Source organism: Pygocentrus nattereri, chromosome 13 (genome assembly GCF_015220715.1).
Source record: "Pygocentrus nattereri isolate fPygNat1 chromosome 13, fPygNat1.pri, whole genome shotgun sequence".
Taxonomy (NCBI): domain Eukaryota; kingdom Metazoa; phylum Chordata; class Actinopteri; order Characiformes; family Serrasalmidae; genus Pygocentrus; species Pygocentrus nattereri.
Window position 1 is genome coordinate 9,273,200 of NC_051223.1, and position 60,808 is coordinate 9,334,007.

Consider the following 60,808-nt stretch of genomic DNA (forward strand, 5'->3'; position numbering starts at 1 on the left):
ATTTGTATCCAGCGCTCTTATAATTCTGGGCTGATTGCTCTTTATCTATTCTCTAATATGTTTACACAGAATGCAGCAACACAGTTTTCCCATGAAAATATATCCCGATTTTTAGCACAGTCTATTTAGGCTGATCTACAGAAACATGTTACAGATTTTACTCTCCAGCAGGATGTCCAGCAGGCTCGTCCTCAAAGCACCCCATGAGTCATTGTGTCCTGGCCAGATGAACAGCTGCCACGAAATGCCTGTTTCTTGGGGTTGTTGGATCAGAGAAACGTGATTCTAGTGCCCCATCTGGTGGCAGAGCTGTGACATTACATCAGGTGTAACATCAAAGCATCATTTCTAACTCACAAAAATAAACATCAACAATACTCAGAGAGTACTGGCTGCAAAGCTTTTGCACGAATAATATCAGCAGATATATTTTTTAGTAGTTATAGTGGTCAGTAAGGCCTAATTCACCAGCTTTGTGTAACAAAGCTGTCATAACCATGTAATAACTATGGTATAATAACGTGTGTGAACCAGTGAACCTACACGTGTCTTCTGAGTTTTATATGGAATGTTGACGATGGTCAAACAGTGAAAAGGCTAAATTGACAACTGGAACTGACAAGTGGTCAACCAAATTCTATTCACTATGGGGTTCAATGTCCAGCATGATCAGTATCAGACTTGTTGAATCTAAACATCACTTAAATACAGTGGTGGACGAAGTACACAAACCATGTATGTGAGTTAAAGTAGAGATACCAAGATAAAATATTACTCCAGTAAAAGTGGAAGTTCCTCCCTTTAGACCTCCACTTGAGTAGAAGTACTAAAGTATTTACCTTCAAATGTACTTAAGTATCAAAAGTAAAAGTACTAAAAGATTAATTATGGCTCTGATGTCCTGTTATCATTTTTATAACAAGACTCGCTTCATGAACTCATTTTAGGTGAAAGTCCTCCAACGTCTCTCTTTGTAAACCAGTCTTTATAACCAGGTTTATAGAGAAACTAAAGAGCATGTGGCATCATGGAGATCTTCAAATACCAGGACATTTTGGAGTAAAATCTGGGTCACTGGTTGGATCAGAAGGACAATACTTCAAAGCATGTGCACAAAAAGTGGTTCACTGACCATAGAGTCAAGATTTTGCAGTGACCATCCCAGTTCCCTGACCTCAGCCCAGCTGAAAACCTATAGAGCAGAGTCTACAAGTGAGGACCAAAGGAGATATTTTGTATGGACGAATGGTCTGAGATGAGGTAGGTGGTCTCCCACCTCATCCAGCATTACATGAGAAGAATAAGTGCTGCTTTCTTCACAAAATTTAGTCAATAATTGTGGAGATCACTGAACTCAGCTTCCTTGACTTCTTGAAACGTCTCCATGTGTTCTTTACCTGAAACTGAAAATGGAAAAATAGTATTCAGTACAGTATGAAGCGTCGCCTTGCTAGCATCATGTTTGTATTGTTGTGCTTACTGAAAGGAAGCTTTTCATGCAGGTAAAATGTTTAATGTTAAAGGATAAAAATGGTCAAATTGATGTTCTTGCATCTTTCCTTGTTTGTCATGGAACAAATATCAAGTTTCACCCATAGCAAAAACACTATGTCAGCAGAAACTTCTTTCCCAGACTCAGGACCAGGTGTGTTCTCATGATAATCTTACTTACTTCTCACTTATACCTTGTTGCTTGTCCCTTATATACAGTGGTGGACGAAGTACACAAATCATGTAGTTGAGTTAAAGTAGAGACACCTAAGGTAAAATATTACTCCAGTAAAAGTAGAAGTTCCTCCCTTTAGACCTTCACTTGAGTAAAAGTACTAAAGTATTTACCTTCAAATGTACTTAAGTATCAAAGTAAAAGTACTAAAAGAGTAATTATGGCTCTGATGTCCTGTTATCATTTTTATAACAAGACTCACTTCATGAACTCATTTCAGCTGAAAATTCTCCAGTGTCTCTCTTCGTAAACCAGTCTTTTAATAGAACGTCATTAATTAGTGACGCTGACGTCTATTAAAATGATCATAAGCACAAAACACTGAAGGTAAACAGTTTCCATCAGGGAGAACCGAGTGGCTCTGAAATCACTTTTTACACACAAGCAAAGTTTCAGTTTCAGATTTATTTACAACTTAGTTCCAAGTTTAAGTTTAATACAAAAACTGGCTTTAAACTCAGGATCACAAATGAGCTCCTTTACTATGTTGATCTGTAGGCCTCTGGTCATAAACATAAACCAGCCCAAACTAATTAAATATAAAATGAAATGGTGTTTGTATAAATTCAGTAAAAAGCCGCGTCAGTCACGACTGCATATGTGGACATATTTCTATATTGTGCTCTATTTACACAAAGTTAGGTTAGTTCATCATTTATGTTGAACAGAGTCTCCTAAAATTTTACGCTGCTGTGCTGATGTTGAGCTGTGTGCTGCACTGGGTCGGTATGACCAACAGGTCAAAACAAGCTGAAAACAAAGTGACCGCTGTGCCCTGATTGGTGCTCTTGCTTTGCGCTTCTTTTTCTCAAAATGTAGGAGGAAAAAGGAAGATATTTGATTTTGAGATAAAGTGGAGTGAAAGTAAAACGTCACCCAAAATGGAAAAACTTCAGTACAGATACACGAAAAAATGCTAGTACAGGAACTAATTACATTTACTTAGTTACTGTCCACCACTGCTTAAATAGAACCTGTCTGTGTGTGTGATGTGAAGCAGGCTAGAAGGTCAGCATATGATGGCACATTCTAAAGTAATTCAGCTACAGGGGTTTTATGGATTATTAGGCTGCATGTAAACGTGACTACTGAAAGGTTTTTGTAGAGAAACTAAAGAGCATGTGGCATCATGGAGATCTTCAAATACCAGGACTTTTTGGAGTAAAATCTGGGTCACTGGCTGGATTAGAAGGACAATACTTCAAAGTATGTGCACAAAAAGTGGTGCACTGACCATAGAGTCAAGATTTTGCAGTGACCATCCCAGTTCCCTGACCTCAGCCCAGCTGAAAATCTGCAGAGCAGAGTCTACAAGTGAGGACCAAAAGAGATATTTTGTATGGACGAATGGTCTGAGATGAGGTGGGAGACCACCTACCACATCTCAGACCATTCGTCTTCACAAAATTTAGTCAATAATTGTGGAGATCACTGAACTCAGTTTCCTTGACTTCTTGAAACGCATCCATGTGTTCTTCACCTGAAACTGAAAATGGAAAAATAGTATTCAGTACAGTATGAAGCGTCGCCTTGCTAGCATCATGTTTGTATTGTTGTGCTTACTGAAATGAAGCTTTTCATGCAGGTAAAATGTTTAATGTTAAAGGATAAAAATGGTCAAATTGATGTTCTTGCATCTTTCCTTGTTTGTCATGGAACAAATATCAAGTTTCACCCATAGCAAAAACACTATGTCAGCAGAAACTTCTTTCCCAGACTCAGGACCAGGTGTGTTCTCATGATAATCTTACTTACTTCTCACTTACACCTTGTGGCTTGTCCCTTATATACAGTGGTGGATGAAGTACACAAATCATGTAGTTGAGTTAAAGTAGAGATACCCAAGGTAAAATATTACTCCAGTAAAAGTGGAAGTTCCTCCCTTTAGACCTCCACTTGAGTAAAAGTACTAAAGTATTTACCTTCAAATGTACTTAAATATCAAAGTAAAAGTACTAGACTTGCTTCACAAACTCATTTTAGGTGAAAATCCTCCAGTGTCTCTCTTTGTAAACCAGTCTTTTAATAGAACGTCATTAATTAGTGACGCTGACGTCTATTAAAATGATTAAAACTCAGGATCACAAATGAGTTTCCTTTACTATGTTGATCTGTAGGCCTCTGTTCATAAACATAAACCAGCCCAAACTAATTTACTTTAAAATGAAATGGTGTTTGTATAAACTCAGAAAAAAGACGCGTCAGTCACGACTGCATATGTGGACATATTTCTATATTGTGTAAGTAGAGCACAATATAGAAATATGTCCACATATGCAGTCGTGACAGACGCGTCTTTTTTCTGAGTTTATACAAACACCATTTCATTTTAAAATAAATTAGTTTGACTTTTTTTTTTTTACTTTTTTCTATTTTGTGCTCTACTTTCACAAACCAGCCATTAGGGGTGTACTTTGTGTACTTCTGGTGCCGGTCCCAAGCCCGGATAAATGGTGAGGGTTGCGTCAGGAAGGGCATCCGGCGTAAAGCTTGTGCCAAAACTATCATGTGGATCACAAATATGATTGCCACACCAGATCGGTCGAGGCCCGGGTTAACAACGACCGCCTCCGGTGCTGTTGACCAGCAGGTTGCTGGTGGAAATTACACTACTGTAGGTCGAAGACCATCAAAGAGGAGAGGAGGAAGGTGGGTTAGAAGGCAGCGAGAGAGAAGGAAAGGCAGGAGTGTGGAGGTTAGAGTAGGTACTCTGAACATAGGGACAATGACTTTTAAAGGCAGAGAGCTTGCAGACATGATGGAGATAGGGTGGTTGTCTTTAGAATGAGATTAGAAACAAAGAAGAGGAAGAGAGTGAAGACAGAGCCAAAGATTAGATGGTGGAAGCTGAAGGAGGAGGATGGTTGCAGGCAGTTCAGGGAAAAATTGCAACAGGCCCTTGGGGGCAGTGAGGAGCTACCTCAGGACTGGGAAACTACAGCTAAGGTGGTGAGAGAAAACGGCAAAAATGTGTTGGGTGTTTTGTCTGGTCAGAGGAAAGAAGACAAAGAAAGTTGGTGGTGGAATGAGGAAGTCCAGGAGAGTATTCAGAAGAAGAAGGCAGCTAAGAAAAAGTGGGATAACCAGAGAGATGAAGGAAGTAGGCAGGAGTACTGTGAGGCTAGTCGCATAGCGAAAAGAATGGTGGCAAAGGCAAAAGCTCAGGCCTGTGATGAGCTGTATGAGAGGCTGGACAGTAAAGAAGGAGTAAAGGACTTGTATCATTTGGCTAAACAGAGAGATAGAGCTGGAAATGATGTAGAGCAGGTTAGGCTGATAAAGGATAGAGAGGGAAATGTACTAGTGAGTGAACAGAGAGTGTTGAGTAGATAGAAGGAGTACTTTGAAGAACTAATGAATGAGGAAAACGAGAGAGAGAGGAGGACAACGGGGGGAGAGATAGTGGATCAGGAAGTGCAGAGAATTAGTAAGGTGGAAGTGAGGGCAGCTTTAAAAAGAATGAAGAATGGAAAGGCAGTTGGTCCAGATGACATACCTGTGGAGGTATGGAGATGTTTAGGAGAGAAGGCAGTGGACTTTTTAATCAGGTTGTTTAACAAAATCCTGGAGAGTGATTGGATGCCTGATGAGTGGAGAAGCAGTGTACTGGTCCCCATTTTTAAGAACAAGGGTTATGTGCAGAGGTGCAGCAACTACAGAGGTATAAAGTTGATGAGCCACACCATGAAGGTATGGGAAAGAGTTGTTGAAGCAAGGCTAAGGTGAGAGGTTCAGATCAGTGAGCAGCAGTTTGGTTTCATGCCCAGAAAGAGTACCACAGATGCAATTTTTGCAGGTAGAGAAGTACAGAGAAGGTCAGAAGGAGCTACATTGTGTCTTTGTGAATCTAGAGAAGGCATATGATAGGGTGCCAAGAGAGGAACTGTGGTACTGTATGAGGAAGTCAGGTGTAGCTGAAAACTATGTTAGGGTGGTGCAGGACATCTATGAGGATAGTGAGACAGTGGTGAGGTGTGCAGTTGGAGTGACAAATGGTTTCAAGGTGAAGGTAGGGTTACATCAGGGATCAGCTTTGAGCCCCTTCTTGTTTGCAATGGTGATGGAATAGTTGACAGATGAGGTCAGGCAGGAGGCTCCATGGACCAAAACAAATTGATCGCTGTTTTTATACACACAGAAACCACAAGGAAGGACAGATTTCTCAAAATGTAGTGGAGGAAAAAGTCAGATATTAGACTTTTAAATGTAGTGGAGTGAAAGTAAAAAGTCGCCCAGAATGGAAAAACTTCAGTAGAGATACAGGAAAAAACTACTTAAGTATAGTAACTAATTACATTTACTTAGTTACTGTCCACCACTGATTATGTAGTACCAAAGAGGGTTCCTCTGTACACAAGGTGACATCGTAACAATAGCAGAACTCCCAACATTTCGAAAGAATTAGAATAGAACTATATGTAACAATAATCAATCTGAAGAAGTATTTCACCATTTAAAAAACTGCATGATTTTTTAAGTGCTCATAGGTCTATAGAGATGTACTGGGCCCTGTTCACAATATCTAAATATAAAGTTTGTTCTTGACTTTGTTCCTGATAAAAGTCCTATGAAAAAGTCTAAGTCAAATCAAATCAAATTTATTTGTATAGCGCTTTTTACAACGGATGTTGTCACAAAGCAGCTTTACAGAATTTCGGAAAAGACAAAGTTTCAACAGGACTGTAAGAATGTACAGAAACCCCCTGGTGGGCAAACCAGGGGCAACAGCGGCAAGGAAAAACTCCCTCAGAACTGAGGAAGAAACCTTGGGAGGAACCAGGCTCACCAGGGGGGACCCATCCTCCTCTGGTCAAACTACCTACAAGTGATTATACTACTAATATTAATAGCAGTAATATTGGTATTAGGAATAACTAGGAATCTATGAGAATATCAGCGTAGGGTGGGCAGCTCGTCCAAGGTAGGTGGTGGTAGCTGGGGCGTGGGCAGCTGGTCTGAAGTGGGTAGCAGGAGGGCTCAGCAGTCAGTCGTCCTTCAGTGTCCAGCCACACATATAGGTGAATTGTATACTCGGAAAGAAAGCAGATTTAAGTCAGATTTAAGATTTGTTCTTAAAGCGCAGAACTGTTCTCCCCTTTGTATAAATATTTAAGGCCAAAAGTTAAAATTTTCTGTTTTTTTAATTACGTCAATTTTCCATTCAATTTAAATGCATAAATCCAATGTTAAAAATGGTATTAGAGTTTGTTTGTCCATTATGTTCAATAAATTAAATAATGAATTAAATAAGGTTTAAATGAAAAATAAACACAATTCTTTCACAGAACAGTTATGTATTTCTAGAGTTAATAGTACCTTCTGTATTCTGAGCACAGTTACTTAGACTGTGTAAACGTATTAAATGACAAAACATGTTAAATTCACAAACATTTACTGTCGCCCGAACTGTATTAAACAGTATTTGAGTCTCATTACAAGAAACATGCAAACCTTGAAGTCTAATGTGAAAAAAATAAACAGAACTTTATAGATTTCAGCTGTGATCAAATTCCCTGGTTTAGAATTTCTATTCACTCCCAAATGAGCTATTAATTAAAGCAGATGTTTCTGTGCACAACATTCCTATTGAGGTGCAGCTCTCATACTAACCATCACGCCAGCTAGCCAGCTAACACTATCAGTCACTTCATGCCATGCTAACACGTCGAGGTCACCTACAGGTACAGAAACCATGACCCGTTGATTTGAATATTAATGGAATACATGGTAACACTTTCTATGAATCCGGTATCTATAATGCATTATAAGTGCATTTATAAACATCTATAAAGCATTAATAAGGCTTTATAATGTTTGACATAAGCATTTGTAACTGTACATAAGTGTTCATAATTACACACATAACATGCTATAAAAGCACATTATAAAGCTTTATAGCACTATAATGCTATAAAGTGCTATAATGCCCTATAATATATACATGTTCCTGTTCTCTGGAATATTGGTGAGACCAGCATCATAAAGTTTTATCACAACTGCTTTGTTTATTCTCATAATGCTTTATAAAGATTCACAGTGAGAACCCCATTCTCACTGGCGTACTCTCTAATGCTCATCAGTATCTTTAAAATAAAAATGACTTTATAAATGCACATAACATTTAGTGAACATTTATAAGCGCTCCTTACAGATTGTAGGTAAAGTGATGTTATTGATCAGCTCTATATGAACGTATTACAACTTGTAACTCACTATAAGACTTTAAGTAAAGTAGGATTGCCATATATAAGAATGCCTAAACAGAAGAGTAAAAGAATCACGTTTGTACAGTGAACAGGTCATCATTTATTGATGATTTACGTTAAACATGACTTACATCAAACAGGCACTGACTTTTTATACATAGATATAATTGCTTTTAACCTTTCATTTTTTAATCAAATTAAATTAGGTTTTCCAGTATAACATAATTTCTGAGGGTTAATCCTAAACAAATATTTTCTTAATACAACAAAAGCTTTGTCATTCAAAACATATTATATTAAAGAATATTAAAGAACCTCAGTGCCATTTACTTAACAAAAGGTTTTCAAGAATTTAAGCAAATCTAGAAAAACTGCTCATTCCAAAAGAACAAACACTGGAAAGTCTTTACTGCTGAACTTTTCACCTCAGTGGGTCATAGGTAACAGTTCTCCACAAGCCTTCATTTGCATGATTTTTTCCTTGACTTCGTCAGTTGTGGCCTCACGACATCTATCCACAAATGTGGACAATTTCTCTACTTGGGCATTCCATGGAGGAAGGGCCTGAAAGACACCAGGTGCTGCTATCGCAAGCTCAGGAATTAGCGATGTCCTGGAGATGGTATTGCGATCCACCCCCACTTTTTGGAAAGCCGTCTTCATCGAGCCAACCTTGGTTAAAGGCATGTACGGCATGCTTGTAATACATTATTACTCCGCCAACAGTTTTTGCTAAAAAAAAATATCAGTAAAGAATATCTTTACTCAGATATGCCACAGAACCACTGCAAAAGTATATTATAATCACTATGAGTTATTACCTCGAGTTCGACCCAGGTCATCTTGCATTGTTGATCTTGCTTTCTTTCCTTTTGAGGGAGCTTTCATCTCCTCATCATCTGAGTCATCCATAGTTGATGATTCTGTGGAGAGAACTTGGCAAAACAAGACATTTGGATTTACTAGTCATCTTGAATTAGATTATTCCAAATTCAATTGAATCCATACTCAAACTGAAATTAAATAAGAAAATAATAATAATGTTAGTAAGCTGTATAATTGTTTTTGATAGTTAGAAATGTAATGGTTAAAAAAATGCAATACCACTATTTAACTGAACAAAAATAATCAAATATTATACTTTTTTTTTTATTATACAAAATCTACTGAAAATGTTTAAAAAGTACAACCAGATATACTGAAATCATTTAACCAAGTTGAACCACAGTTGAGTGATCATACCAAGCATGTGTATGTCATTAGTAGAGCATAATTACTTTTTGAGAGTTTTAAAGGGTACATTTTTTTTCATTCATCTCATCTGATTGACTATTTATGATAAAATTGGGACATTTCTCGGCTATTGTTTTATTACACGTGACCGCTTACATCATTTTTCACAGAAAAAGAAAAACATTTATTGGTACTTGTGATATATGTAATAGTTTTCATCTTACCTGCTATCTCATCCCTTGACTCTTCCTCCTCTGTTTCAATAGCCTTCTTTCCTGGGTAGAACAAATCACATTTAAGTATTAGAATTAGATCAATGACACTAACAATTGTTGCATTCAATGTACTTAATGTCAAATGTGCATATTGGTCATAGATTAATAAAGTATATACCACCAGCAAAATTACTGTTAATCGAATACTTTTTCTGCAATAACATTATATGGAACTTTTTCATGCTGAACCAATATATAGCGTCAGATCTGTGGCAAAACTGAATATCACATTCAAACAGATAAGTACATTTGTGTGTCTTTGTTCTGCAGTACAATGACAATCTTAAAGTCACAGGACTGCAGTGGTGTTACCTCAGGGGGACAGCTTGGGAAGACAAGTTCGGTATTGTGCTGGACTCATGACATCATGTTACATACAAGTACTTTTTTCTGGTTTTATGTTTAGCTATTGTTCTTTATTATGATGATGTATATTGGGATTGTGAAGTTGCTAACTGGACCTTAGAGGACAAGCAACATTTAACGATGAGAGACAATACCAGTTGTTTTGTGTTGACAGTATAGTGTACCACAAACCCCATGAAACCATGGACCCTAGTTGTCAACATGCCATTTTGCAAGCTGGTGGTGGTTAAATACTGGCATGCGATGTGCATTGCCTTGCCATGCTTACACTGCCCAGTGTTTAGCCTCACTCACAGAATAAAACCCTATAAAGATGTGGGTGTTTCCAAACTGCACCCTGAGAAAATGCTATTTCATATTCAATTTACATACTGCTATGCCTTGATTTTCAGTATGTGAATGTATTATAGCTTGAACTGTACACTGCAATACATATTTGTAAATAGACATGTGATTCTGCATGACAGTCAGCATCTGTGCAGATTGTAACTGTATACTGCAATCTATCAGTTGTTGTTACAGTGGCTGTAATTACAGGGATATGCCCAGTTTTTACAGGACATCCTGTTTTGAAAGTTACAACATGCTCATTTTGATAGACCTTTAAACTCTTTCAGGGTAAACTAAGTGATTGTCCTGAAAACAAATATCCCTGCTATTTAGCTTTACTGTGAAGGAGGATTTACTTTAACTTGGAAAAAATACACGATAGTGGTGCTTATAGCCAATTTTCAAAATGTTGACTGATTGTTTTTTTCTCTCCTTTACACATTTTTAGGATTTATAAAACAAAAACAGCAGCAATTTGCAACTGGGTCTAATGCTATTACCTTAGATCTTATAAGATTAAGAAAGGATTGGACACTTAGTCATTTTAATTATTTTAATACAACTTTATGTGAACAAGCCATGCATTAAGCATCACTTCATCAAAGTGGTTTTACATCTGTAGCCCACATAGGTGAATTTTACAACGTAACAAAGTTAGTTGGTAGATAAAATAAATGTATTGATAATTAATTCTCCTACATATAGTAATGCTGTAAGTCAGCAAAGCTGACTTAACAGACAGATCCACCTGGCAATATGGGAAGATCTGTAAAAATTAGCACTGTGTAATTTTCAGTTTTGTAAGAACAGGATATGTACCTGTAGTGACAGATCCATTAACACCATCTGATGGGCTGCAGTCATATTGTACTGCAGACACACAATTGTTTTCTGTGCACAACAAACCAATGATGTCTTGGAATTTAAGTAATATCAATGCCCTCATATCAAATGTAATTGACACAATGGGACAGTCTTAGGCAAACAACTAACGTTTTATGACTGTCACTCAAGTGACATTTGTTCAGTGTATTATACACACGTGTGAATGAAGGCAAAAGGTAAAGATTTTGGAGGAAGTGGGTTAGCTTCTTACCTTTTCCTTTTGGAGCACCTGTAGATGATCCTGAAATGCTTGATGACCTAGAATGGCTAGAAGATGAGGCTACAAATGAACAGAAAAAATACATGTTTACACAGTAAACACACATTTTATGCCAAGCAGGTCAGCATATTCAATAATGGGAACATCATGATTAAGGAAACTGATTTTGATCAAATTACAACTTTATGATCAAATGTTAAAATATTTGAAAGACCCTTAACTTGTTTAGCTAACCCTTCGATTTACCTGTCATTCGGGAAAGTGGATCTTTCAGGAATTCCTTGTCTGCCTGAAAATGTTTTATTGTTTCCTGAAGACTTTTAACTTTCTCCTTTTCAGCTTCAAGAAGCGTCTTTGCAACTTGTAAATCATGCAAAGCAGTTGGTGATACTGTAATAAATGACAAACAATATTAAAGTTTTTTGGTATTCACCACAACCTGTTACTTGTTTTAACAAAAGAATCTACATGTTAATGTATAACATCTGTTCATTTTGATGCACTATATTGTATCAACTGCTAATCCAGTGGATTACACCAAGACAAAGGATTTGTTAGTCCTAAACTTATTTTAGTGTGTTTTGCACCCCTTACATGGTGACGTGGTTTACCCAATTACATTGTGTCATTTTCAGTTTTGTAAAAACAGCAAATGTACATGTTATGACAGGCACTGCAACAACAGCTAATGGCTTGTACAGTTACAATCAATAATATTACAGATACTAAGTGCAGAATGGAAACACAGGTTTATTAGTTATTTTATTAGTTTATTAGAACCTGAAGCGTTGTGTGTGGTTAAAAAATGTCATATTACAGATAACTGCACTGCACTGGTGTATATGGTTTAACTGAAAATCACATATTTCAAGTTGAGGTCAAAAAAGAAACAGATATGGATTAAGGTGAACACACATTTTAATGAGCTTACGACATCATATAATATGTTGCAGGCTGTCCACTAGACACTATTAGACACAGCTTTAGTGTTCATCATAGAAAAACTGTGGGTACAGTGTTCACCATAGAAAAACTGAAAAATCATAGGTAGGTTAGGTCTGCTCATTTTTCAGCAAGGAATTTGCGGTTGAACCTGCATGATCTTATTAAATCTGACCAGAATTTCAGTTAAAAAAAGAAAAAAAGAATTTGGAACAATTTTCTACACCTCAAGAATGATTTGGTTGTTTCACTAAAAGTAAACAAACTGGTTATCTTAAAAAAATACATTGTTGAATTGTAAGTTTAAAAATGTATGGCACAGATTACTTTTATTATTTACTTATTAACAATAAATAAATGATGTATAAGCCTTAGCTGACTTTGAGGAGTAGTTAAAACTATGCAGTGCTAAAGGTGTGCATCATGTGATGATAGATGAAAGTAAATTCTCACACAAAAGAAAGGTTTGTAACCTTAAATGTTTGTGCGTGTAAGGTTTGATCAACTTAGTCTTATTGATTTGATTAATTTTATTGATTTCCCAAATTAAATTAAGTAAACACATTCTCTACAGAGAATATACTCACACCCACCAGCCACCTCTTTTGTACACCCCCTTGTTTCTACGCTCAATGTCTATTTTATTAGCTCTACTTATCATTTAGGTGTACTTTTTATTTGTACAATTACAGACTGTAGTACATCTGATTTTCTCTATACTTTACTGTATGACCTTGTTGTTCAATGGTCAGGACCCCCACAGCACCTAATGGATCAGACGTATCAGTGCTGCTGGAATATTTAAAAACTGTATCCACTCACGCTGCCCACAGAATGCTGTTTGGCTGGACATTTTGGCTGGGCGATTCTCAGTCTAGCAGTGACACAGAGGACATAGCATTGCTGTGTCTGATCCACTTACACACTAACACCCCACCACCATGTCAGCATCACTGCAGTGCTGAGAATGATCCACCCACATAATACTGGTCTGTGATGGTCCTGACCAATGATGAACAGGGTAATTAAGTATACACAGAAACAGATGTACTATAGTCTATAACTGTACAACTACAAAGTGCTCCTATATGGTACATGAAGGTGATATCAGGACAGTGAGTGTAGAAACAAGGAGGTGGACATAATGAAGTGGCTAGAGGGTGTAAATCTTATTTTAGTGCGCAAGTACTATTTATTTGTTGAGTCTAACATATTTGAAAAAATGCATAACCATAAAATGTGTTTTAACTTTAGGGGCTTAGAGCCCATTTTCATTTGCTTTCTAATGAAGTTACTTCAGTAAGTAAACAATAATTCATTAAATTAGCACAAGTATGAGGTCCATAAGAGGATGCTTAAATAACAAGTATTGATAATTGAATGTGTCATAAGTGTCTGCCAACTGCAATAAAAATATATATAGAAAAGCCTATTTATATTAAAATGTTTTTAAATATTGACAGTTTTTGTGCCACTGCCATGTGCCTATATTCTCTACATGGTCTGCATGAGACACGTCAAGTCAAATTTATTTGTAGAGTGCTTTTTACAACTGGGGTTGGTACAAAGCAGTTGTATATGAATACATTAATAATAAGCAAAATCTAAATCAGAACGAAGATACATACAGTACATAAAATACATAAAATACATTAACCCCTCAGTGAGCAAGCCAGCAGCGACAGTGGCAAGGAAAAACCCATATTATCAGCTCCATTTATCATACTGTAGCACATTGTAGTTTTACAATTACAGAATACATGTAAATAATAGGTGTTCCTTGAAAGTTTAAGTATAAGGTTGGTGCACCTAATAAATAGTTATAAATAGTGGCGACGGAGCAAGAAGTGGGTACTGGGAATTCTGGAAGTGAGTGCTACCACCCGGAAGCCCATACTGAAAATTGTCTCCAGCAGGTCAAGTGAGCATTCTAAATGGATGGAATTGTTAGTTGGAACCAAGCCTGAGCTGTGGTGTGTGACACATTTGACCTGCTAACTAAGCTCTCGTTAGCTTAGCCAAAAGGCTACATTCCCAAACACCAGACCAGCTTTCACTCCAACACAACTCATTTCAAGTCATCGACTTTTACTCTCTCAGACATTAGTTTTATCATCTACACTTGTGTCCACAGAGCAGACCCGGGCCATCGTCAGTGACAGCAGAGGAGGGTAAAGTTCAGTTCCTCACTGCTGGGCTTCAGCTACATTTAGGGCATCATACGCCTTCAAAGAGGGGGCAATTATTTATTATCACCCACCACTAACTCTTCAATGATAAGAAGCTGAAGCCAGATATTCACCAGCTTCTTGTTCGGATTTGCCCATTCCAACTTAAATGGTGCAGCAGTTACCTTCTGGAGCTTCAGGCGTCAGAACTGCTGGACTATTTAAGGTGGAACAGAAAAGTTACTGAGACGTTTACATGCTATTAGTAATTTTTTTATGCTTCTTATGAAGAAAATGACCAAATACCCTGAAACATTAAAATAAGACAAAAAATTACAGTAACCACTGTTTTAACAGAGAAAATTCTCACATTTATGGGTTTCTTTGGTCTCTTGTGCAGCCAACTTGCCGTTTTTCTTTTTTCTCCGAATTCTCTGTTTGGAGCCTCTTAAAACTCCCATTTGTAGGGTCATGTAGCCCCAACACTTCACCCCACCCCTCTATCCCAACAAAAATTGGGACACCCTACCCCCTAGACGTGAATGCACAAAACAGAGGGCTGAGGGCTAAGAGGTAGGAGTGAGGGGTGAAATGGGACTGACCTTAGTCTCACAAGTCGGGCCTGGTTGGGTCTGGGCTGAAAATGTGGGGATGAGAACTTATGTTTCGTAAATTTAATAAAAAGAGAACATGATGAAACAATACGACCATTTTCCACTGATCATTCAAAGACAAGAGCAGAATGAATAATTTGAGTAGAACTATATGCAACACATTCTCATCAGTCTGAAGAACTGTTTCACCAGCATGCAAATTTTAAGCATGCTGATGGATGTTTGATTGCTTATGGTTCTATGTGGAAGCATTGGGCAATTGATATTGTATCGTTAGATGCCCTGTGATTCCCTCACTTATTCCTGATCAGGCCGAACGTTCCTGAGCTGGAAGGGTGGCGATTTCTCAAAAACTGCGGGAGTTGGCGGACAAAAGTCTGGCAGGAAAATAAGAAAAAGAAGAAGAAAAAGAAGAAAAGTATACAGTTGGATAACAATAGTGTTCGATCACTAATAAACATCTCCAGAGTATCTACAGTAGGCCACTCAAATATAGTCTTACAGAATTTTATCTGATGGATTGTGCTTAATAACCACGAAGCAACAAATGAAGTCAATTTTAAATTAAGTTTGACTTTAAATGATTTTTTTTTGTTGTTGTTTTTTTGTTTTGCTCTTCAGTGCCAGATCCACCAGGTTTCACATTGTGTACTCTTGTTTGCTCACACTACATAACTTCTCTACAGTGTGTTCCAAACGTCCTTGTGATATGCTGACATTTCGTTTAAATGTCAGTATAGATTTCCCCCCTTTTTTTGTCCAAGATGAAAGACGAATAGCATCAGTAGCGCAGCGCTGGACGGGTCTGCAGAACATTGTGTTCATCTGGTCATCTGAAATGTTCAAGCCATACCATACCTCTCACTTCTCCTCACCTCATTCATTCCTTTTTTCGCCCCTTGTGGAGACATTTAGCACATTCTGAGCACAGCAAGGTCCTCAAACAGAGCACACTTACTCCAACAGCAGAGCACCAGCACTGGACAAGATTACACTTCATTTTGAGAGCCAGTGACCGTCAGCTTAATGTGGCGCTCTCTCTCTCTCTCTCTCTCTCTCTCTCTCTCCCCCTCTCTCCCTCCATCTCCCTACCCCCTCCCTCATCTGATCCCTCCTCTCACAGCGTGCTCTCTCCACTCAGGGAGAAGCAGCTCCCCTGGATTACTCCGAGACCCTGCGGCTACAAGGACGAAAAACGAGAAGACGTGACTAAGTGGCAGTCAGACAGAGAAAGAGTGAGTGAGTGAGGGAGTGAGGGAGTGAGTGAGAGAGAAAAAGCACCCTTCCACTCGCCCGAAACTGGAGCACAAGAGCTGTTGCATGTAAAATAAACCCACCAGGCTGGAAGGAGAGATAGAGGACAAGACTTGACGTGTCTCTGCCAGCCGTCTGCTCTCTGGCCCTTCCCGTTTCTACCAACCGAGATGGAGGGAGAGGTGAAGGAGAGGAGGAAGATCCAGTTCTCCGTGCCCTCGGCCGTGCCCACCCAGCTGGACCCCAAACAAGTGGAGATGGTAAGAGGATGGGAGTGGAAGTTATGGCAAATAAGGCAAAGTAAAACTTGAGTGTTTTGCCGAAGACACTACTTTGCTGAAAGTAAAGAAAAACGGCATTGATATTGAAGAAAAGAACGCCGAAAATATTTTGTGCAAACTGCTTGAAATCGACTTGACACACTGTCAGTTCCTAGCTGTGAATTGGGTGGATCGGTGAAAACATGCAGCAGTTTTTTTACATTTAAAGATTTGACAGATCTTTGCTGTGAAATTGGGATTTTTGTGGTTTTCTTGAAGAATTTGTGTTTAAAAAATTGCTAGTGTAAGATATTACTTTTATTTTAATTGTAAATTTGTGTTTTCGTGTTTGTTGGGGTAGCCACATAACATCTTTATTTTTCCTTTGAGATTTTTCTTGCTCTTGCTATTCTTTCAAAATGTAAAATTCAATACATTTTGCAAAGGTTTTTATGACCATAGATGGTGACTCAAGTCATTGACTCAGGTTCATCATTGAATGGCTCGTGAACTCCATGCAAACACTAGGTAGCATACATGCAATTTAAACTACAGACTAAACAAATGTTTCAAGTTGTTTTGTTGGGGTCTTTCCTTGAAACACTGTAATGTTGTGGTTCATTCTGTCCTTCAGATTGTAGGTTTTGCTATAATGAAAGGCAAGTTTTTGTGAAGGGTTTGCTTTTGTTCAATGTTTGCAGCTCATAATAAAACTAAACTAAAAAGACTCGACTTGGACTTCCTAGACATCCTAGAGACTAGAGTCAGACTCCCCAAAGACTCGAGATTCAACTTGGACTAGAAACTCAAAAGTCAGACTTGCACTCTAGAGGCTCAAGACTCGACCTGGTGTCTGGAGACTTGATACTCAACTCAGATTTGCACCCTAGAAACTCGAGACTCAGACTTGCACTCGAAAGACTCAAGACTTGACTCACACTCTGGACACTTGATACTTAACTTGGAATTGCAACCCAGAGACTCAAGACTCGATTCACATTCATATCTCAGAGAGTTGAGACTCCACTTAGACTCATACCTCAGAGACTCAACTTGCACCTGTATCCCAGAGACTCAAGACTCGAATTGGGCTCACACCTCAGAGAATTGAGGTTCAATTCCGTATTACACCTCAGAAACTCGAAACTCAACCTGCACTTGTATCCCAGAGACTCGAGACTCAACTCGGACTCACACTTCAGGGACTCAAGACTCAACTCACACTCATACCTCAGAGTCTTGAGTCTTGACTAACACTCATATCTCAGGGATTTGAGACTTGACTCACACTTATACGTCTGAGAGCCGAGACTCAACTCATACTAACCTCAGAGACTTGAGATGCAATTCTGATTCCTACTTCAGAGACTCGACTTGCACTCATATCCCAGAGACTTGAGACTTGATTTGGACTCACACATCAGAGACTCGACTGAGACTCACACCTCAGAGACTCCAGACTCGACTGAGTCTCACACCTCAGAGACTCCAGACTCGACTCTGACTCGCACCTTAGAGACCTAAAATTAATTTCTGACTCAGGCCTCAGAGACTCGAAACTAAACTTGCACTTGCATCTTAGAGACTCAAGACTCAACTTGAACTCACACTTCAGAGACTTAAGACCTAACTCAGACTTGAGACATGAGAGTCAACTTTGACTTGTAGCTCAGAGACTCGAGACTTTACTCGCCCTCACATGCTTGACTAAGAATTGAGACTCAATTCAGATTCAGAACCTAGAGACTCAAGACTTGACTCAAACTCCTACCTCAGAGACTTGAGACTCAACTTGGACTTGCACCCTAGAGACTGGAAATCTGACTTGAACTCACACCTCAGAAGCTCAAGATTTGGACTTGCACCTCACAGACTCGAGATTCAGACTCATACCTCAGAGACTTGCACTCATTCTGAGCTTCCTAACCTAGATATGGACTGTTATATAAGGGAGGCATATTTTAGTTTTCAAAAAAGAAGTCACTGGAGGCAGGAGGGCAGCATGGGGCAGACTGTAGAAAGCAATGCCAACATGAAAGCAAAGCAAAATCCTGGACATTTCAGGCAATTTACGAATTCCAAGGTCATGTCCTGGAAAAAGTGAACGAGTTACCCCTACACTTGTTAAATGATCTAAAATTCAATGGTTATAGGTCGTCTACATGACTCAGATGTCCTCGAGTGGTGAGCTAGTGGTAAGAGGCAAACTGTCCTATCAGGAAGGAACACAAAGCTGACGCAGTTTGTTTTGTCTCAGGTCAGAAACCTTCAGACAACATTTAATTTCTGACCCGTAGTGGATTCTGTCACTTGTGGTCAGGGCGTCTGCATCGTGCATCAATCTGCCTGACAACAGATTATGTAATGCTGTGTCGAGCCACTCTCGGCGTGTGAGCGTCGCAGACAGGGAGATGGTGAGAAAGTAGTTCAGCTGCGGTGAGCAGGTGCCATGTCACGTTATGACCCAATTAGAGTAAAGATGGAGAGAGGAGAGGGAATGGAGAGATGAGGAGAGAAGAGAGGAGATGATAGCGAAGGTTACACATACGCACACACATTTTGGCCACTCTCCAGCCGAAAAGGACATGGAGTGAAAAGAAAATAAGGTCAGATTTCCCTTATGGGGGGTTTGTGTATGTGTGTGTTTGTTTATCTCATCCCCCCAGGATGATGAAAATGTGAAAACATGAACACTTTGTCATTTTGAGGACATTTGGCTGCTCCCCACACATAAAAGAAGCCAAAACTCATCTTTTGGTTGCTTAGGTTTACAGTGGAGAATCAAACTTACACAATTTTTACCCCAGATGCAAAAGATCAGACATGTCACCTACTGTGGATGATGGAAATAAGCAAAACTTCACAGCAAAGGTAGCCATTTCACACAACGTCACGGCTGGTCTTCACAAAGCAGGACCAGATTCCTCCATATTTATGACAGTTATTGTCACAAAAGCTGACCCTGATGTCTACCCACAGTGTTCAGCTATACAACGAGGTTTTGTTCATTTTTATATATCACAAGTCTGCAAGACCTTAATGAAGACCTGGATGAAGTTTGAGCAGTTTTATAGGCTGTATTTATGAAAAAGATTTGGGTGACTTTTGACTTATACTAGTTGTTAGCATCATTAGCCTCACATCTCCTGGTGTAAACTAAAGAAGCAAATTTGGACTCCAAACATGTCTTGGCTGATTGACATCTGAGGGAAAGTGTGGAAATATGTTTAATTTTAGATTTTTCCCCAAACTATTCCTTTGAAGTTAGGACTATACAAGATAGATGAAGCACAGCTTCACATCACTGTTGTCGGACAGAAAACCTCATATCTTCAAAATGACAACTTTACAGGACAAGGAAAAAACAGTTTACTTTTAATGTAAGTCAGTGGAACCACACGTTTTTCCAAATCATTTTGGAATGTTTCTTTTGGTCCATTCTTTGTAAAAATTTACATACAATGTAAAGGACAACAGGCATTTCGAAATTGTGTCAAAAACTGAAAAATTAAGATATGTTTTCTTCTGACAGCAGCGATTCAACACATACACTGGCCCACAGCTTGCTGTGACTAAACAGGCATGACAGTGAAAAGTGTGGAAATAGTAAAACGCCTAAGAATATTTCGAATTACTCCCTTAATTCCCTCACAGCTGTTGTTTATGGAGAACAGCAGGGTAGTGATGGTACCACACATCCAGATGTGGCAGGGCAAAATGTATTATTAAAAAGAAAAACTAAAGAGTGCTAGTGGAATTACAACTAAGTACTGACAAAAGACGTGCCCTGGAATCCAAACATTTTCATATGTTTGCATTTATAAAGCAAGTTTAAACCGCCTCTTTTTATCTCCTCAAGCAGTTGGTTAAGGTTGAGCAGTATGGCTGTAATAACACATAGATAGAGTATCATTTAAAAAATAATGTTTGAAAAATATGATGGTGTTTCAAAATCATGGCATGTCAAATTTCTATTTCTCGTCTCAACAGCTAAATAAACACATTTCACCCCTTGATATTTTAGAGGGGTCACTGATCAGTGATGTGGAAGCTCACCAATAGGTGGTGCTAAAAGTAAGATGGGGAAAAAAAATCAGAGCCAGAAAAACTAAGCATGACAGTGGCTCAGTGACTGCTAAGAGCTACACAGCTCTCAAAACAGGTTCGATTTCAGCTTCTGCTCTAACACCAGTCACTTGAATCTGCGCATCTCTCACATATTCTCTAAAGGAATGTTATTTGAGTATTACTTAGCGGGAATCAAGCCTGAGCTGTGGTGTGTGGCACTTCTGACCTGCTATCTAAGCTCTTATTAGCTTAGCTCAAATGCTACATTCCCAAACACCACAGAACAGTTTGGATTTTAGCTTCCAGTCACTCCAACACCACTCATTCGACTTTTACTCTCTCAGACATTAGATTTATCATCACTCGTTTCAGCAGAGCAGCAGTTAGTCACACTCAAGCATGTACAGTTGTATGTGGCACTGTTTGGGCCTGTAGCTTCTCGCTAAGCTAATGTTAAGTTAGCCGATCAGGCTACAGATTCCAACGCCACAGAACAGATTTAATATCAGTTGCTGGACTTCATTCCCTCAGATTTGAATCATCACCATCTAAGCTTGTGTTGGTACTTTAGTTAGCCAGTACTCTAGTGAGCAGAGCTGCTATTGTGCAGCTACTCTCTCCTGTTTAGCAGCACCGTTTAACATTTTCCTGCTGGGAAAACCAGCATAGACCAGCATGGCTGGTCACCAGCAAAGCCAGCATATGTTATGTTTTGGATGCTGGTCAGCAGCAGTGAAAGTTGATATGCTGATCATCACCAAAACATATGCTGTGTATTGGATGCTGATATACTGGTCAGTTGGCATGACCATGTCATACCATGCCAGGTATCAGCAATTCCACAAAAAGGCACTGATAGTAAGTACTGTTAGTGTATTGTTGATGTGTACAGCAGCAGTTTATCCCAACATCGTGTTTTTTCCAGTGCTTAGTAATAAAGTAAAGCTCTGTAAAACCATAATAATCCACCTGTTCCAGCATGTGAGGGGGTTTAGGTCTTGGAATTAAGTTTCAAATTTATTCTCACTAGTAAGGCCTGGTTGGGTCTAGGCTGAAAACATGAGGATGAAAACGTATGTTTCATAAATTTAATACATTTTTTCCACTGACCATTCAAAGGCAAGAGCAGATCCAAACGGGAACCACTGGCTAATTACCCAGCTTGTTTGGTAGTTCAATCAATCAATCAATCTATCAACCTTTATTTAGTCTCGGAGAACATTGCGGGTGCCCCCATTCACAATATTGATACAGATTAAGGGATTAATAATGTGTAAGAACATATTAAAAGAAGTAAATTTAATAAATGAAGACTCAGGAGGGAGCTTAATTCCAAACATGCTTTACAGTCACTGGTGTTGTATGAATGTGGTGTAACACCAGTGACGGTGACTCCAGTGACGGTGACTCCAGTGACATTCTGGTTAAAACTGAGGATTCTGTCAATTTGCTGACTCACTGGCTGATCAGGTGACCTTGTGTATTTAAAATCAGAAATAAAAGTGATGAATTTGGCATTATCTTGCCAAAAATTTTAATTACCCAGTCATGACAGCACAAAACACCACTGACACATATAAGTTGTGAGCTGCCTGATAAACAAAATCATTGACAAATTAATGAAGTATAGTGAGCGAGTCTGACTTGCCTCCTCATGCATCAGAGTGCTTCCTCTCTGATGAGCCTCAACCTAAAGAAGGAGTTTAATAGAGCTGAAAATACTTAAAAACGTAGAATAAGAGTCCCGAGAACACCAGTGACCAAAATGAAATTTCTTCTATTTTAAATGTAGTATAATGTAGTAAACATTAATCTGTTTTGTATAAATTCATAAGTTAAACCTCTTAAAAATATTGTTCTATATCACAAATGGTTTGTCCAATGTTGAAAATTGATCTTGTGATAAGCTGTTTTACAGATTCAGCACGACTATGAAACAGAAAAAAGGAAAAATCTGAGAAATCATGAGGGAAACGTGTTATTTAATCTTAGCTCAACTGTGTAAATGTATTAACCGACTTTTGGAGCTGTGCCTGATATGTTACGCATCTTTTTAAGCCCTGCAGCCTGCGACCTACTGCATGTACCACTTATATCAAGAAATGGTCATGGAGTTTTCTTTCTCTTTTCCACCATTTACTCACGTTTCTGTCCAACCCTCTCCATGAGATGCTAATTTCTTTAGCAACAGCGCATCACTGCTCAATTTCCACATGAATAGGCCCCACTGTTGGGGTTGCAGGGTTGAAGTGGGGTCTCCTGAAGGAATAAAGCAGGCTGATTGGTGGGAGAAACGGGGGCCGTGTCTGTGTTTTTGTTTGGAGTGGATGTTCGCTGAATGCTAATGGCTTTGTAAAGCTGTTAAGTGACCCTCACCTCTTTATGGGAACACTGTGTGTGCGTGGGTGTGTGTATGTGTGTGTATTTAAGCAGCTGCTTAACATTACCATACAAATAGGCCCTGCTTAAAAGAGAACAGGGTGAAGGAGGTATTTATAGAGAGGAGTGTACTTGTGCTGTCCTTTCATGTGCATACACAGATATATGCAGTTAGCTGGCTGGCTAGTCATAAGTTGAGGATGGCCTAGGTTTGGGTATGATCCAGTTAATATAGTTGATGACCCAAGACATATCTGGTGTCCAACGTTGGGTTCTTCAGCTTTGCACTGGAGCTACACTATATGTCCAAAAGTATCCAGACACTCTTTCAAGTTCAGAGTTGAATTTCGCTATGCTAGCTCATGTACTCTCCATAGACCAGCATTGTCAAAAGAATGGGAGGCTATGGAGCAGCCATACATAGGTCTCCATGCCTAGCGCCAATCAGCTAGAGGGGTATGAAGCCCCCCCAGCATTGGGCTGTGAAGGGAACTGCAAAGGTGTTCCAACAATTTTGAGATCTGTTTGTGATTCAGAACTAATCATCCAACATCAGTACCTGGCCCCCCTAATGCTATTGCGGCTGAAGCCAACCAAAACCTCACAGCAATGTTGCAACATCTAAAAGCCCTCTCAGGAAAGTAGAAGGTTAATTAATACTTCCAATTAATACCCTTAATTTGGAAGCATTGGAAAAGCAGCTGTTTTTGCATATCGTTTAAGCAGCTAATGTAGCTAACAAGTTAGCATTGTACAAACTGCACGTGCAAATCATTGTATACTCACCTCAAACCTCAGTAAGTAATCTTTTTAAGTAATGTCTAATAGACTTACTGTTATCAATAAAAATAATAAATAATACATTTTTATAATTTGAAAATGGCTGTGGTTCTTTACATTGTTTATAAATTTCATGACAAATGGACGAAAAAAAACAGCCCAAAAATACTTGGTAAAAATTCTTACATTAAAAGTGAAGTAGGTTTTTTCCTTCTCCTGTAAAGTTACCATTTTGGAGATACAACAACAACAACAAACGCAATATGTTTGATGATTTAGCTACGCAGTTTTTATGATGCTATTTGCAGCTACATTAAGCTGAGCCCACACTATAGGATTTTTTGCCTGATTTTAACCCTGATTTGCCCCTTGTGACAAATTTTCACAATCTGAAGCGATTTTTCAGGTCAGGAGCTTAATCAGAAGTGACTGGCGGCGTGAATGATGTGTTAGTGTGGGAGGAGACATGATTGAATCTTTAGCCCTCCTATCAAACTCTGAAGTGATCAGATACTCTCTGATATTATAACACATTTGATATTTATGACTCGAAACATCCATGAGTCCTGTAGTGTGAGACAGTCAGAGATTTCCTCAACGAGTGATACAAACAACCAATCAGAGAGCTAGAAGAGCGGAGAAATGGGCGAAGAGACACGCATGAACAGCAGAGACAGAGGAGCTGTGAGTAAAACACAGGCAGTAAGAGCCGATATCATGTTTATAATGTTGTTCCAGATGTTAAAACACTCTTTTTACAGTTTCAGCTCAGCTGCCAGTTTATAGTGAAATATTTCTCCAGCTCTCATTGTAATATCAGCAGTTCTCACCACATATTAATCCCCAGTTTATATTTTTGCTGTTATAAAATCCCAAACAGTTCCAGTAAATTCTGTTTGTGTGATGTGATCTGAGGAGATCTGGGAGTTTGAGTTCATATTTGTAGCCCAAACACGTTATGTGTGTTATTCTCTCTCTTTGTGTCGTTGTCTAGTCTGAGTGCCTCACAACAAGATAAGAAATTCTCTGACAAACCAATCTTAAAACAAGTTGTGATGCTCTCCATTTTTGTAATGTCCATGCAGCCTGCTAGGCCAGCTGTGGCCAGTAGGTCAGGCCCGAGAGCCAGGACTGAGTAATCAGGGCTGAGCAGTAGCAGCTGTGCGCACCCTACTTAAGGGGTGCTCACACGCTGCTTGGTGCTCAGTCTTGAGTTCACGCCGCTATGAGCACAGTGCTCTAACTCAACCTGTAATCTCGGGATCTGTCTTGAGTTTTGAGTCTTTGCTTTTCTCTAGTTGTTCTCCAGTGTAAATATTTAAAGAAAAAAAAATCTCTTGAGTGTGTTACAGAGAGGCAGGGATGAGGTAAAAGAAGGTCTTTCAGTTTCGTGGAGTTCTGAGTTTGAGTCATTCGTTTAAGTCTTTAGTTAGCACTGCCATTAATCCCCTTTGGTGGCACTCTGCTGTAGTGCAGAAGCAAACTTGACACCAAATACATTTTGATAGATTACATTTGGGTTTTTGGTAGAATCATTGGTTAAACCAGGGTTCTAATTAGGAAAGACATCTTGGGTGCCCCCTGGTGGGAGGTCTGTATATAACAGGGTTTCAGTTTTGCAAAAAGCGAATTCTTGGAAAGTCTGTAAAAATTCAAATTTTTTCCATCAAACACTGTTATGTGCATATTCCTGAGATGACACAATTGTGCCATGTTGCTTTAGATAAGAGTCTTGTTCGCCTTATGTGGGCAGGGATTTGACCTTTATTAGCTCTCGGAAGAATCGTTTTGACAGCCCTCTGTAAACTCTACATGGCTAGCAGTTCAGAGATGCCAGGCAGAGGGGAATGGACAGTGGTCCGGTTTAATGAGGGCTGAGGTCACTTTCTCGCATTGTTATTGCCCACCAAACCCCTGGGAATGCCAGCACAGCAAAGTGCCAAACAAATGACCTTAGCTCCTGTTATGTCAATGCTCTTTGGAAAAATCTGTTTTCATTACTGTTCTTCACATTTCTTCTTCATCCATAAACCAACTTTCCCCCTCATCCGAGCACAAATAGTTGCATGCATGCATATTTATATATACATTTGAAAGAATGCACTCACATATATGGTTTGTTCTACCAAACTAGTTTAAAGTCAAGGTTCAAAACATTTCACGCTTTTAACTGACTTAAACTTTGAGTGACGCTGTACCTTAATTATGTGTATTTTATGAAACAAATGACTGAATATTCCATTTTGTTACTACCAAAACAAACATAACACTATTGAAACTTCACCAAATATTTCAGTAGTGACTGTTTTGGTGGAGAGAATTTTAGCTCATTTTGAGCAAAACTCTAACAAACACAACTTTAAACCCCCATGAAATACTTTTAAAACACAAACAAATTGACCTAATTGCAGAAAAACGGTGTTTCGGTAACATTCCAAACTGATTTTCAGACACACAAGAGCTACTCTACACTGTCGGCCGCCCACTTCTATCGCCTACTGGGTGGGAAATAATTGGCTGGGAGTAGTGTTTGTGCCTGTGTCACACACACACACACACACACACACACACACACACACACACACACACACACACACACACACACACACATACAGAGTATCACCCTATGGAAAACATATTTTGTATTTGTAGTTAAACATATGTGATCATGTTTCATGTATTTTCTGGGCTTTTTTCCACTTCAGCTGCACTTTACAAGCTGTTTTCACTCACACACACACGCACGCGCACACACACACACACACACACACACACACACACACACACACAAATACATAAACACAGGTTTTCTTGCTTGCATCATCAAATTGTTCACCATGACCGCAAAGGTGTTGAGTCAGTAGAATGATCCAGTGTTGTCATTTCTCAGCTTCAGCATTTGAGGATCACTGTTTGAATCCCCTGTACATGCCCTGGCCACTTTATTAGAAACCCTGTCTGAAGCCTTGATATGGTGACCCTGAAAGACAAAAGACAACAACGTTTAGAAAGAACCATAACAACAGTGTTAAGAGAGAACACAACATTGAGAGAACACAACATCGTTAAGAGAACACGACAATAAGAGAGAACAACATTAAAGAGAACACAATAACATTAAGAGAGAACACAATAACATTACGAGAGAACACAATAAAGTTAAGAGAGAACACAAAATTAAAAGAGAACACAACAACACTTTGAACATTGAAAGTGTTGCACAACATTGAAAGAGAACAACAGCAACATTGAGAGAGAACACACATTAAGTGGGTAGGACAACTCCATATTAATGGCCATAATATTGGAATGGGATTTCCAACAAGCCCATGTACACTATATGGTCAAATGCATTGGGACACCTCCCCATTACACCTACAGATGCTTTTATGAACACCATTCTAAATCCATAGGCATTAATATGGAATTGGTCCCCCTTTGCAGCTCTAACAACTTCCACTCTTCTAGGAAGCTTTCTACAAGATTTTGGAGAGTGTCTGTGGGAGAGTTTGCCCGTTCATCTAGAAGAGCATTTGTGATGTCAGATACTGATGTTGCATGTGAGGGCCTGGCTCCCAATCTCCGTTCTAGTTCATCCCAAAGCTGATCAGTGGGGTTGAGGTCAGGGCTCTGTCAGGGCTAGTCAGTGTTTTCTACACAAAACTCACCTAGTCATGCCTTTATGGAGCTGCTTTATGCACTGGGACTCAGTCATGCTAGAACAGAAAAGGTTCTTCCCCAAAGGTTTGAAGCAAAAAATTGGCCAAAATGTCTTGGTCTGCTGAAGCAGTCCAAAGGTTCTAGGTCAACCCCATAATCCCTCCTTCACCAAACTTTACAGCTGGCACAGTGCAGTCAGGCAGGTAATGTTCTCCTGGCATTCGCCAAACCCAAACTCGTCCATCAGACTGACAGAGAAGTGTAACTCCTCACGTTTCCACTGCTCCAGAGTCCAGTGTCTGCACTTTACTCCACTCCATCCAATGCTTGGCCTTGTGCTTGTTGATGTAAAGCTTGTATGCAGCTGCTCGGCCATGGAAACCCTGCCATGAAGCTCCCGGTGCACAGAATTTGTGCTGATGTTGATGCCAGACGAGGTTTGAACTCAGTTATTGAGTGTTGTTGACTTTTATGTTGTATGCTCCTCAGCACTCGCCGACCCGCTCTGTAATGTTGTGGTCTAACACTTTGTGGTCTGAGTTGCAGTGGTTCCTAAACGCTTCCACTTTTCAATGATACCACTCACAGTTGAACGTGGAATATCTAGGTGGGAAGAAATTTCATGAACTGACTCATTGCAACAGTGGCATCCTATTACAGCACCACACTTGAATTCAGTGAGCTCTATAGACCCAGTTTTTCAATAATGTGTGTAAAGGCAGACTGCATGGCTAGTTGCCTGATTTCATACACTTGTAGCAAAGGGATTGAAAACACCTGAATTCAATCATTAAGAGGTATGTCCCAATACTTTTGTCCATATACTGTAGGTGTGACAGTCATGTGTGCACATACTTTTGGCCATATCGTGTATTATGGAATATAGGGGTGAAATGGCACATACTATACACCATACATATGTAACTGGTCTCATGTGACTACCGGCCTTCCCTATAAACTAGGTGGAACTCAGTATGGGCGGTGAGGATGGCTGTTCAGGTTTACATGACCACCTTCGCATACCTTTTTGTTATGTGTCTTTTTGATAACTAAAGTCCATTTTATCCATTTTTTATTGTATATTATTGGTTATGACCTCTCTTTAACTGGGTCAGATGTGTAATATGAATCCACAATCCACTCCGCTAATCACAGCCCAGACTACGCTCTCAATGAAGAAGCTGTCCGCCACTCAGTCCGATTGGACCACACTTTCCCTCCTCATTCTCACTGTGATTAAAGTATCATTCATGCGTGAATTAATATCCATAATGGTATGATTCTAACATACTTTTAGTCCATCAGTGGCCCAATGGGAGCATCACCTCCCTGGCAAATGGAATATGTGCTGAGGGAGCCATCATCGCCTTTCATTTCCTATGTTCTCTTCATAAAGCTGTTATGGATCACTGCGTCCAACCTGATGGGATTATACTGAAATCTTGAGCAATGTATGAATAGAGAGTGGCACTAATAATAGACATGAGTGGACGTGTGCATGAGGGGCAGTGTGGGAATAAGTGTTGGCGTGTGGTGAGGTTTTATATAGAACGGTATATTTCACACTCGACACAAAAAAACGAGAAAGAAACGGTTGCCTTGACAATGAAAGAATCTATTTTCACAGATGCAAAGGAATATTGATAAACAAGTGGTTGACGGACAAATGGCCTTTCCAAGAAGGACAAATATAGATACAATTACAATCAGTAAATGACCCCACACCCCGCTATATTATGCCAGGTTAGGGATCGCAACCCAAATGTTATGATGAGCCATTTTGTCCTTTTTAACAAAAAAAACACCTTGGGAGCCACAACATCATATGTCCAATTTACCATCTTGGCTGCAAATGTATTTCAGTATGTGCTGATGTACTAGTAAAGGCTAATTAATATAATATAAACAAAAACACAGACTCCCTTTACTCTGCTTTAAGTTTTAGCTCAGCTACAGCTGCTTTTCACACATCTCCAGCAGGTAATTTTCCCACAAAAGTAGAACCGTTTCTTGTAAAATGTCTCTCAACTTTAGATTTTTTGTGAGGCTGAAGTCACTTCTCATTCTCTAGCTTCTTGTTTGAATCTTCCTGTTCCATCTTAAATAGTGCGTGAGATGCCAGAATGTAACTGCTGTACCATTTGAGGTGGAACTGGACAATTGGAACAAGATGCTGGCGAACGAGAAACCGACTTCAGCCTTGTGACTTTTTAGTGTTTGTCAGTTTCTTGTTGCAGATTAAAGGTGTTAGGAAACCAGCTGGAGTGACTATAAACACAAATAAATCCATTAGTCTCTAAATTATCAATGTTCATCTTAAATCTCTCTCTTTGCCATTTCATTAGCTACTAGCCGGGCGAGACTGCTGTCTGTGTTGCTATGGTGACCATCAGTCTGTGCTGATCTTCAGGGTTAAAGGGTGAATCAGCAGTTCTACATTAACTGCAGCGTTTAAGACCATTTACTGTTAAACTGTGTAGAACGATCAGCAGAGCTTTATTATACTGTAAAGGAGGATTATTTTATTTTTACCTACCAATCTAATTCAGCTGTGGAGCCACAACAGAGCAGTAAAAGAGCCTGTTGTTTTGCCGATCCCTCATTTAGGTGATCTGGTATTTGTACACTTGCATAAAGATGAAAACTGAACAGTGTGTCAAACACTTGTACATCTTGTCCCTGTTTTGCAGAGGTTGGTCCATGACCCAAATAATGTCCAGTAAACAGCAGAAACTGACCAATGATGGACAGGGGCCTGATACAAAGTTTATCTTGTAAAATGTAATTCTTTGTTTGCACATCATTTCTATTCAAGATGACCATGAAGTGTTTCATTTTCTGGAGATATTTCTGAGGAGATTAGATGTGGATAATCCACTTGCACAACAAAGTCAAAGAAAAAATGTTTTAGCAGCTCTTCCTTCAATCACTGATCACCAATTCACTCAACATTCAACATTTAAGAAGAGAAATACAAACAATTCGAAAGTGCGATGGGGACATGTTTGAACAGTTCTTCTACTGTTCGCCAATTCCACCCCTCGGCTAATCGCGATTGGGGGTGAGTGAGTGGAGTGGATGGTGTTTGTGAAGAGTTGTTTTACATCTCATCTTAAAGTCACTAACACCTACCCCACAGCGAGGTGGGAGCCAAAAATGTGGCAGAAATTTTGGGGTGGCTTCTGGGACGACCAATCACATTTTAGGTGAGGGCCCTGGCCACCCCAGCCACCCCTTTAAAACCACATATGGCACTATGGGTCTAAAGGATAGTGTTAAAAAGCCCTTGTAGAGAAAAGAAAAGAAGGGAAGAAGAAGCTGCCAGAACAGTGGACTGGCCAGAACATCATTGAGTGTGCTTGGGGTTACTTAGATTGTGAGATGAAGAAAATGCAACCAAATAAGACTGAACTGGGGCTGTTGACATAAAATTAGAACATTCGTTTGTTATTGCCAGTGCTAACCTGTGGCTTTTGAAGGTTATCCAGACCTAATGGCTTTTCTCAGGTTTTGGACAGCTGATCATATCCAAGTCAAGATAATACTGGCTGTTTGTTGAAGAGATTTGGTGGATCTGGGCTATTTTGGAATCAGAACTCTAGTTTACAAGGATGTTCATTGTCCATGTACAATGTGTACATAATAAGGACAATTCTATTGCCGTGTCCATCGCCCCTTCGCTGGATTACAATGTGATACCAGAAGCAAAATCTGCCAAGCGAAATTTGGCCAGGACTGGAAATGCAACACGGATTACGCCCAAGAGACATAACAGAGCATGATTAGGGGACGGGAGCAAAATAGCAGCCAGGCTAATCCCTCTATCTCTGCTCTGTTTCATCCTGAAACAGGAAGTCATCAGATTTATGTAACCCAGGGTGCCACAAACTCCTCACTGTTCAAATGCGTCACTTCGTTTTACATATTTCCTGACTGCTTTGTTACCTTGGCGACTAAGTTATATGATGGATGGTCATGTCGATTTGATTCCACCCACACACTGCTGAGGATTATGGTCCGGTGCTTATGGATATGTGCCGATAATCTGTGTGCCCGATTTGGCAACTGTAGCTTAATGCACGACTGCTGTCCTTTCAATTTTGATCGGTCATTCATATGGTGATGGATCCTCTGATGGCAAGAGAATATTTAAGTTTTCAATAGAGTTATCTAACCATTATATCTAACTCAATCAAACTGGAGTAGGACAGATGAAACCATTTTAAGTTCTTTTGTTCTGGGCTTTAATGAGTTTTACATGCACTCTTGTCCACTTCATTAGAAACATCGACCTTGTACTTCCACTAACTCCATAAGTTCCACCTACTTTAGAGACCCACTGTATATTGCCAGGGTATCACTGCTAGTGTTGAAAGTGGTCCACCAAACAAAAGTATCCAGCCAAGAGCAGCTGTTTCGTTAGAAACTGACCATTGTTGATGGGCTACCGAATGGGTAACCACAAACTGTACATTAACAGATGAGATACAATCTGTAAGCCAGCAAGGTGGAAGATGCCACTCCTATCAGGATAGAGATGTTTCATCATGGGATAAAGGTGATCTGTCTTCAGATTCAGATTCCTTTATTGATCCCAGGGGGAAATTGCAGAAACATAACTCTTTAATATAATGCAGGGACTCTTACAGACAAGAAAGGAGATTTCCTGAAGTGGGGTCTGGCAGCGCCATTTCTATGAGAACATTTTTGGCCTTTCATACTAAGGTCAAAAGGACAGAGTGTACAAAATGTGGCACACATCTTTAGAGGCACTGCATCTATTATAAATTGAGGCCGTTCTGAAAACTGAAAACTGTCTTGATTGCTAACGAAGGGCCTCACCAACCAATCTTAAGAAGAAATTTCGGTATCACTTTCTATGAATACCATGTCTGAGCATCTAAAAAATACATGTACAATCCCAATTCCAATGAAGTTGGGACGTTGTGTAAAACATAAATAAAAACAGAATATGATGATTTGCAAATCCTTTTCAACCTATATTCAGTTGAATACACTACAAAGACAAGATATTTAATATTCAAAGGGATAAACTTTATTGTTTTTTGCAAATATTCACTCATTTTGAATTTGATGCTTGAACGTGTTTAAAGGTTCTTATAGACATGGCATTCATAGAAAGTGTTACCGAAATGTCTTCTTAAAACTCACTTGTGCAGTTTTCATGAAGATCTTGATGTTCACCAATCTTCGTTTTTCTATCTGGGATTTTTTTCTTAGGTAGGAACAGAATCTATGTGCACTCAGGAGCACAAAGGTGCGAACAATTTTATGGTTTAAGACCAGAATCTGACATGGACTTTTCTTAGGATGTTTCTTAAGAAAAATCTTAGCAAGATATTGGAATTAGAATTTAGAACCATTTTGCCAACTTTGTTTGCACACTGTGGAATTAGACCTCTGCATTTAACCCACCTGTGCAGTGAAACACTCACATACATGCACACTAGTGAACACACACACACTAGGGGGCAGTTAGCACACTTGCTCGGAGCAGTGGGCAGCAATATCTATGGCGTCCAGAGAGCAACTGGGGGTTAGATGCCTTACTCAAGGGCACTTCAGTCATGAACTGTCAGCCAAGGGGATCAAAGCGGCAACCTTCCGGTCACAGGGTTTGTTCCATAACCTCCAGCCCAAGACTGCCCCATGACTGGTTAATGATACTTAAACATTTTATATTGACCATTTAAAAAAAAACATTTAAGTACGTAAATCTGGTGTACATACTGTAAATTCTCTATATTGTCTTAAATTATTCGTAAGGTGTTTATTTTTACATAAATGGCTGCAACTGTAACAACTGCAATTTCCCCCTGGGATCAATAAAGGAATGTGAATCTGAATCTGAATCTGAATCTAAAAGCTACTGAGGAAATAAATCCGAATATGCAACAATGACAATGAATTCAGGAAACGTGTTTCTCTTTTCATGTTTCAGTAATCTCAGAAATAAAGGTACTGCCTCTGGGTCAGTGCCCCTCTTGTCACTGGAGTGGTTCCCTCAAAGGTCCATCTAAGTACCTCTAGTCAGGGAACATAACTGAACCATAATCCACTGATATGATATGTTCTAAGCTGTACTGACTCCACACCCTGCCTCGCCTTCTTCTGTTTTAAAACATTCAGTTATGAAAAGGTACAAATACCAACTTTTCACCTGGAAAAACCGATTTAAGATTCACAATCAGACCTTAAAACCACGGCTGAACTTTTTGAGGGAACACTTACACTATTGGTAATGTCCTTTGTCGCCCATCTGTAGTTTGTCATGCGAAGATTTAGCGAGCGAGAAGCATGCAGATGTTGTTACATTGCTGGAAATGGAGGATACATTTTTCTCAGACCAGAAAGATGGTTATCATAAGGCAACAGCTGATTACATTACCGCTAGCATGTAATACATTTACTTATGCAATAAAGGATTATTTCTGTTCCCAAATTAGATTCGGCGACGGAGACCAACGCCGGCCACCCTCTTCCGACTGACCGACCATCCGTCTCCAGAGGAAGAGAATCCAAGTCATCAGGTTAGAACGTACATCAGCAGTATTATGTAATACATGAGGGTGAAGTCCAAGTTGAGCTTTGGCGGAAATGCCAAACCAAGGATTACTGAGCGCTTTCCGAACCTACTGGGAGCTGATCTGAAAGTGGATGTTTGACATCATTTCTTACCATTTTGAAAAAGCAAACTCTAAATCTTCCTTTTTAAGGGATTTTCATGAACAGACATTTCTGTTTTTCCCAGTATTTCACATATTTTCCAACGTCCATCCGTTGTCTATTTTCTTGCACTATTACTCATTAGCTTCACTGTTTTTAGCTTCACTGTTTGCATTTTAAACAAACACCTATCAAATTCATTGCATCCTTTTTATTCTGCATGTGACTCTTCATTGTGATGCATGACGTGTTATAGATTCATCATGCTGTTATTATAGCACCACAAGTGACGCTATCTAAAGGGACTGAAGGGTGGAATCTGATTTTTTTTTTTCCCAGCTGGCTGTTTGTGAAAATGGACTTCTGAAGGCTAAACGAGTCAACACAGCCGTCTATCAGCCCCCATCGCTCAAAGGTAAAGAAATTTACAGAAAGAAACCTTAACTTTACCAAGTTATGCCAATTTCTGTGAATGTTACTGTACATTTGCAATAACAGTAGAGTTGCCAAGTTGTCGCAATTCATATTTACAGCACTCATACTAAAATGGTTGTAAACTTAAGACCAAGGTATGAAATACAAGGGGGTCCTGGGGGTGCAGGACTTCTTAATTTACCTCCTGGACCCTCTGAATGCCTCAAAATCAAAATTCACATTTTTATGTCACTACTGAAAATGAGTTTTTGTCTGTGGACGGAGTCTTGATTTAACCACGCCCCAGCATTTTAGGGAAGTAAGTGAGGCTGCATCCCTGTCCCTCATGGCCACATGGTGAGCACTTAGATCCCATTGTTTTGAAGTAAATGTGTCCCAAATTCTGAAAGTCAGTGCGGAACATTGAAAAGTGTCACTACCGAAACAAATTTAAATAAACTTTTTTAATGTTTTAATGAAAAATATTTTGTGTGAGTACTGCTGTTCTAAGCCGTGTTTACTAGTTATGTACTGGCAGTGTTTTTGAGTAAAATCATCACTACTGAAACATTTAGTAAAGTTTTGGTAGTGTTAGCATTATTTTGTCAGTGACAAATTGGAACGTTTAATCATTCATTGAATTGAAACAAGTCACAGGGTCACTCAAAATAATAGGATTTTAGTCTAAATTCTAAGTCCGTTACAAGTCCAAAATATGTTTTCAACCATTTCAGTAGAATGATCCACATAGAAAAGAGAACATATGTTACTTGAATGTATTATATCAGCACCAGAAGTCACTGTTAAAGCTCAGGCTGAATGGTATTGAAGTCAGTGTGGGAAAGTAAATGTACACCACCGTTAGCTTGGTGCTAAAATGGCCTGGCAAATCCCATTGAGACTAAGTCCCATAGCTAGCTGACATTAGGATTGTTGTAACACTGGCAATCAGTAATGCACAAAGAAAAAGGAAACTTGCAAAGTAAAAGTTTCTACATGAAATTCTGCTATAAAATTACATCATGAAAAAATAGCTAGTTTAGCTTTTAGACAGCAAACAAGCCAAAGATATGATGGTCCTGCTGCATCTCTAAAAGCATTTTTGGTTCCTACATTTACAGAAAAGCTAAGAACACTGTGTCATGTCATATGGAGTTGAATACAGTGCATTATTATAGCGCAAGATTTCTTGTTTTTTTTAATGTTTTTGTTAAATGTTAATGAATAAAATGAAGGTCCAACTTGGTAAAACATTAATTTGGGGGTGAAATTAAAAATGCATTTAATGTTAAAAATTAACACAAGTATGTCTATATATTCTGTCTGTGTGCCACCCTATGTTGTAAAATGGTAGACTGGTGTGGGAATTTGTGTGTGTGTGTGTGTGTGTGTGTGTGTGTGTGTGTGTGTGTGTGTGTGTGTGTGTGTGTGTGTGTGTGTGTGTGTGAGGGGATTAGGAGGGTACAGCCAGCTGTGGAGTTGAAGTGTGAGTTCGTGCAACTCTGGATGATCTGGGATTAATGCAAAGCACACACAGCTGACTGCTTGTTGTAACAACCCAGATAGGCGTGCACACACACACACACACACACACACACACACACACACACAAACTGTTTCTACACTGAAAATTTCATGCAACTTTAGTTGCTTGAAACCTACATGAAACCTAATTGTGCTTCAGTTGCATAATGTAAAGCATCCTGCAATTTCCTGGAAATTCAGTTGGAAACATCTCAACTTTGTGAAACAAGTTTCACAAAACAGCCAAACGCATCACATGATCACGCTGAACAATATTGTTTCAAATGGTTGTTTTTGTTGGACCAATAGACAAGAAAATTAATCAGAAGATGGTTTATTGGATGGTCAACTTGATCAACTTTATGCAAGGTTGGTAGTTTTTCATTGAGTCACTGTCAAACAAGCACAAACAAGTTTCTGGAAACTGAAGGTTCTGTAAACATTTGGTTGAACTGCATCTTTGTTAGCCAGCTGTTATCATGATGTGTGTAGCTAGATTCATTTTCTTCTCTCTTGACAGCCTATCATTTTACACAGAACTCTGCTTAAGTAGCGATTCCAAGAAAGGAGGCTTAGATTGGAAAAATCTAATACATAGCTATAAGCTGTATAAACTGTATAAGAGCTATAGATAGATGGATAAAACACATCCAAGCCTCTTTTACACACTTTAAAAACGATGGCTCTTCAAGAACCATATAGTCACATAGAACCATGAACATTTAAAGAACTCTTTGCATGATTAGTGTTCTTTGCATCATGAAAGTTTCTTCAGATTGATGGAGAATGTGCTGTAGATGGTTCTATATAGCACCAAATAGAGTTTTTTATTGTTACAAGCTACAAGCCTTGAAGAACCATCTTTTCTAATGCTCAATCAAATCCTCACAGCAATGTTCCAACAATGTTCTCATGTAAAGCCTTCCTAGAAGAGTAGTTACTGTAGCAAATGGGGGGCAAACTTGCTGTTAACACGCTGGATGAGCAGGTGTCTACAAACATTTGGACATATAATGCATATAGATATGAAATAAACAACAACAGCAGCTCAAAAAACCATAAGAAGATGTTGCAAATATGCTGCATATGACTTTAAATAGTGAGAACAATAAAGTTTATCAAAAATATGAGCTGCTAATTTGTCTAACTAGTGGAAAAATCAAATGTGCTGTGTGTTTATACCTCATGTATGTAGCTGTCAAGTTGCATGAAAATTATGTTGCAACTAGAGTTTCACCACATAAAGCCAGCTTTGTTGTGTAACAGTAAGTTAGACTGTGTTGTTGAAGGTATCAGAAAAATGCCAGGTTGGAAACAGCTGTGGTTTCTTTAGTAGCGATGCTGTGAAGGTGTAGGAACAAACTCTTCGGTGACACCCGTCTCTTGCATAAAAAGATGTTTATTAGCATTGAGAGGTCGAAGTCACAAAACAAGCCTTCACGAAACAGCTTGGAGAGAACAGCCAATAGTCTCTGACACATACATTCCAGCTCCTGGTTTTATACCTGCTGTGGACGTATAGCCCACATCTGGTTTCTATTAAGACAGCCTCAGTTCGATGTATGGCTCCTCTCAAGCAATATACCTTTTCTCCAGAATGGCCCTGGTCACCTAACCCCATATATAGCCATTGTTTACATTCAGGGGGCCCCTTTCCTGTCCAGATGCCTCCTACATCAGCTCCACTGAAACCCTGAGATCCCACAGAGTAAACTTCAACCAGGATCTTACACAGTATAACCAATATAATAGAAATTAATGTTATGACTATAGAATTAATAAGATCAAATTCACCACACAACGACAACAATTTTTCCACTATGCTAATGTTAGCTTGATTACATTATGACAGAAAACAATATACCTGACCTATCCTAACAGTGCAACCTCTTCACATACATACAAAAACATGATTGATGAATAACACACTCTAAGTGTAGATATTTTGCTTGCTACAATTTCTCATTGGGTTGAATAGGATCAACATTCTGTCCAACAGAGCTACATTTGAGGCCAGCGCATGGTCAGGTCAGTTACTTTTATTCCATCCTTCAGTAATTACATGGAAAACAATGCGCCGATGTAATCGCCCAGACCTAGCAACAATACAAAGAAGTTAGAAGAGTGTGTGCAGGTAGCATTTGCACAATAAAAGGAAGTTTGTCGGTCCTAAACCATGTCCCGCTCTGACACACTGATGTCTCTGTTCTTTCTTGATCACTTGAGCCAATCTCCAAGGTGACTTTCGCCAGGCTCCGGCCTCAGAGTAATGAAAAGAAGGAGAAAAAAAAGGAGGAGGGGAAGATAAAGCTGATCTGTTAGAGTGAGTTAATGTCTTGGTGGCTGAGAGCAGCTCCATTGAGGGCTGATGGATGGAAGTGATGACAGACCAGGTATGAGGCGGTGATTAATAAGGAACTGAAGCCGCTCAGTTTTTTCCTGTTGGCCTGTACTCTGCTGACCGAGTTCAGCTCTTTTGCTGACATGCTCTCTCTCCCCACATGTCCACTATAGACAGTGTAGTTTTAGCAGCACCTAGGCACAAGTTGATTAGCGGATTCATTGATATACTACTGTATGAACCCAGCAGTAACCAGGCCTGGGTTCGATTCCCCGTCGGGTAACCAGGGTCCTTTCTGTGTGGAGTTTGCACGTTCTTGCATGTTGACATGCAGCCAGCCCAACTGAAGATACTAAATTGCCCCTAGAAGCGAATGTGTCAGGCCTGTGATGGACTGGCAGCCTGTCCAGAGTATTTCATGTCTTCCTTCCAACAGCTGCTGGGATAGACTTCTGTTCAGGTCCTGAAGTCCTAACCAATTGGTGAGCTCACTCAGCTATATCTATACTCTTAAAATGAAAGTTCGTTAAGGGCTCTTTAGTAAAGAAAATGGTTCTATATGGAACCATGAACGCTCAAATAAATCATCATGAAAGCGTTCTTCAGATGGATTGAGAATGTGCTGTAGATGGTTCTATATAGCACCTCTTTGAAAAGGGTTCTATATAATACTAAAAATAGTTCTGCTATTGCTATAATGTCAAAATATCAAGCTTATACCAACAAAAGAACCCTTTTGGTGCTATAAAAGCTAAGAGCTCAATAGATCAATTCTTATAGAGTATATAGAACCATCTACAGCACATTCTCCATCCATTTGAAGAACACTTTCACCATGCACCAAGCACCCTTTAATCTTGCAAGTGGTTCTTTGGGCATTCATGGTTCTATTATAGAACTATTTTCTAAAGAATCCTTTTAAGTGTGTACCTAAATATCAGAAGAATCAGGTTAAAATTGATGTGCAGCTGCACGTTAAACCCCTGAAGTTGGTCTAGACAAACCTGAGACTAAACCTGTGCTAAGCTAATGAGCAGCAGCCCCCAGTACGTTTCTCTAGAGCACAGCATTTCCCTGCAAAACACTCGGAATTACATCTCTGACAACTGAATTAGGCTGGAATTTTGAAAAACGGAATGATAGAACTCCTCTTCTACGCTCATTTCTGTACAAGCGAGGGTGGAAATATTAGTTCATGCCAAGAGGCGACATTAATTAGGTCAAAAATACACTTTTAGCAGCATTTATGAATAATGAAGAGCAGCAAGGAAAGGAGTGAATGTATTTAGCTGAGATTCATTCTGAGAGTTAAGACAGCACGTGGATACATCAGTCTTCATTCACCACACATCAGTGTTTAATGACGTTTGCTGGCATCGTGGTGCAGATGAAGAATTCATTCCCATTAATAATTAACAATGACCTGCTCTGCATTCACAGAAGATTCATTTTTGCAGGGCTTGGACTGCAGTGCGTGGAATATATGACCATATCTTATTGCACTTTGTTCTTCTTACATGGGCACCAAATGGCTGTTTAAACCCCAATATTAACAGCGTGAAGTATTTCTTATTGTTTTTGCTGGAATCAGTACTAGTGTTCTGATAGTAACCAGTAACAACAGCCATGAAAACAATAATCATAACTTCCTTTTTTCCATTTTGAATGCCGGAGCACTGTGTGTGCCCCACAGTACAAAACTCTGGTCAATCTACAGTCAATTTTTACTGGTTTTTGCTGAATTTAATGCACTGAAACCTTCACATTAACTTCACATTTCCTGTGTATCAACATGTAGTCCATCTGTTTCTCTGATACTTTGTCACCCTGTTCTTCAGTGGTCAGGACCTCCATGGACCCTCACAGAGCAGGTAGTATTTGGGTGGTGGGTCATTCTCAGCACTGCAGTAAAATTGAGTTAGTGTGTGTTGTGCTGGTATGAGAGGATCAGACACAGCGGTGAAAAGGGGGTAACAATGTGTCAGAGAAACAGATGGACTACGGTCTGTAACTGTAGAACTACAAAGTGGGGCAGTCGTGGGTTGGAGGTTAGGGAGCTGGCCCTGTGACCAGAAGGTTGCCGGTTCAATCCCCAGAGCCGACAATCCATGACTGAGGTGTCCTTGAGCAAGACAGCAAGACAGTAAGTGGAGCTGATAAAATGGACAATGAGTGTAGAAACAGGGAGGTGTATTTGATGAGTGTGTATGTGTGTGGTCCTTAAATCAATTATAGCTGATTTTAAATAAATACAGTGGTATTTTATTGTTATGTTTCTTTGTGAGCTCCTGATTTATTGATGTAATTGTTAAATTTGTAGGTCCCGTAAACGAGTGGTGCTCAAAATGAATTGAGCACCTGTTCCAACTTGATATTTACTGATGTGCTGAGTCAGCTTTTTTAGAGCAGGTGAAAACACTACAGCAGGCTGTGCAGAGGCACTTCAGAACAGGACTGGCTCAACAGGCAATGAGTTACATTCTGACCGATGGCTCAGAGCAGAAGAATATTTCACACCAACCTGCTTCTGCTTCCTCTCCGTTTCTGTAGCTGTTCAGAAGATGGCGGAGGCTCATCTGCAGTCCTCAGAAACAGGCCGAGACAGTCCGTCCTCAGAGTGCTCGGACAACGAAGAGGCCCCTGCAGACGCCGACAGAAGTGAGGCATTGTCTGTTTGTCTGTCTGTCTGTCTGTCTGTCTATTAATTAATCCATCATCCATCAGACCATTCATCTATCCATTTAGCTTTCTATTCATTGACCTATTAATTAATCTGTCCATCTATGTATCCATTGTCCATAATCAGTCCATCCATACATTCATATATCTATTCAACCTTCCTTTCATCTATTATTAATCCATCTATCCATGCATCCCTCTAACAATCTGTCTATCCATCTATGATCAATCCATCTTTACACCCAACCTTCTCTCCACCCACTCATCCATCCATTCATCCACCCTAAAATCTGTCCATCCATCTATCATCAATCCATCCTTCAATCCATTCATCCATCCATTAATTAAGCAAAATATTCATCCATCCATCCATCCATCCATCATTATTTCAACTCTCCATCCATCCTTCCATCCTTCCACCAATACATCCATCCATCCATCCATCCATCTTTCCGTCTATCCATCCTTCTATCCACCCATCCACCCAGTCAATCAGTCATGCAGTCAGCTATCCAGCCACACTTTAAAAAAATCTGAATATGTAAATTTCTCTACAATGAACTATTTTACCTCAAACCATCTGAATGACTTTTTACATCTCAGTGTTTGAATTATCCATGTAATTTGAAATTTCAGTGGAATTCACTGGGAATCAATAGAAATGGGCCTTTTCTATAGGACTTTGATCCCATATTGATCCCTTAAAATATTTTTCCAAAGATCTGCCAGATGACACCAGATCTGACCAATCAGAGCATCACTCAGCACCCGAGGTCACAGATGAGGATACGGGCTCCACTGTGCTGCATGACACTCCAGGGGAAGATGACGGGGCACCTGCTGAGTCAAGAGGTGGAAAGGACAAGAGTGCAGAAAATGCAGGTAGTGGACAGAATAAGGACAAATTTCATCAAATGCTGTTGATCAGTATGACATGTTTTTTTTTCTAAAGTGTATGGCTGTAGTTTTACACTAGGGCTACGAGGTTAATGTATCTAACAGCACTGGAATCAAGTGGACTGCATAGCTAAAGTATCACATATTTGCCTCAAATTTTGTCAAGTTGTTGAATAATATTCAGTAGTCAGTCAGTGACGTGTCTGGGACTTACAGAAGGCCTAGAGTGACTTTTTCACCCAAAATTGGTTCCACTGTAGGAATCAATCAAAGTAGGTTGATTCCACGCTCAGTTACTGATGCATGATGATCCTATTAACTCAAAATAGATTGTAAAAATAAAATAACCTGTAACATTTAGTTACCAGAAATCAGTAAACCTTCTCTGAAGGCTTTCAAAGCTCTGAGGGTTCTCTACTCCCTGTACTGTTGTCTATAAAAATGGGCACAAATTGTGGAGGCTGGTTCATGATATTAAACTGATTCTCTCTTTCTCTCTCACTCTTTCTCTCTCTCCTTCTCTCTCTCTCTCTCTCTCTCTCTCTCTCTCTCTCTCTCTCTCTCTCTCTCTCTCTCTCTCTCTCTCTCTCTCTGTGGATTTTGCCTTGTTCAAGTTGAAAATCGATCTCCAATGGCTGTTGTTGACAGCCCCCATTCAGATTCCTCAGAAATTGAAGAAAAACCCCACAACTCTGCCAGAGGCACAAAGTAACACGTTACAGTAATGTAATTCCACTTTTCCTGTAGTGAAGCAACAGGTTACAGTTGTAAACTCTGAACAAGCTCTAATGTGAAACATTAGACACTTCTAAATGGTTTACTCACTATGCATTAAGCTTTATTCAGTAGGACTTGTATTAGTACGTAATTGGAGTCAGTAATTTTCAGTTCTGTGTGTGGGAGCGGGTGGGTAACCAGCCCACTGCAGTGGGGGAGCGGGATGAAGGGCACATGAAGAGAAATCCTGCAAATGAATGAATAGTGTAAAGAACAATCACTAAATCATAAACAATATCACATGATAACAGTGAAAGTCATTCAAAAGAGTTTGGCAGCAGCCAATCACGTGAACAAAACGCAAATTCTTGTAGCTTAAAGAGACGCAGAGCCTTCAGTCTGATGGCCACAGTTGCCCAGCAAAACACCAAAAATAACCACTCTGTGGTTTAATTCCTGCTCTGTGTTCACTGGGAATGAATGTCATTTGGTGAAGTTACTTCACAGGGAGCCTGATGACCATGGATAATATATTTATGAATAGACTGTCAGATATTTGACGTCAGTTCACCTTAATGAAAGCAGAAGCAGGACAAAACCTTTCAGTTGTGGGCAGGTGTGGGATGAAATCATGTGGGAGCAGGTGGGAGCAGGACTGAAAAAGGAATCTAGTGCAGACCTCTATTGGAAATCATTGAGGATATACAGCCTCACTCCTACCTGTAATGCATTACATTACGCTTTCATTAATGAACAAACTGTAAGCTGAATAGAAAAAGATAAGAGACAAGGCAGGAGAAAATGATAGTCCATAAAAGGTGTGGTGCTGGTAGTTTATTTAACTATAGTTTCTTTAACTATCCCAGCACTGTTCACCTGTACATCTGTCCATCCACCAATCCACCCACACTGCTGCCCATACAGTAATCTACAGGCATCTACAATTTTCTTGAAGGGGCACAAGAAGGGGCCATGTACAACTTTGACCTAACTTAGCTAAATTAGACCAGATAAAACCACAACATTTACATAATGCAAGGTTCCATAATAAATGCAGGTCTTTTGTAGCCAAGAACCATTTTCAGCTTCTGAAGTTAATTTTTGGTTTATACCTCATCTTTTTAATCTCCAGATGCTTGAGCTGGAGCACTTAAGCAGCAAAAGCAGGTTTATACTAATAAAAGACCTTCTGAACGTTTGTCCATCCTCAGATTCGCCAGATGACACCAGATCTGACCAGCCGGAGCATCACTCAGCATCTGAAGTCACAGATGAGGTTACAGGCTCCACTGTGCCACGTGACCTTCCAGGGGAGGATGATGAGGCTGAATCAAAGGAAGAGCCGGACAAGAGTGCAAAAGACAAAGATAATGGAGAGTGTAAGGAAAAAGGGGAAGTCTGATACTAGTTGATGAGATACAAACAGAATCAGATGGCGACTTATACCATGTAAAAATCAAACTTAAGTGAATTATATGAATTTTTAAGAGCTGTATTTTCAAATGAGGACATGTGTCTTGAGAGAGCGCAAGCAGGGTCACACTGAAGGTCAGCATATGAACAAGTGAAGAAAGAGAAGCTATTAACACGGTAGCAGTCGTAACGACAGTATCAAGCTTGAGGGTCTCGTGACTGCAGGGGACCTCGAGGACGTTGTAAGACACGCACATCTTACCAAACTCCATCGGAAATTTGCAATTCTGTCAAAGCCAAACCCGTTAGCATGTAGACCATAGAGAAATCACTCCTTTCAACCTTTTAACACTTCACTGCATCCTCTCTCCCGTCTCTCAAGTGCCTTGATCATAAATGAAGACATGCCCACCTAATCCCACAGTGGACCGTCATAACCAACATGTGCTGTCCAGCCAAACACAAAAAATTGTATGAACCAAAGTGTTTCATAAACATTCACCCACCGAAGTTATGACTTGATGTTCTGTTCTTAAGGAACAGCTTCAAGTCCTTTCGGAATGTGTCCATGAGCTTGCCAAAATGGGTTCTTTGGACCAGTATCATTAAATAACCACTTCTGATGCCCTAAAGAACCTTATAATGGCTAGTTCTTTGGAAAAAAACACTTTTGTAAATTTTGGAAAAAAAGGCCTACATTAACAGGAAAGGTCCATTTGACTGACATTTAAAATAAAAAAACACAGGCCACTTTCTCTTTAAATGGCACTACAACAAAAACAAACCTATTGGAAACAAACTGGTGTCAGTAAATGTATCCCACGTGCTAGGCTTCAAAGGAACATTACCGCATACCTAAAGTAAAGATATTAATATTGCACAATGCTCTAAAAAGACTAAAAAGAAAACCGTTTCTTATCAGCAGATAAGAACCAGTGCATAGAAGCACATATTCACAGACATGCCAGGCAGAACGCATCTGACAAAATCCAGATGTGGACAACTCAGCATATAGATCTCTGTCATATTGAACAGTCCATACCTGAACAGAGTGCCTAAGGCTGTTATGGAAAGAACCTCAACATTGAAGGTTCTATACAAATTAAAGTATCTAGAATCATACATCCAACCTATGAACCCCTTAGGAACAGTTATTTTTACAAACCTGATTAGCCACTGTTTTGTTATATAAATATTCATAATGAACATCAATCTATAGGTCTTTCAGGTCATGCTTCAGTTCTCAAGAGGATATTTGCCCTGGCCTTCACGAAGAACCAAGGTCCATTTTTTTTCCCGATAAGGCATAGTTTGGGTTCCATGTCATCAAATCAATCTTCAATACAATGCTAAGTCTTTTACTCTTAATTCTAACTAGAACATGATGTCTTAAGTAAAATGACAGAAATCTCATATTGTGATGCTACCACCACCATGCTTCACCATAGTTGTTTCTTGGCTTTTTTTAAGAGATGATCTTTGTTTAAACGAAATTTAATTTGCTGCATTTCATTTAGATCAAGTGTTATAGTTTCTGAGCAACAGTCCCAACTCAACACAGATTAATGGATAACCTAGACTATTTTAGGCCTGTTGTATACAATATACCCCTTTGCGTACATAATAGTAGCAAGGCAACTGAACTAGTGGTACAATCTTTAAGATATTTTACCTTCCTCAACAAGCTTCACTGAAGATTAGATGCATATATTAGGCACTTTCGATTAGGCAATCACCAAAAAGGAACATTTGAATTTACCCTATTATAATCTAAGCAAAGTGATATAAGTGGTTTGAATACATGTCAAATCCGTCAACTGGTATCCAGTGTTCTGAGAACTCAATTCTGCACTATATTTTGTTATGCTGTCTACAATGCAACAAAATAGACTCCCAACCTTACAAAAAGTGAAATTTGTGAAGGCATGTGAAAACTTTCAATACATAGTCTACAACAAATACAACCCCAATTCCAATGAAGTTGGGACGTGGTGTAAAACATAAATAAAAACAGAATATGATGATTTGCAAATCCTTTCCAACCTATATTCAACTGAATACACTACAAAGACAAGATATTTAATGTTCAAACAGATAAGCTTTATTGTTTTTTGCAAATATTCACTCATTTTGAATTTGATGCCTGCAACACGTTCCAAAGAAGTTGGGACAGGGGCAACAAAAGACTGGGAAAGTTGAGGAATGCTCGAAAAACACCTGTTTGGAACATTCCACAGATGAAAAGGTTAATTGGAAACAGGTGAGTGTCATGACTGGGTATAAAGGGAGCATCCCTGAAAGGCTCAGTCATTCACAAGCAAGGATGGGGCGAGGTTCACCCCTTCGTGAAGAACTGCGTGAACAAATAGTCCAACAGTTTTAGAATGTTTCTCAATGTGCAATTGCAAGGAATTTAGGAATTTCATCATCTACAGTCCATAATATCATCAAAAGATTCAGAGAATCTGGAGAAATCTCTGTAAGTAAGCGGCAAGGCAGAAAACCAACATTGAATGCCTGTGACCTTCGATCCCTCAGGCGACACTGCATTAAAAACCAACATCATTCTGTAACAGATATTCCCACATGGGCTCAGGAACACTTCAGAAAACCATTGTCAGTGAACACAGTTCGTCGCTCCATCTACAAGTGCAAGTTAAAACTGCCATGCAAAATTCTGCCACCCAGAAACACCGCCAGCTTCTCTGGGCTCGAGCTCCTCTGTGATAGACTGACACAAAGTGGAAAAGTGTCCTGTTGTCTGACGAGTCCACATTTCAAATTTTTATTGGAAATCATGGACGTCGTGTCCACCGGGCCAAAGAGGAAAGTGACTGTCCAGATTGTTATCAGCCAGCATCTCTGATGGTATGGGGGTGTGTTAGTGCCCATGGCATGGGTAACTTGCACATCTGTGAAGGCACCATTAATGCTGAAAGGTACATACAGGTTTTGGAGCAACATATGCTGCCATCCAAGCAACGTCTTTTTCAGGGACATCCTGCTTATTTCAGCAAGACAATGCCAAGCCACAGTCTGCACGTGTTACAACAGTGTGGCTTCGTAGTAAAAGAGTAAAAATGTGTGGCGCATTATGAAGCGCAAATACGACAAGGGAGAACCCGGACTGTTGAGCAACTGAAGTTGTGCATCAAGCAAGAATGGGAAAGAATTCCACCAACAAAGCTCCAACAATTAGTGTCCTCAGTTCCCAAATGCTTATTGAGTGTTGTTAAAAGCAAAGGTGATGTAACACAGTGGTAAACATGCCCCTGTCCCAACTTCTTTGTTGCAGGCATCAAATTCAAAATTAGTGAATATTTGCAAAAAACAATAAAGTTTATCTATTTGAACATTAAATATCTTGTCTTTGTAGGGTATTCCATTGAATATAGGTTGAAAAGGATTAGCAAATCATCATATTCTGTTTTTATTTATGTTTTACACAATGTCCCAACTTCATTGGAATTGGCGTTGCATGTCAAAGAACATTCCAAGAGGGCCACAGCACTGCCAGCTTTACCATTCTGTTAAAACCCACTAGAAGTTATTTATTTTTATCAGAAAAGCTAAATGTTTGGCATTGCCACGGTCAGTAATGCAGTTTGACATCTAAAGTATAGGCTACATTTAAAACTGAATTTGTCATTTTTGAATAAATGCATCGCTAGTTCCATTTGTGCTATGATATGTTTCATTTTACCAATAAAGTAGAAGAAATGGTTTAAGAAATCTGCTTGGGAAGTTTAAAGGAATAGTTTGGCAAAACAAAAAACAAAACAATTTACACAATTTTACACTTAGCCTAGATGTCGTTGATTGGTTGATGCACAGCTAATGTTGCTAACAAACACTAGAACTCAATAGTCACCCAAACAACCCAAATCATTGCTGTAAAAATACATCACCAAGTTTAAAATGTTGGAGAGAATGTTGGAGAGAAGTGTGAGGAGTTTTCACTGTAATTATTTGGGTGACTATTGAATTCCAGTGTTTGTTAGCAACATTCATTCCTTCATTCCAGTTCCAAATGAAAAAAAAACAACTGGTACTCACAGCAGTCTTCGTTAATCGTGTACATGTGGGGTAAGTAAAAAATTGGGTAAATTAGATTTTCTGCCCAACTGTACCTTTAATAGATTCTATATTCAGGGCAATCAGATTTATATGTATACATATGTATATTGTGATTTTAAATAAAAAAAAATCTCAATTCATGTTGAGTCAGTTCTTTACTTGGAACGTGATGCCTGGACACTGTGTGTCAATTTGTGCCTTTTTGCTGGTATTTCTGAATCTGCAGCCCGCTGAGATTTTCCCTCTGGATGTGAAAGCAGGTCTGCTTGCTCGTTTGGCCTGCTCCAAATAGAGCTGCCCTCATTCGTCTCACACCAAACTGCTGTCAGCTGTGCTTGGCCTCCCGAGGATCATGGGGAGGGCCTGTGTAGATCCAAGGCAGGATGCTGGAACATCCACAAACTCTTCTTCTCACGGCTATTTCTCTTATCTGGGGATTTAGGAGCAGAAATACATTCAAAACACATAGAGAGCCCCAGAACTTAATAATTTGCCATGCCATGTCTCACTTGGCATAATAAAGCTGATCTTCAGCCTTTGCAGGCAAATTGTGACTACTGGAGATGCGAATTTCCTCTAGCACACCTATGGAATTCTAGTAGTATGTTAGCATAAGATAATGCTGATTCTTCTGAAAATGTTTGGCTGTTGTAGATTGAATGCTGATGTTATTAGAGTGAGTTTTGGCCATAATGTCAAACTTCAGCCAAAGAAATGAGGAAAGAAGCACCTCTGCGATAAAGCTCATTTCTGCTAGCACCCCTATGGGATGCTAGTAGTATGTTAGCACTAAGCTAATGCTAATTAACATGGACATTTTTGCCTTTTTCTAGATTAAATGTGAACAAAGATTAAATGTGATTAAATGTGAACAAAGCTAAGCGTTAAGTTCAGGGGGGAAATAAATATCCAAACTCAGGCAAAAATTAGGAAATAAACACCTCTGCAATAATGCTAGTTTCTGCTAGCACCTCTAAGGGATTCTAGTAGCATATTAGCGCTAAGCTAATGCCAATTCATGAGCACTTTTTTGGCCATTCTGGATTAAGCATGGACATCAGAAGCTTGTAAAAGACATTTCTTGTTTCATTTGAAGTAGCAGACATTAACATAGACTTTGCCTTGTGCCAGTTTTACAGTGATTCCTTCAGAGCTCTGGCCAAGCTGCTGCTGTTTTGACTGATCTGACTGAAATACATTCTCACTGATTGGGTGATTCCTGGGTAAGTTATTAATCAAACTGGTGGCTAATCTGAGGTGTCAGGCCTTCAGTTCAGCTCCTAAAGCCCTAACCAATGGGAAAGCTCACTTTGGCTGTATGTACCTACATATCACAGAGAAAAACACCCGATTTCCTGAATGCTGATAAGACTGAAGTCTTGATTGTTGCTCCTGACAAGGTTACTCCAATGATTAAACAAAATCTTGGTCTTCTTTCCTCTGTTGTCCACTCCAGCCTGTGGAATCTGGGTGTCATTTTTGATCAGTCATTGTTATTTGACACACATATTAAACAACTGGCAAGATCTTGTTTTTTCCACTTAAGGAATATAAGCAAATTGAGGACTGTAGTTTCAAGGGTGGAGCTAGAGATGCTTATACAAGCCTTTATTTCATCTCGTATTGATTACTGTAATGCTCTTTTCTCTTCACTTAGTAAGTCTGCTTGTGACCGACTGCAGGTGATCCAGAATGCTGCAGCAAGGTTACTGACCAAGTCAAATAGACGGTCTCGCATTACCCCTCTGTTAGTTTCATTACACTGGTTTCCTGTTGAGTATAGGATTCAGTTTGAAATCCTTACACTTACTTTCAGAGCATTGCATGGTCAGGCTCCTATGTATGTGGTTGATCTGCTTCATCCATACGTATTAGCTTGTTCTCTTAGGTCGAGTAATCTAAATTTACTGTCTGTTCCACGTTCTCGATTAAAGACTCGTGGAGATCGAGCTTTCGAGGTCTTCGCCCCTAAATTGTGGAATACACTGCCTCCTTTTTTAAGATCAATTGATTCTGTGGAGTCTTTCAAAAAGCAACTAAAGACCTACCTTTTTAAGAAAGAATTTGGATAAATGGCCAAGGCAGCAAAGGTGCTCCCAGTCCTGTTTTGTTTTAATTTTTGTTGTACTGTGTCATTTTATATTGTGTTATGTTTTGTAAAGCACTTTGTGGCTTGTGTCTGTGAAAAGTGCTGTATTAATAAATTTTACTTTACTTTACTTTACTTTACTTTACTTTACTTACTGATTCGATCATTTTCTGTTGAGCATTTAACCCTTTCTTTTCCAACCAAAACTTAAGATTACTACTACACTGCTTGCATGGTTTAAATATGCAGGTTATATTTAATAAAAATTTATTTTTTTATATCACAGAAACCTCTGAAGACTTGAAGGATGCTGCGGGTTCCCCACTGTCAGTTTTACACTCCTATAGTTACAGTTATACACTCATTGTCTCAATCCCTTGTAGCTCCACCTTGCTGGTTTTGAGACTGTAGCCCTTCTGTTGATGCAATTGCATTAGCAGTGCCATCTTAGCATAGCATACGGACTAGGTTAAAAGATATACAGCCACCAGCAACTAGCTAAGGTAACTGTTTTTCCCAGCTAGCTAAATAAGTTTAAGTGATACTTATTAGTCCCACAACAGAAATTTCACCTCTGCATTTAACCCATCCGTGAAGTAAAACACCACATACACACTAGTGAGCACACATTGCCCAGAGCAGTGGGCAGCCCTATCCATGGCACCCGGGGAGCAGTTTGGGGGTTAGGTGTCTTGCTCAAGGACACCTCAGTCACATACTGTCGGTGCTGGGGATCAAACCGGCAACCTTCCGGTCAGTTCCTTAACCTCCAGCCCACGACTGCCCCTAATAGATGAATAGTAAGCAAATTAGCTATGTAAGCAAACTCATTCATAGTGGTTCGATGTTGCATGGTTCTTCATAGAGACACCTACCAATCCTGAGGTCTTTACAGTGGTGGTGATAGGAACCAGGGGTCCTGATGTCACAAACAGCACAAATATAGCCATTTTATTTGCAGTCTAAAAAGACCAGTGAACCTGAATGTGTCTTCTGAGCTGTTATATTTGATGTTGATGATGGTAAATCAGCTGTAAATACTAAAAAGCCTGCATTTACCTCTCCGCAAGGAATAGATCAAATAAATAAATAAATAAATAAAACAGGTTATGATCCATAACCTCATCTCAGTGCTGTCGGCAAACAGTGTCTCAGGCATCAGGCAGTGAATTCATAACCATTTCATCCAGTAACTTCCTGCGAGGGAGATTTTAGAGGCATTAAATGCTTCAGACGTCTGACCACTAAAGTAAATCAGAGAAATGATGAATGGGGTAGATTAATGTAGCAATAGATCAGCTGCAGTCTGTAGTAGTTTTAGTAAAGAAAACGGTTCTATATAGAACCATGAACACTCCAAGAACCTTTTATGTGACCAAAGGGGTTCTTTGCATTGTGAAAGTGGTCTGCAGATTGACAGAAACTGTTTTATATGGCTTTATATTATACAGAACCTTTTTGATAAGGGTTCTATATAGCACCAAAAAGAGTACTTCTACAGCTACTAGCTTGACATTGTCACAATAGAAGAACCCTTCTTGGTGCTATATAAAACACTTATCAAAAAGGTTCTTTGACTGTTCATATTTTCTACATAGAACCATGTTCTCTGCTGAACCCTTGAAGAACCATCTTTTTTAAGTGTGTATTTAGTGGACCTATAATGTCAGTGGAGCTCAAAGTGGACAGTGAGTGGAAGGGTAAGTGGATGGCGTGATGGAGTGTAGCAAATGAAATTTAGCTTATGTTTATTTTCGTGATTTTTTTTTTTATTCTATTAAGCCAGGCCTCTATGGCTAAAGTGCAGCAGATCGCTTCACTATCTGGCTGCTCATTTAACTGTGCTACCAAAATAAAAGTCTCCTTCTCAATGTATCATGGCAAAACATCACATTACCAGATTTACACACCACTAGATGGCAGCATATTTCATATTTGCAGCTTGCAGTGTTACTGGGTGACATCTGATGAAATCTGACAAAACAGTTTCTAAAAATAAAGCATGATAACCATATAAAAGCTTCGAAAGACAATAACACTCACTGAACTTGTAATATAGGCAACTGAACATGGCAAATATTTGAATTGCCTATCTGTTTATGAAATCAGAACATACAGGGTGATGGTGAGTGTGTATATATATATATATATATATATATATATATATATATATATATGTAAAGTCAAGTGGTCTTTGTCATTCCTCAATATAACTTGCATACATTGAATTGATATGTCATTCTTTGGCCCCCAAACATACAACAGCAGCACTATAAAAAGTGCACATACACGACAGTGTGAAATGAGTGCAGAATATACAGTAAACACACCAGAAAGTAAATGTACAAAACAATAAATACATAAGACAATAAATACTAGACAAGGCAACAAATCAGTGTACCTGAACAGGCATAATATGTATGTACTGTATATACACATGTGCGTTTACGCATTGCTTGGCTACAAAACAGCTTGCAAGTGATGAAGGAACTAATGCAAGCACTGTCACTGCAAGCTGTGCAGAAAAGATGAGGTCTCACAGGTGTGAAGTGGTGCTAAAGTGGTGTGGTGAATGGTGGAAAGTGGCAAGATTAGTGGATGTTGGGGGCATCAGTGCATTCAGTATTCTTACCACATCAGGGAAGAACCTGTCGCTGACTCTGGAGGTGGAGGAATGGAAACTCTGGTACTCTCTGCCAGATGAGTTCAGGGTGGGGGTGGGAGGGGTCGTCCACAATGCTGGTGGTCGTGCAGATGCAGTGTTTGTAGTAGGAGGTGTTGATAGTAAGTAAGTAAGTAATTAAAACTTTTTTTATATAGCACTTTTCCAGAGTGACTCACAAAGTGCTTTACAAAGTACTTACAAATAAAATACAAGACAATTAAGATCATTATGATTATATACTCAAATAAGTAATACACACAGTTTAAATATTCAAATGCACACTGACTTATAAAGCACATTGATCAAAAGCGGCTAAAAACAAGAGAATAAAAATAAGTCTTTAAACGTTTTTTAAAAACCTCAGTTGATTCAGAAAGTCTGACATCAGTAGGAAGATTATTCCACAATTTTGGAGCATAAACTGCAAAAGCCCAGTCCCCCTTTGATTTTAAGTTAGTACGTGGAACAGTTAATAACCCCTGATTTGAAGACCTTAAAGTTCTCGCACTAAGAGGACGTAAGAGCTCAGTGATGTATGCTGGAGCCTCGTATGAACAGCCAGATAAGTAAGCATTAAAATTTTAAAATCAATTCTGTAGCTTGCAGGCAACCAGCGTAGAGAAGCCAATACTAGTGGAATATGTTCCCTGCGCTTTGTCCTAGTAAGAAGACGAGCAGCTGCATTTTGAACAAGCTGTAGACGAGCCACCTCTCTCTGACTCACACAAGTAAATAAGGCATTGCAGTAGTGCAAACGGGTGGAGACAAAAGCATGAATAATTTTTTCAATGTCAGAAAAGGGCAGGAAATTTCGAACTTTACTAATATTTCTAAGTTGAAAAAAGCAGGATTGAAGAAGCTTCTTGATGTGTAACGAGAAACTGAGGTGGGAGTCAAAAGTCACACCGAGATTTCTCACAAAGTGCTTTGCCTTTAAACCAACACAATCATTAGCTAACTGCAACTTTTTGGACATTTCCTCAGAGCCCACAATTCAAACCTCTGTCTTTTCATCATTTAGTTTAAAATTTTGAGACATCCAGGTTTTAATGGCTGTCAGACAATTGGTAAGATTAGCTAATCTACCAGTGTCATTTCGTTTGACTGATAGATATATCTGTGTATCATCAGCATGAAAATGAAAAGAAACATTAAATCTTTGAACAAGATCACCTAAAGGGAGCATATATAAAGAAAATAAAAGTGGACCCAAGATAGACCCTTGAGGCACCCCACTGCTGAGAGATGCAGGGGCAGACATCCTGTCACCCACAGACACCAAAAATGACCTGTTTGATAAATAAGAATGAAACCATTTTAGTGCTGTCCCAGAAATTCCAGCCCATTGACTCAACCTTTCCAATAAAATACCATGATCAGTGGTATCAAAAGCTGCGCTTATGTCCAAAAGAATTAAAAGTGATATCTCACCAGCATCAGCATGCCTTAAAAGATCATTTAAGACTCTCAGAAGAGGTGTCTCAGTGCTATGCTTTGGGCGAAAGGCAGATTGAAATTTTTCCAGAATGGCGTTGTCTTTAAAAAACTGTTGAACTGAGGCCGTCTTTTTCAAAATCTTGGAAATAAAAGGTAATTTAGATGCATTTGTAATACACAATAAGCAAGGAGCAACAGACAACAAGACCTTTTTCAAAAAAACTAAACGGCATAACATCAAAAGGGGAAGAGGAAGGACGCAAGCCTTGCACAACAGATACTAAATCCTCCAGAGAAATTGCTTCAAATTGATCAAAAAGAGCCATGTTACAAGGAGGAAGAGAAACCATTGAACCACTGGGTGGCAAAACAATGCTAGCTCTTAAGTCACTAACCTTATCTATAAAAAAATGTAGAAACTTTCCACAATCAATGTTGGAAGCTGAACTAGTAAAAGAGGCCCCATTTATCAACTGGTCAATGGTGGAGAACAAAAATCTCAAATTATGCTTATTAGCAGCAAGTTTTTAAAATAAGCTCTTCTCGCGTCTCTAACACATACATTAAAAACAGTTAGAAGGTCTTTTAAATAAAGATAATGAACTTGTAATTCCGATTGTTTCCATCTCCGCTCAGCTTGTCTACGTTTTTTCTTCAGAGCTATGATTTCCTCATTTAACCATGGAGAAGGAGTTATCATAGATTTAACTCTGGTTCTAATAGGCGCAATCTCATCTAACAGTAGTGCATACATCATTAAAACTACTGACCAAGTCATTCACCTGATCACAGGGAGTCACAGAGTTATATACCTTAGAAAAAAGACTGGTAAAAGTATGCACAGATTCATTATTTAGAAAACGTGAGCAAATAGTGTGTTTAGATTTTGTGACTGGAGCCAGGAGCTCGGCATCAAACAGAATACTACTGTGATCTGACACTATAGATTCTTCCACATGAACAGAGTGGACAGTCAGACCCAAAGTAAAAACCAAATCTAACGTATGCCCTTGGTAACATGGATAGGGCCAACAACATGCTGGCAAAAATGAAAAGATTCTGTGATGCTTATTAAATGAGAAGCAAGCACATTTGCTTCATTGTCTACGTGTACATTAAAATCACCAATAATTAAAACTTGATTCAAATTAAGAACAATAAACAATAATACACAGTACTGGGTCTGCATACATGATTTTAAATGCCAGAATTTCAAAACTCGAAAATTGTCCAAAACTGAGCTGAGAACACTTTATACTATTTCTATATACTGCAGCAACACCGCCACCCCGACCCCAGGTTCTAGGAGAGTTTAAATACTGATAATCCTGCGGACACAGTTCAACAAGCTGGTGATGTTCTCTTGCTTTGAGCCAGGTTTCTGTTAGCAATATAAAGTCTAGTATTTGGTAAGATATAAAGTCATTTATAACAAATGTTTTATTAGATAAAGACCTTATATTTAGTAAAGCCAGTTTAGAGAGTCTGTCTTCCTTTTTTTTGGGAACGTGAAATGACGCGAAGATTCACAGGGTTTACACCCCTGCGTTTAACAGCGAGTTTCGCTGATTTAAAGTCTTTGGATCATGTACATCCATACGAGCCTGTCCAGCACTCTGGAGCTCCGCCAGCTAAGTCAACAACGCAAAGCCACACATACCGGTCATCCCATGAGCATGGTGCGATGTGATAGCATTCAAGGCCCTCTGCCTCGACTGAGATACACACTCCAGCCGGAGTCGTCGGATCACCCAGCAGCCTCTTTGGATGCACGAGAACACCAGCTCTCGAATGTGCAGTAATGTCTCCTTATCATAAACATAAATGGTGTGCGCGTGAGTAAATAATGATAAAAATAAAACAATCATAAACACAAGTAAGAGCACACCTGAGACGTCGCCGCACAATGGCGCCATCTTGTTGTTGATAGTGAATAAAGGCACCAGTATGATCCTCACAATCCACTTTAGGGCCATCCAGTGATTCCCATACCTGGCAGTCAGGATGGTGTCCCCCTGTAGGATGTAATGAGGATGGAAGGTGGGGAGGTCTCTTCATCGTTTTCAGGATGTGAAGTTGCTGCAGGGCTTTCTTGGCGAGGCAGGTGTTGCTGAAGGTCCATGTGAGGTCATCTGTGATGTGCACATCAAGGAACTTGGCACGTATGACTCTTTCCACAGTTAAATCGCTGACGTGCGGTGGAGAGTGACCACCGCAAATCCCCCTGAGGTCAACAATGATCTCTTTGGTCTTATCAGCATTAAGGGACACAGTTGTCTCTGCACCAGACTGCAAGCCACTCCACCTCCTCCCTTTATGCTGACTCACTATTGTTGCTGATGAGGCCCATTGTAATTTGAGCTATGCTGAGCTATACTGTTTATTTCCTGAATGTAACATATTGGGAAAATAAAATGTGACATGTGCAAAACAATATATACACACTACATAGACAAAAGTATTATGTCTCCTGAATGAGTTCAGGTGTTTCAGCCACACACATTGTTAACATGTGGATAAAATTAAGCCTCCACCAAACTTTATACTTGGCACAATGCAGTCAAACAAGTACCATTCTCCTGGCAACCACCAAACCCAGACTCATCTGTCGGATTGCCAGACGGAGAAGTGTGATTGGTCACTCCAGAGAACACGTCTCCATTGCTCTAGAGTCCAGTGGCGGTGCTTTACACCACTGCATTCGAGATGCTGATCCTGCTCTGTCATTTGCGTGGCTGACCACTTTGTGGCTGAGTTGCTGTCGTTCTAAATCACTTCCACTTTGTTATAATACCACTGACAGTTGACTGTGGAATATTTAGTAGTGAGGAAACTTCACAACTGGACTTGTTGCACAGGTGGTGTCCGATCACTGTACCACGCGGAATTCACTGAGCTCCTGAGAGCGACCCATTCTTTCACTAATGTTTGTAGAAGCAGTCTGCAGGCCTAGGTGCTTGGTATTACATACCTTTGGCCATGGAAGTGATTGGAACACCTAAATTCAATGATTTGGATGGATGAGTGAATACTTTTGGAAATATAGTATAGTAATTAATACATGAGGCATAACGTTATGACCGCCTCCTTGTTTCTACGCTCATTGTCCATTTGATCAGCTCCACTTACTGTATAGCTGCACTTTGTAGTTCTACAGTTACAGACTGCAGTCCATCTGTTTCTCTGATACTTTGTTAGCAAACTTTTACCCTGTTCTTCGGTGGTCAGGACCCCCATGGACCCTCACAGAGCAGATACTATTTAGGTAGTGGATCAATCTCAGCACTGCAGTAACACTGATGTGGTGGTGCTGTGTTAGTTTGTGTGAATAGATCAGACACAGCAGTGCTGCAGTGTCACTGCTGGACTGAGAATAACCCACCAACCAAAAATATCCAGCCAACAGAGTCCTGTGACCACCAGTGAAGGTGTAGAGGATGATTAGCTCATACTGTGCAGCAAGAGATGAGCTATCGTCTCTGGCTTTACATCTACAAGGTAGACCAACAATGCAGGTGCGTCTAATAGAGTGTTTAAAAACTCCAGCAGCAGTGCTGTGTCGGATCCACTCTGCTCAACGCAAAATCCACTGGTTTATGCTCATCTATAAAATTCTTGGATGTTCACCCCCTTATTTATGGGTTCTTTCAATGTTTATTGTTGTTTATAGAACCATTCTCTGTACTAACAAACCCTTAAAGAACCATCAGAAAAGTGTTTTTGGAACTACAAAAGTTTGTGTGATGTGGTCAAAGAAGAAATAACTGAACTTTTTGATCATGCACATTGTTGTCACATTTGGCATAAAAACAGACGGCACAGAATTAAAAGCCCCTTTCAAATACGCTGGTGGGTTGTTGATGCTGTGGGGCTGTTTTGATGGTGGTTTGGGGGCTCTTGCGAAAATAAATAGCGTAAAAAATTCCACTAAGCTTCATGGTGTAACCCAAAATCTCTCCGCCAGAAACCTGAAACTTGGCCATGGATGGACCCTTCAGCAAGATAATTATCCTAAACACACGTCAAAATCCAAAAGGAAATGGTTTCGGCAATACAATACAGTTTTGCGCTGGCCCTCTCAGTCTCCAGATTTGGAAGCAATTGAAAACCTTACCCCCTGTGATGGACTGGTGACTTGTCCCGGGTGTTTCCTGCCTTCTGTCTGATGACCGCTGGGATAGGTTCCAGCGATCCCTGCGACCTAAAAGGATAAGAAGCTTAGAAAATGTGTGTGTGTGTGTAAAAACCTTACCTGTGGTGTGTTTTAAAGAGGCCAGTCCACAATTGAAGAGCCAAGATTATCAAGGAACTGGAATGTTCTGCATTAAAGAGTGGTCCAAAATCCCTCAACAAGAGTTCTCCAACCTTAAGCATTACAGAAAGTGGCTCAATCCTGTTATTCTCACAAGAAAAGTGAAAGGGTTAACTCTGCTCTAACTCTGCTCTAAGCAGACTTTGCAGCAAGCATAGCTACTGTCCTTGGCAGTTTGCACAAACAACTTGCTCCTCTTATCGGGACAACATTCTGTCCAGAACCATTTGTTCTCTTTTGTAGGTAAGATTATCGTACACAGAGCAGAAGCCCCCCTCCCTTGGGCAGTTCCGGTGGTCCGTGAGTGTCAGCCTAGCATTTCATGACTGTTAGACAACTTATTTGGGTCCACCCTGTTTGCTTGTACGCAACAGGGCAGGACGTGTTTGTATAAAAGAAGGAGTGCCCTTCTTTCTTTGTGCAGAAGACTTAATAAACTCTTTGATTGATTAAGAGAGTGGTTCTGTCTTCCTGCACCGAGCGCGCTCGCTGGGACTGAGACTTTCCACAGGACAGGTGATCCACTCTCTGGTTCCTCTTCATAAACGGACCAAAAACGGCCAGTCCTTTCAAAAAGTCTTCACCAAATATTAATAATGTGGTGCTAACATATGATTTAAAAAAAGTTTTCAATGTTTTTTGTCCAAGACAAAGCGGAAAAAAAACATGCAGCTTGCCCATTAGGTTACACTCAGCATGTCACTTATTGCATGTCTGGTTTATTGAATGTATTGATTTTAGCTCATTTCCAGTAACTATGGAGTTGATTGTAGGTAGCATAGTGGGTAAGGTTACATTCTCTAAAAAAAAAGGTACCCCTCTTGCCACTGGGATGGGACCCTCTAGGCTCCATCTTAGTACCTTTATTCAGGGAACATGACTGAACCATAATCAACTGAAATGATATGTTCTAAGTTGTACTGACTCCACACACCCCGCCTCGCCTCCAGGCTTTTATTCTACTGTTCTGTTTTAAAACATTTGGTTATGAAAAGGTACAAAAAACCAACTTTTCACCTGGAAAAACTGATTTAAGGTTCACAGTTGGACCTTAAAACCACTGTAGTACCTTTGAGGGAACATTTACATTGTTTGTACCTTGATGAGCGAAAAATCTACCTGAACAGAACCTTCATTTCTAACAGTGTATGAACTTGTAAACTGGTGTTTGGGGTTCAAGTCCCCGCTTAGGTAGTAAGGCTAGTATTTTGGCTGACTTGGGAAAAAACTCTGAACACTACATTTGGTTTCCTCTTACAGTTTTGAATTCACGTTAGTGTTTGAGTCTCTGTCCGCAAATGTCTGTGCACAGGCCTGTTTAACATTATTGACCCTCAACAATTGAAGCTGACAGCCCTTAAAGTTGTCACAAAACGGTGTTTCCACTTGCATCTGAGCCATTGTCTAGTAGTTACACAGTTCAGGTAAAGTGCATTTGCCCTTTGTAATGGACTCAATGTTCCCTTTGTGTGCAGCTCTGATGCATTAGTTTTGTCTTGAGGCACTCTTAGTCCAGCCCTTCTCTAATAACTTGTGTGGAAAATGCAAAGCTAATGGCCAGCAACGACTCCTTTTTGTGTGCCTGAATTGAGGGAAGCCTGTGGTCAGATGGGACAGATAGCGGATCAGGAGTCGCAGGGGTTTTGCCGACTGCAGTAAAAAGCCCAAGCACGATGCCATCAGTGCCTGAGGTCAGAGAAACTTGAGTGCTCTCAGGTGGGCTGCCGTTCAGGCAAAAGACCCCTATCTCCATCTGTAGAGATAAGAGCTAAGAGACAGGGAGGCTGCAGCTGGCCTTGGGCAGACGCATAAAGGCTAATTTGGCCAACCCCACTAATTCGGCTAAACCTGTGCAGGTATAAATGCCGTCTTGGTGTCCAGGCAAAGGACAGCGAGATGGAGGGAGAGGACAGAGGAGAGAAAGCGGTGGCTGCCATGGAGGCCTGCTACCAAGGCTTTGACCCAGCAGCATACTTGCAGTATAACTACACTCCACCGCGAGCTGACTTCACCAGGAGCGACAGCATCGTGCCATGGAAGCTCAAGTGCCTTCACGAAGCTTTTTCTGAGGGTACGCTCTTTTTCTGCTTCCTCTCTTTGTGCTGGTCAGGTTCAGGGCCATAACCAGGATTATACTGCAATATATTTTCTACAGCAGATGCTAATTTCTCCGTTAGGTTTTTCACCACA

General features: G+C 39.7%; 2 protein-coding genes across 2 annotated transcripts in view; both read left to right on the top strand.

Moving 5' to 3' along the window:
- The first annotated feature begins 16,076 nt into the window (after window positions 1–16,076).
- LOC108441172 (protein phosphatase 1 regulatory subunit 1B) lies at window positions 16,077–44,221 on the top strand. Its single transcript, XM_017720554.2, has 6 exons — window positions 16,077–16,479; window positions 33,834–33,917; window positions 34,393–34,468; window positions 40,883–40,990; window positions 41,732–41,893; window positions 43,837–44,221. Exons 1-6 carry the CDS (start codon window positions 16,390–16,392, stop codon window positions 44,025–44,027), a joined length of 711 nt encoding a protein of 236 aa, XP_017576043.1. The 5' UTR covers window positions 16,077–16,389; the 3' UTR covers window positions 44,028–44,221.
- Window positions 44,222–55,892: 11,671 nt separating this feature from the next.
- Window positions 55,893–60,808, top strand: part of LOC108441176 (phenylethanolamine N-methyltransferase) — a 7,604-nt gene continuing 2,688 nt past the window's right edge. Inside the window, exons 1-2 of the mRNA XM_017720556.2 lie at window positions 55,893–56,099; window positions 60,500–60,689. Of these exons, the coding sequence (XP_017576045.2) occupies window positions 55,893–56,099; window positions 60,500–60,689 (397 nt within the window). The remainder of the gene's footprint in view (window positions 56,100–60,499; window positions 60,690–60,808) is intronic.

Coding starts and splice junctions, on each gene's coding strand:
- LOC108441172 (XM_017720554.2), top strand. CDS start 16,390: ATGGAGGGAGAGGTGAAGGAGAGGAGGAAGATCCAGTTCTCCGTGCCC. Junction 16,480..33,833: donor ACCCCAAACAAGTGGAGATG/GTAAGAGGATGG, acceptor TTCCCAAATTAG/ATTCGGCGACGGAGACCAAC. Junction 41,894..43,836: donor CAAGAGTGCAGAAAATGCAG/GTAGTGGACAGA, acceptor GTCCATCCTCAG/ATTCGCCAGATGACACCAGA.